At 32.5% G+C, this 72,089-nt stretch overlaps 5 protein-coding genes across 6 annotated transcripts; 2 read left to right on the top strand and 3 right to left on the bottom strand.

Annotated features, from left to right (window-relative positions):
* Nucleotides 1–13,505: 13,505 nt before the first annotated feature.
* LOC125824811 (scarecrow-like protein 22) lies at nucleotides 13,506–16,358 on the top strand. The gene has a single exon (XM_049504161.1). The coding sequence runs from the start codon at nucleotides 13,849–13,851 to the stop codon at nucleotides 16,174–16,176; it is 2,328 nt and encodes a 775-aa protein (XP_049360118.1). The 5' UTR covers nucleotides 13,506–13,848; the 3' UTR covers nucleotides 16,177–16,358.
* Nucleotides 16,359–35,958: 19,600 nt separating this feature from the next.
* Nucleotides 35,959–50,489, bottom strand: LOC125824817 (phosphatidate cytidylyltransferase 4, chloroplastic). The gene is made up of 7 exons (XM_049504167.1): nucleotides 50,001–50,489; nucleotides 47,805–48,106; nucleotides 45,291–45,481; nucleotides 43,812–43,936; nucleotides 42,597–42,730; nucleotides 41,824–41,939; nucleotides 35,959–36,579 (listed from the first exon to the last, which is right to left on the bottom strand). The coding sequence occupies exons 1-7, from the start codon at nucleotides 50,325–50,327 to the stop codon at nucleotides 36,488–36,490; spliced, it is 1,287 nt and encodes a 428-aa protein (XP_049360124.1). The 5' UTR covers nucleotides 50,328–50,489; the 3' UTR covers nucleotides 35,959–36,487.
* A 1,593-nt stretch (nucleotides 50,490–52,082) lies between these two features.
* On the top strand, nucleotides 52,083–56,079 carry LOC125824821 (uncharacterized). 2 transcript variants are annotated; one of them, XM_049504173.1, is made up of 6 exons: nucleotides 52,083–52,497; nucleotides 54,014–54,109; nucleotides 54,281–54,505; nucleotides 54,597–54,657; nucleotides 54,839–54,963; nucleotides 56,002–56,079. In XM_049504173.1, the coding sequence occupies exons 1-6, from the start codon at nucleotides 52,159–52,161 to the stop codon at nucleotides 56,071–56,073; spliced, it is 918 nt and encodes a 305-aa protein (XP_049360130.1). In that variant the 5' UTR covers nucleotides 52,083–52,158; the 3' UTR covers nucleotides 56,074–56,079. The 2 variants fall into 2 exon arrangements, with proteins under 2 accessions (XP_049360130.1, XP_049360129.1); XM_049504172.1 differs by having other exon boundaries at nucleotides 54,594–54,657.
* A 922-nt stretch (nucleotides 56,080–57,001) lies between these two features.
* On the bottom strand, nucleotides 57,002–63,331 carry LOC125824829 (vesicle-associated protein 1-1-like). The gene is made up of 8 exons (XM_049504182.1): nucleotides 63,063–63,331; nucleotides 62,872–62,942; nucleotides 62,711–62,792; nucleotides 61,634–61,749; nucleotides 61,342–61,494; nucleotides 61,190–61,231; nucleotides 59,091–59,168; nucleotides 57,002–57,380 (listed from the first exon to the last, which is right to left on the bottom strand). Exons 1-8 carry the CDS (start codon nucleotides 63,112–63,114, stop codon nucleotides 57,267–57,269), a joined length of 708 nt encoding a protein of 235 aa, XP_049360139.1. The 5' UTR covers nucleotides 63,115–63,331; the 3' UTR covers nucleotides 57,002–57,266.
* Nucleotides 63,332–64,764: 1,433 nt separating this feature from the next.
* On the bottom strand, nucleotides 64,765–66,032 carry LOC125824820 (uncharacterized). Its single transcript, XM_049504171.1, has one exon. The coding sequence runs from the start codon at nucleotides 65,967–65,969 to the stop codon at nucleotides 64,974–64,976; it is 996 nt and encodes a 331-aa protein (XP_049360128.1). The 5' UTR covers nucleotides 65,970–66,032; the 3' UTR covers nucleotides 64,765–64,973.
* Between the last annotated feature and the right edge of the window lie 6,057 nt (nucleotides 66,033–72,089).

The following is a 72,089-nucleotide window of genomic DNA, read 5'->3' as shown; positions in this document are numbered from 1 at the left end:
CAAACTTTTTCTCCTTTGCAACTTGTGAACATTACAAGTTTTGGCCACTACAATTATTTTTATTCGTGAAGGTCCACTTTCGTAATAAAATATTTTAAAAGTTGTTATTCAAAAGAATGTTTTCAAACAAGCAATCAATACTCATAACTGGGACATATTTTTGGTTTTTTATTATTAAGTACGTGAGAAAATAGTATTAGTAGGCCCAGAAATCAAATCGGGCCATATACAAGCCCATATATTTCGACATTACGAGCCTGTGGGCCTTAGTTTTGTAAATCCTTGTTTCTGCTTTTCAACACAATTATGTGGAGTGTTATCATCCGAGCAATCCCTCGTGTCAACAAACTGTATTCATATAATTAACAATACACTCCTTATGTAGAGGTCGAGTATAAGCATAGAAGGTAAGCTTGGATGGAGTGTTGTCTTGTCGTACGTAGGTTTAGGTATATTAGTGTTTGTTATAGTACTAGTGGTACTCTTTTTTATTGTGTTTCGATTATTACACTATTTTGATGTTTTATTGTTTCTTTTTGTGTAGACTTTACATTGCTTTTCTTATTAATGACTATGCATTCTTCATCTTTTACTTAGATTTGATACACTTGAGCTGTCTTTCCGAAAAAGTCTCAATCTCGACGAGATAGTGGTAAGATTTGCGTACACTCTACCCTCCCAAAGCCACTTGATGGGATTTCACTGAGTATGTTGTTGATTAAAAGGTGATGTAATTAGGAAGAGAGGGAAAGAAATTAAAGATATAAAATTAAAGTTAAGAGAAAGGAAATCCAGCACCATATACCACTTCAAGATTAGTATTTAAAATAATTTAAGCTTAAGGAGTTGAATAAAAAGTAATTCCAAGAAACCTTTAGCTTTCTAATATTAAAGTTAGTAAATTTTCTCCTTTTTGCCGTTAGTAACTTTTCTACTTTTTCTTCCCCTCTGAATGGCGTGGAATTCATAAATCATTGATAATTAAACATTTTTATATGTATCATAATTGAGCAGTACTTTTGCACCAACAAAATCAATATTGTTGTGACAAATAAAGCAAATGTTTGCAAATCTTGGAGGTGTTATTCTTATTTCAAGTGAAAAAGTTGAAGATTGTCTTAGTTTCTACACCAATTAGAACACAATAATGCCCCAATCTTTTGGCCAAATAAGTTTTAATTACAACTTTACGTGCTGGCCTAACTAATCTTTTTTTGTTTTCTTTACTTTTTGCCCTTTATTGTTTAATTTATCCATGATATATCTTCTATTATTGTAGGTTTGCTTTTTTGGAAATGGAGAGCACCTATATTGCGATCTCTTTGCAAGCAATAAAAAGAGCAAAACCCTAGATGAATTGAGCATTCAGAATAAATGAATTCAAAATGAGTATGTGATATACTATTATTATTAGAAACATATGTTTTTTTCATCGTGAATCAATGATAAATTTATATTATGAAACATGATTTTTCCACTTCAATTCCAATAAATAATTTTCATTGAAATACTGAAAATGACCATTGGACTTTTTCTTTTTTTTACCGACTCAATCAGAATAGATGTGAAAATAGCATCTAAACATTTTTTTAGTGAAACATTTCAACAGAAAAGTGTAGAATTAAGAAAAACCATCCATAATTAGACCATAGATATTTTCACCGGCATGTTTCCAACGTAGTAATTATGAAAAATCATCCATAATTAGCTAATACATATATAATTGCAGTTCAAGCTAATTAGTAACCTAAACTAAAAATAAATCGGAGGCTTAGCTTTTATTTTTTTATTTTTAAAATCCAAAGTTAGTTCTTCTTTTCAATGAAAAAACTTTGTTTTTTCTATTATCTCATACTAATATATATATATATCAAAATATTTTTTAATCTTTAATGTTTTGAAACGTCTAAAAACAAATAAATTAAAAGATATAGAATAATTATTTTGTTAAAAAAAGATTATAATAATTTTATTATTAATGGCAATGAGTCACCCCTTACATATTCTCACTTTATTTATTATTCAACAATGGTAAATTAGTACTCCCTCTAGAGCAAAAACAAATTAATTACTTACACTTTTTTATGGTCCAACTGAATGAACTTTTAACAGCCATCTTTTTTTAAAATTACTTTTCTCTTTAACGGAATTTTAAGTTATCTCTAGTTTTAAGAAACGTCTAAAAAGCAGATGGATAATATATGACAAATTATCCGTTGATAAATGTGATTAATTAACTTTCTTACCAAAAAATATTTATTTTGAACTAGAATAAATATGATTTGATATAAACACCAGATATCTGACTAATTATACCTACCTTATGACAATAAGATAAAAAAATCGTTCAAATTAATCTAACTCACAATATTACACTGTTGTTAATTGTTAATGTTAAAGTAAACTTACCCCAACATATGTTTCATGCTAACGGGTGCAAACACGTTCTTGGCTACTGTTACAATAGAAGACTTTGAAGTCTAATATTATTATTAAGTAAATATTTTGTACTTTATAAATTGAGTATAAATGAGGAAAGGTATATATACAATGTATGTGAATGAAAGTCTAAATTAAATGATAATTTTTTTTTTGTTTTTTTTTTGTATGTAGCAGTTATATATTAAATGAAATGGTCCCCGTGATATATTTACTGACATTCCCCTATAATTCATGAAGTTTTGTTCATAATAATAATAATATATATATATATATATATATAATTATACAACCAATAAAAAATAAAACTAAAGCCATGTTCACATGGTGTCAAACTCTAAAATGTGTATTGATAGATAGGATGGCTACGTTGAAATTTATGTATATCTTAAGATATACAATACATATATTTATATGTCTCTTTTTGTAGATCATATACATTATTTTTTTGTTATTTTAACGTGTTGAATAGTTGATGTTGTCTCCCTTTGTAGCCAACAGGGAAAAGTGGTGAGGTTGTAACAACACTGTTTCTGTTTCTTTTGTTTGTAAAATTTCATTATTTCAACGAACCTAGTGATGGGGCACTAATTCTTCATACTCCCTCCATTTCACAAATAGTGACCTGGTTTGATTTGGCACAAAATTTTAGAAAATAAAAAAGGCTTTTGATTCTTGTGGTTCTAAATTAATGTTATGTCAAATGTACTAAATTGTCCTTCAATTTTGTGGCTTTAAACATGCCATGTGGAAAGTTGAAATTAAAATGTTACCAAAAAAAGAAAGAGGTCATTCTTTTTGAAACTGACTAAAAAGGAAAGGAGGTCATTCTTTGTGAAATATAGGAAGTAATAATCAAAAGCTAGCTATGCTTATAGTCATTTTTAATTAATTTGACGTACAGAGGAAACAATGGTATATTTTATTCATGTTTATAAACACAAAAATATTTGTTTCAAGATTTTTAATAACTTTAAAACTAATTAGTATCAATCGTCTGATCGATCAATTTACTATTTACATACATTGCAAAACTTTAATTTTTTTCAAGCAAGTTCTTGGAACGTTGTAGTATATATTATATACATAATTTTACAATTTCTAAGTTTTGATAATAATAATTATATATAAAAAGTTAAGTATGTCGAAGCAATTGGTTTTGGGATTTATTATGTCTTGAGAAGTAAGTTTCCTTGAAAAAGAGAGAAAGGAACGTGTCAAGCTAGCAAATCCATTTAACATTAATTAATTAAATTAAGTGTTATAAAAAACTACATTATGAATATTAAATTATGATTAAAGAAGTCAAAAAAATTCCAAGAGAGAGGCAAGTAAAGAGGATTTGAGTTGGATACACTTTGCACTACTATGGGTGTGTTTGGTATGAAGGAAAATGTTTTCCTGGAAAACAAGTTGATTTTTGACTTATTTTCTCATGTTTGGTTGGTGAGTAGAAAATATTTTCCGGAAAATTTTTTTAGTGTTTGATTTATGAATGAAAAATATTTTTAAGAAATATCTTTTATTTTTACTAGAGTAGAAAATAATTTTTGAAATTGAAAATAGTTTTTAAAAACAAACTTAAATTTTTTTTGGGGGGTGGGGGTGGTAGGGAGTGGGTGAGGGGGGGGTCGAGGGTAGGGGTGAAAAATTGAAATTTTGAAGTTGAAAAAATATTTTTGAAAAACAAACTTAAATTTTTTTTTTGGGGGGGGGGGCTGGTAAGGGGGTGGGTGGGTGGGGGTCAAGGGTAGGGGTGAAAAAATGAAATTTTGAAATTGAAAATATTTTTAAAAAACAAACTTGAAATTTTTTTTTTTTTTTTGGGGAGGGGGGGTGGGGGGCTGGTAGGGGGTGGGTGGGTGGGGGTTCTAGGGGTGAAAAAATGAAATTTTGAAATTAAAAATATTTTTAAAAAAAAACTTAAATTTTTTGTGGGGGGGGAGGGGGGCTGGTGGGGGTGGGGGTCAAAGGTAGGATAAAAAAATGAATTTTTGAAGTTGAGAATATTTTTTAAAAACAAACTTAATTTTTTTTTTTGGGGGGGGGGTGTTAGGGGTGGGTGGGTGGGGGGCTGGGTAGGGGGTAAAATAATAAAAAATTGAAATTAGAAATATCTTTTAAAAACAATTTTTAATATTTTTTTGGGAGGGGGTGGGGGTAGGGTAAAAAAATTGAATTTAAAAACAAGCTTTGGGTAAAAAAATTGAATTTAAAAACAAGCTTTAAAATTTTATTTTATTTTATTTTTTTGGGGGGGGAGGGTTGGTTGGGGGTGGTTTGAGGGAAGGGACAAAATAAATTAATTTTTTCAACAAAAATATAATTGTAATTTGAAGTTGGAAGAGAGTTTTGGAAAATGTTTTCCTTAAGTTTAGAAGGGAAGTCATTTTCCTTAAATTTGAGGAAAATGAGTTGATTTGGAAAACATTTTCCAAAACATTTAGCCCAACCAAACATGAGAAAATTGGAAAACATTTTCCGGAAAATGTTTTCCTTCATACCAAACACACCCTATAGCTAGCTTAGAGGGAAAAGAGGGTTGTTTGTAACTTATCACATGGGAGGTTAACCCGTTTTCCTAAAGTACTATTCATCATATGTCCCCCAATAATCCCCGCCCTTAGAATTTAATTTTTTAGCTAATTTAATTTTTTTATAATCTATCGCGAAATAAGATTAACATGAAATAGTTGTTGTTTAATTTCTCATTTTCTAGTATTGAAATTTCATGTGTTCAAACATCTTTTGATTGCATTTTATTCCTTAAAATAAACCTACTCGATGTGAATTCTAGTTTTATTATTTAATCATGGAACTTGTGAATTTCAAATAGCTAAATGTTAAGGAAAAATAATGGTACTAATATGATATACTTTCCGTCCACTTTTAATTGTTATGTTGCATTTTTCGAAAGTTAATTTGACTAAATTTACTTAGATTACATTAATTTGATATTTTAAACAAAAAATCTATATATTTAAAAAAAATACAAAAAGTACTATAAATTGCAATTTTTTGCATATCAATATGATGAAAAAACACATCATAAAATGTTAATCAAAATTCTTGCAGTTTGACTCTTAAAAAAAACTATGACAATTAAATGTGGACGAAGAGTACATTCCAGAATGAATGACAGTCTTTCTACACCTTTATGCATTTATTACAAGTTTTTTTTTTTTTTTTAAAAGGCCATTGGGACAAGAAGAAGGCATCACCCATGATGATGCATGAAATAAATTTAAAAAGAAAGAGAAACACTTTATGTAAATATAATTTGTAGAAAAATGATGGCTGTTGACCCCATTAGTTTCCTTCTGTTATATTCAGTTATATACCTTTCTTCTTGTTATACTCAACTTTTCGTTTTTTCCCACTTTTGTCCCACCTATAAATTCCTTATTAAGCTATAAACTAAATGGCCTTGGAAATAAGGAAAAAGATAAACGGCGTTTGGATATTAGTAATTATTGATCGAGTAATATTTGAAAAAAAATTAAAACTATATATAACCAAAAAAGAAAATCCAAACGGGACTCAGCTTTATCTCTATTTTATTGTTTTCATAAACTATACTGAAGACTACTTGGATTAAGCTAATTACAGCCAGAAAATTGTGGGTAATTTAATATAATAATAACTATACTAATATTTAATGTACAACATAAAAAAATTGGTAAATGGGAAGAAGAGTTGAACATGAAAGATAAAAAAGGCTGGCAATGTATATAGAGGAAAGGACATGTTAGTTTTTATTTTTGGTTAATTTTGTCGACCAACATGCGCCTAATGATATGGATTGGCTATGACTCCTTTCCTTCCTTTCATCTTATAATAATGTTTTTATAATATATGGTTTATATTTGCTCTCCATAATCTATCAAGATTTTGCTGGATTCCTTGTCTTTTCCCACCTAATTCTTTAACAAAATAATCACAATATTATTGCAAACTTACTCTTCCATGGGTTATTATCTTCTTCTTTTTTTATATTCTTTGATATTCACCTTTATATTGAGATAGTAAAACAGATAATATTGTATTCTATGTAATTCAAATATAATATCTTTAATTATAAATGAAAAGGTACTTAATAGTCGAGGACAACTTGGTGGTTCAGTTGATTATTATTACAAAAAATACAAAAAGCTAACAAGAATATAATAATTTATTTTGAATCAAAATTCACACGATTTTATAAAGTGCAACGATATGTTTCATTACAATATATGTAGATTTTCAATATCTCTTGTATATTTTATCATGTATAATTTACATAACGTGTTATATACATTATTCTTCCTTATGATTCAATGCCCTCGCTGAAATTTATACTAACATCATTTTAAACTTTGGATTCACTTTTCTATGTCGCTACATTTTTGTTCCAGCTCACATGTAACATAGTTAATTTTGGGTTTAGATATCATATTCTTTTCGGAATGAATCACGGTCAAAGCGTCATTCTTTATATACCTAATATCTTTCTCGTACCTACGATGAATTCTGCTTAATGTTACACAACCAAAAGTAACTACACTAATATTACGCCATATAGTTTAGCACGTACCATAGAAAAATATAAGATTAACCAACAGTTAAATGATGAATGTCCCTCATTACGAAATTTGAATTTGAATAATTAAATTGAATTATTACAATATAAAATTGGAAGACCTTGTTGAAACTTGAAACGTTAACTAAGAAATTAAAGAAATATATGGTATCTATTTAAATTTAATTGCTTGAGAGTTCGAAAGTGTCACCATCTGTATCATACTCATGATTGAGTGCAAGCCAAAAACTATTATTAGTCGAAATTCGACATTTCATCTTACTATTAAAATATTACTAATTAGTTAGTTAATAATTCATGGGATCATGCTTAATTAATTAAATTATAACAGATGGATGATTAAGATGGATATTCATAATTAACCCCCCCACATATTATAATTTGCTAACCTGCCATTTCATGTTAAGATACTAGTGAAATTATGTTTCTAAAATTTGCCAGTGAAAGTGAAAATTTAGTGCAGGGATTAAGATATAATTAGATAAAGTAAACGCAAATAGAAAAGGATCTATGATTGGATTACTTGAGTTTATTGTTACACTTTTTATTTTATTTTAATCCTCATTTGCCTTATCCCAATTACTAGGGGTACGTGGTTGGGTTGATTTGGAGTTTTCAAATATTAAATTAAATTATTTTTGTCGGATTTTTAAATTTATAAATCAAATCAAACTAATAAACTCAGATTTTTCAACTTTGGATTTTTTCGGTTTTTTTTGGGTGAAGTGTTCATATAAACATATAATTAACTTGTGCTCCAAATACTTCTTCAATTCTACCAAAATACAACTATTTAAGATGTTTCTAAAGAAAATAACACAAAATATGAGATGAGGGATGACGTTAATATATTCAACAAAAACTAATAGTAATGAAATCGCATAAAATAAATATTGCAAATTAATAAGTCATTAGAAAAATGATCATAATTTAAAAGTACTAAATCGTGCCAAAATAAGTCTAATAAGTATTAATTACATGATTAAATAAAGAAAATAACACAAAATATATATGAGATGAGGGATAACATTAAAATATTCAACAAAAACTAATACTAATGTAATCACATAAAATAAATATTGCAAATTAATAAGTCATTAGAAAAATGATCACAATTCAAAAGTACTAAATGGTGCAAAAATAAGTCTAATAAGTATTAATTACATGATTAAATAGTAAAGGAAAAATAAAATTAGATTATATATGTATTTTACTATCTAAACCAATGTTAAACTAAAGAATAAATATTCAACATTATTGTCATTCTTAGTGTTGAAGTGATTTTTTTTGTTAGCATTAATATTAATTTGATTTTGATTTGAGTTTTATTAGAGTTACTAATATTCACGTACTATAAAATTATATATATAATGTCGGGTTGATTTTTTTTTGTTTAAACCAAGCCAAACAAAATACAATCAGATTTTTTTTCTTTTACGGAACCAAGTCAAACCAAACCACTAGTTGGGATTTTTTTCGATTTGACTAGATTTGTGGTTTGGTTCGATTTTGTACACTCCTACCAGTTCCCTTATAATTAATATAATATCAACAATTCTTTTTCCTCTAACGAGACTAGCATTCTACGTAAAACATATTTTACACAACAACAACAATATTACATAATGTATAGTTCCACAAATAAAAACTCGAGAGTATAATGTACACAAACTTCACTTTCAACTTTACAAATTAAAGAGATTGTTTCTTATATATCATTAACTCAAAAAAATATATGGACAAAATCAAAAAGAAAGAAAAACAATAACAACAGTAAAATAACAAGCTAAACAGCGCAAATAAAATAACAAATAGTAGTAATAAGAATTGAAGCAAGTACACAATAATATTACTAATCATTTTATTTTATTTTTTAAGAAAAAAAGATGAAGAGAAGGGACTGACACCTTATTTATCCCACATAAAAGTATGAAACTCGACTACATATTATATAGATCATAAAAATGGCTAACAAAATTTGCAAGAAATATTATCCTTTTTCATTGAAAAAAATGTCAAAACTTATAAGATGACTGAAATAATAAGGATGGAATAAAAATTTACTTTGTTGATGATTTGGATTTAATTCCTTCTGCGTCTAAATAACAAATAAATAAAAAGTAAGCAAAACAAAAAAGATAGGTTAAAGTCGTCATTATGGATTATAGTATTGGTCCCAAAGGAATTAGAACATGCATGTTGGTCCAAGGACAGCTAACAAGAAGCTCTGAACCTAGACTTTTCATTATCTTCTTAATTTTTAAGGGACAATGGTCTGAAAAATAACCAAATTTGGTCGAATTTGTTATTTCGATATTAAACTTTTATGAGGATCTATTACCTCTCTAGACTATTTAATACCGTATTTTAAATATATATATTTGCCCACGTGGGAATAAAAAATAATGCAAAATTATAAATAGTAATGTGTCAACGTGGGCATATATATACATTTAAAATACACTATTAAATAGTTCAAGGAGATAAAAAATACGGTATTAAATAGTCTAGGGAGGTAATAGGTTCTTATGAAAGTTTAGTATCACAACAACAAATTCGACAAAAGTTGAGATATTTTTCAGGCCCTTATCCCAATTTTTAGTAACCACAAGATGAAGAAAAATGCAAAGAAAACCAAAAATTAAATTAATGTGGATTTTGTTTTACATGAGATTAATTCCACATTAGAATTGTCTTTTCTTCTAATTCAGCTCCATAAATTCTTCAATTACTTTCTCTCTTTTTTTACGTAAAAGTTACTAATAATCTTATATATACTTTATTTTAGAACAATATATACTGTTTAGCGTACTTCTCCAACAAACAATATATTATAATATCATAAATTTAAAAAGTCCAAATCAAATAAAGTAATTAGTGAACACCTCATAGAAGCACATTAATTTTTTATCAACCAAATCAAATTTTAGTGACAATTACATCACTCCTACTATTCCAAAACTAGGTGCCCTAATTTGGATTTATTTTCGTATTAAGAAATAATCCACCATTTTGAACTTTCTAAAATAAATAAAAGTTGTAGCGCTTAATTTATTTTTTTCAAAATAATTTAAACATTTTACATTTTGACTTTTTCCCCACAGAGTTACATAATTGTATTGGGAAAATGCAGGCTTGGTGCTTAATAAGACCTTCTGGGCCGAGAATTGTCACAGCAAATGTACTTAGAAATTTTCCTCAATTATGAGACAATTATTGGGTAAATTACATAAATTCCATAGTTTTAATATGAAATTATAATATATCCCTAATAAGTTTTTAATTACATTAATCCCTTAATAATTAAAAAAATCGGATACAATAATTGAAGCTCGGATACATTAAATGCTGTCTTGAATACATTAATATGTAGCTCGGATACATTAAAAACTAGCCCGGATACATTAATATATAGCTCGGATACATTAAATACTGACTTGGATACATTAATATGCAGCTCGGATACATTAAATAAATAAGGGATTTTGGAGATTTTAAAAAGTAATAAGGGATAATGGAAATAAGTGAAACAAAAAGTGTGTATTTCTGTAATTTGCCATTATTTAATAATAAAGGCCCTTGTTTTCTTCTGTAATTTCTCGACTTTAGACCACAATTTAAAGATTTTGAAATAATATATAAATATGTAAATTAACTTGATTTGAACTGATATTTATATTTTTCAATTTTGAGTATGTACAATTAAACACTTCAATTTTTATAAAATGGAATAATTAGACACACACGCTTGTGGCAATTCAAATTGATTTATCCACATTGGGTGCATGTATTTAGTTATTCAATTTTGTATAAATTTAAGCATTTACTTGTACATACTTAAAATTAAAAAGTATAAATATGAGAGAGTTGAATTAAATGACACATTTATATATATTATTCAATATTTTTCTTTTTGAGTAAATTGAAACACTCGTATAAGGATACGTTAGGTTACGGTCTATAATTTTGTAAAACATCACAATTTTGTCCGTAAAGTTCATCAATATGTAAATAAATATTACTAATATTATATCCAAATTTACACTGTCTAGCAATATAATTTTCCAGAGAGTATATTTGCCGAACTTCTAAAAAGAGAAACTAAATTTAAATCATAGATTAAAAAGAGGATATTAGCGTAAATCATTCAAATTTACTTTCAAACCATCAACATTTAGGGCAAAACTTTCATTTTTTTTAGGACAGTTATTTAGCAAACATTTAAAAAATAAAATAAAATTTATGAACCTTTCATATCGTGGTCTAAAGATATTTTTTGAACAAATTGAAAATAGGAAAAATGGGTTGATATATTCCTCTACTTTGCTATTTAGAGGTGATATATCACTCGTTATAAAAGTGACTTATATATATATTCCATTGTTATATAAATGACTTACCTACACAGTTGAGAAATATATAGACCCGTATTTTCTTAAATCAACGAATTTTGTATCTTCTTTTTTAAATATAAAAAATCACAATATATTGTTTATCCCCATCAACTGCCATAGCCCATAGTACTATTTTCCCTATTCCATTATACGTGATACTAATTTTTTTTTTGGTCTGTTCTAAAGGAAATGTCAGTTATTATAATTGGAAAAAAATTGACTTAAAATTATTTGTTTACTATTTATCTAATCAGACAAATACATAAGCATGGTTTAAAATTATAAATTTTAAAAATCTTTTAAAATATGGTATCAAGTTAAATAATATTACATAAAATAAGGCGAAAAAAACAATAGTAATTTATTTTGATATTAGATAAAAACTAGGGATAAGGGTATGAAAAATATCTCAATTTTGATTGAATTTGCTGTTGCGATACTAATTTTCATGAGGACCTATTTCCTCCCTAGATTATTTAATACAGTATTTTAAACATATGCCCACATGGACATAAAAAATAATGCAAAATTATAATAGTAATGTGTCAACGTGGACACATATATACCTTTAAAATATACTATTAAATAGTTCAGGGGGTAAAATTTACGGTATTAAATAGTATAGGGAGGTAATAGATCCTTATGAAAGTTTAGTATCACAACAACAAAACTAAAGTTAAGATATTTTTCAGACCCATATCCGTAAAAACTACCTAAAAAAATCTCCCATATGTTTAGCATTAAAGTGATTTTTATCAGTACTTTAGAGGAGAGAAGAGAAGAGAGGGATGAAAAACTTCCTCCGCTAATCTGAACCGTACATTTCAATCCCACAAACAAGATCTGAACCGTTAAAAATCCGTCTCGATATTTTCAAAACTCACACTTACAACAAAAGCCTCTCATTATATCGTGTCGTCAGATTCAGCTTCGAAAAAGTAAAAACAGTACATCAGAAACTGCTGCACTCGAAAGTACCAATAAGCCCTTCACTTCACACTGAACCACTTTTCAAATCCTTCAGCCCAGCTCAAGGGCATTACAGGAAATTCACCACACGACGCCATTTGAGCCAGTTCTCTTTTCTCTGTATCGGTAAGAAATAGTGCACAAATGAAAACTCAAATCTCCACTTCCACGCGCATTGGGTGCGCGTGGTGTCACGATACCATTTTATGTGAAAATATTTAGGAAAAAGAAATATTTTCTCTCAATAGTTAAAAAAAAGGATAATGTTTGGTTAAAGTAATTAAGGGAGTGATTTTGAAATTCTTTTCAACTCTTTATTCTTTCTTAAATTGGAAATTAATTAGATAAAAGGTAGGCAGTCACATCAAAATTGAAAGTTCACTTACCCTACTTTTGCTAATGTGATACATAAAATAGGACATTAAACTTTTTAAAAAATAATTTGCTAACAAATGTTGTAAGTTGAATTTGTGATTTTTTTTCTTTCTGATTAAATAGATAGAGAATGTTTGGTTAACAGAAATTGACATTGGAGAAAAAAGTCTAATTTAAAATACAAAAATAAAATAATAAAGAAATAGATTGTCTTCTATGAACTTGTTTAGTATGAAATTTGAATGATTATTCTTTTATTCAATAACTTTCTACGACTCAATGAAGCTAATTTATGTAAAATCCATTTCCATTATATTTCTTTTTATATATGTATTACACATGTAATTATAATACTCTCTAATTTACTTGAGAAAGAAACTTTCATAATTAAATTTAACATCTTTCATTTTCTTAAAAATATTCTTTCACGCGATGCGTGTCTATATTAAAAAAAAACACAAGAGACACGTTTCAAGTTCCTGCAATACTCAAAAGGATTGTATATTGTTGTCTTAATTAAATGAATATTGTTGTCTTAATTAAATGAATATTGTTGGTAACAAAATGTTATTACTAGTATATATTATGAAGTAAAGAACCTTTACCTTCCAAAACAGGGAGTACTCAACACGCTCCTTTGTTGCGAGTATGTATGTAAACCCTTGCAGAAAAGATAACTGCGTTTCCAGACAAGCCACAAAAACTAAAATAAAATATATATATTTAAAAAAAAACAAGAATAAAAATAAAAATGAAAAAACAAAAAGATAGAGAGAGGAGAAGATGAAGGGCACTTTACTACTTTTTTATGTTGCACGCATCCATGGCAGAAATCAGAAGGAAAATAATAGTATTACAAGGGCAACAAGAAGAAGAGAAGAAGAAAATAGCTAAGCCAAATTATTGCTAACATCAAAAACCCTTTTTACTTTTCTCCATCTCAACAATCTTGGCTTAGCTATTTGGTCTTAAGAAGAGTAAATGATTGTATATGAATGAGGTGGGTGTCCTTAGATGGACATCTCCAGTTTGATGCATTAATTTTGTTTCTTCTAGGTCTATCAAATCTTTTGATTTGTGGGTGTACTTTAGATGAAGGGGATGCCCTTACCCTTTGAATTTGAGGGGAAGGGGGTGTTAGAATTAGACGTTCTGTTCAATAAAAATAGTATCTTGAATTCTTGGAATAACCACAATAGCAGCAAAGAAAGTAGTAGTTGTTGTTACTTTGTAAATAGTCCAAGTGCTGTCCTGGATACTATAAGGAGTCCAAGGCCTATTAATTCCTCTTCAACCCTGTCTTCATCTTTGGGTGGTGGTGGTGGTGGGGGTGGAGGCACTGCTTCCACAGACACTGCAGGAGGCGGAGGTGTGGCGGCAGTTTCTGCAAACCCATCTTCTAAATGGCAGCAGCAGCAGCAAGACAATACTACTGCTACAAGCTCCAATGTGGGAGCTGAATCTGAGCTTCAACAAGTTCAACCCCCATCTTCTCTTGAGATGGGTGCTGCTTCTGCAGCTGCTGCCACAGGAGGGGAGAAATGTGCTATGGAGGAGTGGGAAGGAGGGTTATCAGAGTCTGTAATGGCTTCACCTTGCCAAGAACAGTCTATACTAAGGTGGATCATGGGAGATGTGGATGACCCTTCCATGGCTAACTTGAACAAGGTTTTGCAGGTTAGTGGTACAGGGGACTATGAATTCAATGGAGGATTTGGGGTTGTGGATCAAGGTTTTGGTGTAGACCCAGTTGGCCAAATTGGTAGTTTTATGCCTGCAATTAGCTCATCTGTTTCTGTGTCAAGTTCAAGTTTTCCTACCAACAGAATGAACAGTGACAAGATTGGCTTGGTCTCTAACCCATCCACAAATCTCCCTCAAAATCCAATCTTTCCTTCATTGTCTAACAATCTTGGGCCAATTGCTTTCGGCCAGACACAGCAACATCCGTTTGAGAGCACAGATTTGAAGCCTCATAATTTCAATTCACAGTTCTTGATAAACCAGCACCAAACACAGATTCCTCAGAACCCATCGTTTCTTTTGCCACTACCATTTGCACAACAGGAACAAAATCTTGTCTTGCCACCGCAGGCGAAACGACACAACCCCGGGACCATGGGAGGGCTTGAACCGGGCTCTCAGATCTCCAAAGGATTGTTTTTAGATGCAGGGCACCAGCAGCCTGCACCATCTCAGGGGCTTGCTCATCAGCTCCAGCTACTTCCCCATTTTAGGCCAGGAGCAATGGGGACAAAGCCAAAGATGGTGGGGGAAGAAATGGGTCAGTTTCATCAACTACAACAACAGCAGCAGCAGCAACAACAAGCGATTATTGACCAGCTATTCAAAGCTGCAGAGCTGGTCCAGACCGGGAATCCGGTACTCGCGCAAGGGATATTGGCGCGGCTCAATCACCAGCTCTCTCCAATTGGTAAGCCTTTCTATAGGGCTGCTTTTTATTGCAAGGAAGCTTTACAATTGCTACTCCATGCCAACACCAACAACTTGAACCCATCTATGGCCTCTTCGCCTTTTAGTCTCATTTTCAAGATTGGTGCCTATAAGTCCTTCTCTGAGATCTCACCAGTTGCACAGTTTGCTAATTTTACTTGTAACCAAGCCCTGCTTGAGGTCTTGGATGGGTTTGAAAGAATTCATATTGTAGATTTCGATATCGGTTACGGTGGGCAATGGGCCTCCCTTATGCAAGAGCTTGCCTTGAGAAGTGGTGGCGCACCTACTCTGAAAATAACTGCATTAGCCTCACCATCCACACACGACCAGCTAGAGCTTGGACTCACCAGAGAAAATTTGATCCATTTTGCTAGTGAAATCAATATGGCATTTGAGTTTGAAATTTTAAGCATTGATTCTTTAAATTCAACGTCATGGTCACTGCCTCCTTTAGTCTCAGAGAATGAGGCAATTGCTGTCAATCTTCCAGTTTGCTCGCTTTCGAGCTATCAGTTGTCCCTTCCATTGGTTCTTCGTTTTGTGAAGCAGTTGTCACCTAGGATTGTGGTTTCTGTGGACAGAGGTTGTGACCGGACTGACCTACCATTTCCAAACCATGTAATCCAAGCCCTTCAGTCCTACTCAAACCTTCTTGAGTCACTAGATGCTGTAAATGTGAATTTCGATGCCCTCCAAAAGATTGAAAGGTTCTTGCTCCAACCAGGAATTGAAAGAATTGTAATGGGTCGTTTTCGTTCCCCTGAAAAGACGCAGCATTGGAGGTCACTGTTCTTGTCATCTGGATTCTCCCCATTATCTCTCAGCAATTTTACAGAATCACAGGCCGAGTGTGTAGTCAAGAGGACTCCTGTTCGAGGTTTCCATGTGGAGAAGAGGCAGTCTTCACTTGTTCTCTGCTGGCAGCGGAAGGAGCTCATCTCAGCTTCAGCTTGGAGGTGCTGAGGAGCAGGAGTTAAATTTGCAGTTTCCAACCAACCATGAAAAAGAAGGTGCTGCATAAGTCACAATCACTGTTTTAGTATCTGAACCTTTCAATTTTTGTTGCCCGCAATTTTTATTTGCTAATTTCTTGTGGCGTAGGCAGATTGTTTCGGCATTATAAGAAGAATCAGTCATTCTGTTAACTGTTCTGTTATAGCTCCTTATATCAGGGTCTATGTTAATTATGGTATTACTATTATGGTGCTCTATGATTTTCTGGAGGTAGGCCTTCACTGCTTCTAGTTATGCCGAGAACCTTGTTGTAATCTTGACAACATTACAAAACCAGAAATTAAAAAAGATGGAATTTTAACCCATTTCATTGATGCTCCTGTGATTGTTTCACTAGCATGACATGCTTTAGTTTTGATTATTTACTTTTAAATTTTTAATGGAACAGTTGTTTAACTATGAGGGATGATCCTTATTGAATTTCATCACGTCCTGATCTGGATACTTTTGTTGTTATTCCATGATATTTCTAGTGAATCCAGAGTTTATCGTTTCTCCAGGGATCCCAGGGGTGGAATATCGGTGAATCTTCTGTTTAAGTTGCTAGTATATGTCAGTGTTCCGTCCTAGCTCTGCCAACATTATATTTGCTCCAACTCTAGCTCTTATTAGTACTAATTTGTTGTTAAGTCATCTGCATTTGTTATCCGCCTCCCTTGTCCACTAGAATCCCACTCTTCAGACACAGAAGGAATTGCAAAAATTAGATAGGGAATGTCAGAGTAATTACATGAAAAACATCCTCATGTGTAAGTATATTTGATTATGATAAATGCTTTGACACACACTGTGATTAGCTTTCACCCATTGCATATACACTTGTAGCAGAGCAGATAGAATGTTCCTTTCTTCAGTGGATACATGACCATGTCTGACTACTCCAGTTGTCTAGGAAATGTGAAGTCCTAGTCGTTCTGTTATCCTAGCTCATCTAGACCCGAGAAAAATGGGGTAAATTTTTGGAGAACTCAATTCATCATGGTTTCTATGGTTATCAATGTGTTCTAGGAAACAACGGTCGGATGTTGGCCTAAATTCCATATAATACATGCATCCTTAGAAACTATAATGCTACTTGCAACGGCGTTGCTAATTATCTATGAGGTAGTTGCATTATACTATTACTTTTGGTATTAAATAATGAAGTTGATTATTTTTGTATAATCTATCACGTTATTATGCATGCCAACACTTGTATTATATGGCATTATAAGACATTGAATTTGCTGCTCTTTATAGTCTATAATTTCTTTAATACCTGTCCTAATCAAATCACATGGGGTTAGCAGTATTGGACCCCCACATGAGTAGTTTAATCTCTTTCATTTCCTTGGAAGTTCTGCATTCATTACTTTAATCTGGCAATATTTTATACTTAATCACAATATTAAACGAGAAAGGCCATGTTGGATGGAGAGAGATGTTTGGCCTTCTTATTAGTAAAATGATTAGCTGACGTTTATTATGTTTCTTTATGAACAATAAACGGACAGCGGTGATGTTATTTTATTTTACGTTGTTTGTTATGTGTCTTCGTAATTTTATATGCATATATTGAATGTGGAACTTAAAATGGTTATTTCCCTCTTCAGTTTTGACCTATTTTACTTGTGGGGCTGTAGAAGCTGTAAATTCTAAGTAGAGGCAGATTACAATGTCACTCTGCCCTTTTCTTCCTCCTTTATTCAAGGTTCTCTGAAGGGAGATTGTGTAAGCAGAAATGCCCTTTTCATTAGTATTTTCTTCTTGGTAGTGTTTATGGAGAAGGATGATGAAACCTTATTGTACACTATGGGGTCGTTTGGTGTGAGGGATAATACCAAATAGTCCCGGGATTAAATTATAGTACCGCTTATTTTGTTGTTTGGTTGGCAAGTTCGGGATGACTTATCCCGGGATTAATAATTAATACCGGGATAAGTTATCCCTCTCTTGGGGTGGTATAGTAATCCCGGGATAAAATAGGTAAATGACAAAAATGTCTCTTTCAATCCTTTTGTTACATCACTTTTTACATTAATGAAGGGCACTTTTGTAAACAAATAAATTGTTCTTAAAATTTATTATTTTGAATACAACAAACCAAACACTCAATAAAAAATAATCCCAACACAACTTATCCCATCATAACTAATCCCAACATAGCTTATCTCAACATAATTTATCCCATCATAACTCATTTTCAAACCAAACGACCCCTATATGTCATCAAAGTGACTTATAATACTCGATACTTGTGTTGGTGAGAGGTGCTAGGTATTTGTAGAATAGTTGAGGTATCTCGGAAAGAAAAAAAAAAGAATCTAATTTTATGTATGTGGCTTGAAATGGCAAGGCATAAATTGTGGTCCTTGAGATACACAATTAAAGTGGTAATGCAAAAATGTTTGGATGTTCATTTTGTGAGGTTAGCTTTGAAACAATGTGTTTGTTTGATTGTTGTTCAAGGGTGTTGATGAAAATGTGAACAAACAGCCAGCCTCTTTCATCATTTAAAAGTAGTATTATTAAGGTTCATTAATGAATTAGATAACACATAGAGAGATGGTGACATACTGACAATAATTGTTCTTTTAATAATGTTTACCCTCCTGCTTACTCAAAGATTTGGTGATATGAACTCTCTTTTTAGATCTTTAACTTTAGTAGTCTAAAGCACTTGGGGACACACTTTTCTTTGGTCTGTAGGGTCCCTTTTGTTTTTTGTTATCAGTATTTATTTCTGATCGATTCAACGTCACATTGTGTACCTGCACTTCATTAATTCCTTTTTATCTTCCGTTTGGTTAGTTAGTCCCAAAATTATTTATTCCACCATTTATGTTATAACGATGAGATAAGTTAACCTCCTATTATATTATATGGTAAGATAATCCATCCATGGGATAACTTTCAATGCCGAATAATACTAGTGTATTAGTAACTTATAGTTGATCCTAAGTGGTCGTTTGGTAAAATTATAGGAATAGTACTCAATAAGGTGTATTAGTAATTCTGATTAATTATCATGGGTTATTTTTTATTTGGTTTGATGTATTAAGGACAATTATGTTTTAACTATGCATATTCATGCATTATACTCCTTGTATAATTAATATCATGGTTTGTGGTATAATACATGTATTAATTGTTGCACTTTTACACACTACTATTTATGAGTTTCTATATCAGGTACATACATTTTAGAATGAGTTTTATTTAGGAGTAACACATGCTCTGCTCTATAATTTTTGTATTTATGGCAAGGTAGTTTGTTCTAACAATTGGGGTGTTATAAATGTGACTTTTCTTAATTTGGATTCAACGTGGATTTGCTGTCTCTTGTCTAATTGTCTTTGCCGTCTCCCACATTACCTCTTTATTAAGTAAACCTCCCCATTTTTTTTCAATATAAATGGCATTTTAATAAAAATTAAAGTCTATTAAAAAATTAATTAATACAATGTCTAGTTCTATACAATATATTTAGTTGATTTACTAAATTCACTCTATCCTGCTTCTAAAAAAGAGGTGTTTTGTAATATTGTTAATTCTATTTCTTTCATCTTAAATTATTTATCGTGTTTATTTTTACATGTTCCTTAAGAAAATATTTTGAGAGGGCTTTATAATTATTTTACCCTTATTTATGTCTTAAGATGCAATATCTCATCACTGAATTAATATTTACTCTACTTATATGTCGATCTCCTCATAATTATATTGTTTGTAGTCTTCAACAATAATTATTACTAGGATAAAAATAGAAAAATAATTAATTTTACACTAAACTTCTAAAATATCATATTAATTTGAGATATCTATTTTTTTTTTTGAAAAAAAAATCACAACATATAATTTGAGACGATTGAGAACTCAACTTAGACTTTTGGTATGGGAAAGTAGGAAAACTTTAGTAATATCTTTTTCATATTTCGTTATTTACTTCTTTTTTTTTTCAAATCAAATGCAACTTATTTATCGTAGGGTGCAACTGTACAAGCCTTTTTCCATATCTTAAATAACTAATGAGGTGTGATGTTTCCTTGTCTTCAATTTTTTCCTAATTTTAAAAATGGTTAATTTCACACATAAAAAAATAATACCATAAATTGTGTAAATGTTTAACTAATTCCACAAAGCCATGAAGCACATGGAAACCAAATTATGGAAATGATCGGCGGCGCATTTTTTTATACCTAAATATATGATATTTTTAAAAAATTACAATTTAATTATTCTTACAAATTTTCAGTATTAGTTGACTTTAAGCTATAATTATCCTCTGCATGCAGTTGACGAACCGACACAAAATATCAACTGTCAATATAATTTGTTTGAATGTTTTAATATAGGATTTTTGATTATCTATGACTGATAAGGGATCCGAAAATGGGTATATTTGTATTATAATCATAATATTAAACACTAATTTTTTTATGTGCGTACAAATTAAATATCTATTCAGTATAATAACCTATAAATCATACAGACAAGGTAAAACTCGTGACCCCCTATTTAAGAGATCTCTTTCTCAATATTTCAATTTTAATTACAATATCACGAGTTTTAAAATAATTAAAATGAAAAGGGAAAAATTGAAGTACATTCCATTTTATTTAAAGAAGTTGAAAATTTCTTAGATCTTGATTTTGCTTGTTCTTGACAACATGATTGATTACAAAGCTCCATGACTATTGGTTAATCACGAGAGCTTAGCTACTTTTGTGCTTTTCACGAGTTACGTAAAAACAAAAAGGGAAAGTCAGTTGGAGATAAATTTTGTTTATGATATATATATATATATATATATATATATATATATATATAGATAAATAGTGCTACTAAAATAATTTATGATATTTATAGGCTAGCTACTATTTATATTTCTCATCTCATCTCACTGTTAAAATGAAAATGACAATAGATAACCTTAAAACAAATATATATATATATATATATATATATATATATATATATATATATATATATTGTATTGAAGTTGGTAGGACGCAATGTTTTCACTACGATTTGTCCCAATCAAAGGTCTTATGCCACATGTATGGCTTCATAGATATATTACAATCAATAATACATGTTTTTAATAATAGTGTTCGAGCCAACTTTTTATGTGTTAGAATTTTCTTGTACGTACCTTAAACATTCACAGAACACACCAAAGATCGATTTGACAAAGGAAGTAAACAAGCAGGGACACAATTGTTTTATTACCTGATAGTATGTTGATATTATAACAAAATAATAGTTTCAAGAAGTTTGAGTTGGTTATATGAATTAATTTCCATTGACTTTATATATATATATATATATATATATATATATATATATATATATATAGTAAGATTATTATTTTGATTCAATTCACTAATTATGTTGAGATTTTTTTTTTGTTTCAAGTTGGATTTCTAACGTACTAATTATGTTGAGATTATTTTTTTCAATATTTCTAACTAATAATGTTGAGATATTTTTTTCAATATGGATTTCAAACGATAATGCCGAGTCTTTGAGAGGGGCATATCTGTTCAATTTAACCATAACGATAAAATCATTTTTTGTATCTAAAAAAAAAACATAATTGCTCTATTTTCAATAGCTCAAGAGCATATCTGCTCCATTGGGCTAATAATAAAGCTTTTTATGTGAAAAAAAATATAAACAAAGGGCATAATTGCTCTATTTTCAATCGCTCATAAAATTAATTAGAAAAAAAGGACATATTTGAGGTTTCAAACAAAAGAAATTTAAACATTCATTTGCCTATTTTTATTACACAAAAAATGATTTTTAGGGACAATTAATTAATAATAAATTAGTTGCTACTAGATATATATATTTTAGCTGCTATTAACACTATTTGGAAATGTTCCTAAAGCCTATAGCAATATTAAATCTAATGACAATTAATTAATATCGATAAAAGATTAAACACTCACTGGTATAATGTTGTTGTGTGAAATACGGATAGTACATATATACCATGTAGCTAATTAAAGAAACGTGTATTATACAATGTTGTTAGAAATAGTTGGTGTGTAAGAAATTTCCCATATAGATTTGGATACAATTAAGTTGAGGTGCAAAATATGTACTAATATATAAATTTATGATGATAAGACTGTTAGCAATCTGTGTATAAAAAATCAGAATTACTGATTTCAATAAACTTTGCAGAAACATGAAGTAACCAAAGTTTAATAAACCAATAAGAATAGATGAACAGAAATTAATTGACAAAACTAAAATCTGAAAAAAAAAACGTACCACAATCTGGAAAAATAGAATCAGAAAAAGATCAAGCCCACTGAATGCACAGTGTCCCCTTAAGGAAATTATTCCCCTCTAGTATCCGAGGTTTGATTTGGAATATGTCCTCCCAGGATAGAATGATCTCAATCACCAGTGTATTTATACCCAAAACGCTGGTGTCAGCGAACCACTCAACAACAGTAAAGTACACGAAGAAATTTTGTGCAGAAGAAGAAGAAGAAATCAGAAAAATTCGTAAGGAATAAGTCTGAGGAATCAATGTATTTATAGGCAAGAGGAACTGGTTCCGAAAGGTTGCAATCCTTTCAGAATCCACACGACCATTCATGAAAGTTTGCAACCTTTCAAACGGTCATGACTGTTTCTGAAAGTTGCAACCTTTCAGAACAGTCACTGCGGGAAATTTAAATAAAACGAGAAAGATTTAAATAAAACGGGTCACGCGTGGATCCGAGTCGGGTCGGGTCAATTAACTAATTAATTGAATCGGTTAATTAACTAATTAAAACGTTGGCCATTTAATTTAATTTAATTAATTAAATAATTAATTAACTAAAATAATTAAAACAAACTTTGTCCAAAAAATAATCTCTCGATCGATTTTTCAAATCCAAAGCTGAGCCGAGCGAGCGACGACGACGACGGCGCGAGGGGGGTCCCTCTTTCCAACCCTTTTAACAATTAATAGGAGTGATTCTATATTTAAACTCTCATATTTTTCTTTCCACCACCGATGAGGGACAAATGTCTTTTCAATAAAGCATAAGAGGACTTTTCAAGTTTTCAACTTTTCAACTTTTCAAGTTCCCAACTTTTTCCAAGTTCCTCTTTCATCTTCCCTCAATTTCCCATTAACTCTTGCTACATACCCAACAATCCCCCACATTAATGGGGAATGGTTATAATATAAGGAATGCACGGACGAGTGTTACTTTACAAGCAAGAATCAATTGCATCTGGATAAATAGGTTTCCCCTTGGACTTTCCGTAGTGAACATATGTCGGATATACTCGGTCAATCGGTAGATGCAATATCTTTGAACCGTCGAGCTTTGGTGTATACCTAGACAACCATATGTCACACAATTAACCCTTTACCATTTATGGTTCTTACAGTTGTGTTCGTTTCAGCCATGAACACCTCCTGGTTTCATGAGTGTATAGAGAATAGGCTTTTGACATAAAATTCTCTTTGAAGTGGCTTACACTTCACACTCATATAGGTGATTTCTAACCGTGTCATCTCGTAGATACACTATTTGGTCAAATCTGCCAAACTTAGCAAATCATTAAAAACTTTAAGCTTTATTAACTCATTAACAAGCCTTAAAGTCTTAACCTTGTTCCTGAACATTGTCTTCATCATGAGAATGGATTGAGTTGATTGACAATGTCGAACCGTCAGTCACAACTTTGTTTTTCTCCTTGAATCTAGCTCTTGGGATCTCCAGTCTGCTAGATAGAGTTACCGCCATGCTGACTTGTCCTAAGCCGTAAACCCATTCCCTTAGATGATCTTTCAACTGCCTCTCTCACTAGGCCTTTCGTTAGTGGATCTGACACATTATCGCTTGACTTCACATAGTCAATTGTGATAATTCCACTAGAGAGGAGTTGTCTTACGGTATTATGTCTTCGTCGTATATGACGAGACTTCCTGTTGTACATAACGCTCCCTGCCCTACCTATTGTTGTTTGACTATCACAATGTATGCAAATAGGTCCCACAGGTTTGCGCCAGAATGGAATATCCTCTAAGAAATTCCGGAGCCATTCAGCTTCTTCACCGGCCTTATCTAAGGCAATGAATTCAGATTCCATTGTGGAGCGAGCGATACATGTCTGTTTGGATGATTTCCAAGAGACTGCTCCTCCACCAAGTGTAAACACATAACCACTTCTGGATTTTACTTCATTTAACTCGGTGATCCAATTTGCATCACTATATCCTTCAATCACGGTAGGATATTTATTATAATGCAAAGCATAGTGTTGTGTATGCTTCAAATAACCCAACACACGTTTCATTGCCATCCAGTGAGTTTGATTCGGATTACTAGTGAACCGACTCAGTTTGCTAATAGCATATGCTATATTTGGTCGCGTACAATTCATAATATACATCAAACTTCCCAACACTCTGGCATATTCCAATTTAGAGTCACTTTCACCTACATTCTTTTGAAATGTAAAGCTTAAATCAATTGGAGTTTTGACAACATTGAAATTCAAGTACTTGAACTTATCCAATATTTTTTCAATATAATGAGATTGAGATAATGCTAGTCCCTGAGGAGTTTTGAGAATTCTGATCCCTAAGATCAAATCAGCAACTCCTAAGTCCTTCATATCGAACTTGCTGGATAGCATGCGCTTAGTAGCATTTATATTGTCAATGTCTTTACTCATTATTAACATGTCATCAACATACAAACAAACGATGACTTCAAGATTCAGAACGTTTTTAATGTAAACAAACTTATCACATTCGTTAATCTTGAATCCATTTGCCAACATTGTTTGGTCAAATTTAGCATGCCATTGTTTGGGTGCTTGCTTGAGCCCATAAAGCGACTTCACAAGTCTGCACACTTTCTCTTCTTTACCAGGAACCACAAACCCTTCAGGTTGTTCCATGTAAATTTCTTCCTCCAACTCTCCATTTAAGAAGACTGTCTTTACATCCATTTGGTGGATTTTAAGATCATGCACTTCCGTTAGTGCTATTAACATCCTAATTGATGTTATCCTTGTTACTGGACAGTATGTATAAAAGTAGTCCAGACCTTCCTTTTGTCTATATCCTTTGACTACAAGTCCAACCTTATATTTGTCAATAGTCCCATTGACTTTCATTTTCCTTTTAAAGATCCACTTTGATCCTAAAGGTTTATTTCTTGGAGGAAGATCAACCAATTCCCAAGTATAATTACTTAAAATTGATTCGATCTCACTATTGACTGCTTTTTCCAATAGATTGACTCAGATGACGACATAGCTGCTTTCAAACGGTCATGGCTGTTTCTGAAAGTTGCAACCTTTCAGAACAGTCACTGCGGGAAATTTAAATAAAACGGGAAAGATTTAAATAAAACGGGTCGCGCGTGGATCCGAGTCGGGTCGGGTCAATTAACTAATTAAAACGTTGGTCATTTAATTTAATTAATTAACTAAAATATTTAAAACAAACTTTGTCCTCGATCGATCATTTTTCCAAATCCAAATCCAAAGCCGAGCGAGCGACGACTGCGCGAGGGGGGTCCCTCTTTCCAACCCTTTTAACAATTAATAGGAGTGTTTCTATATTTAAACTCTCCTATTTTCTTTCCACCACTGATGAGGGACAAATGTCTTTTCAATAAAGCATAAGAGGACTTTTCAAGTTCCCAACTTTTTTCAAGTTCCTCTTGACTTATAGTACTAGTAAATATAATTGCGGATTTAAAGTAGTGTAAATTGAAAGGGTACATTATATGTAAGGGCAAGAGTGTGCAAATGAAATAGTAAGTAAGGTGACCCACAATGTCTGGCCATAGGAACATACACAACAGATTAACATATGTCCCTTCAACATCAATTTTCACTACTCTTGATATGTCTTTTTCACATTTCACATTACTATATATATATATATAATAAAATTTGATCTAATCCTCCTATCTTTAATTTGCTTCTTCTTTTGGAAGTTTTTGCATGCTATCGGTGCATACCTAAGGCTCCATCCTTGTTAGATGTTGTTGGTCGTTTGGTGTGAGGGACAAAAATAAATAATGATATGGTAAAAAACTTGTTTCTTGTTTGGTTGTCATGTTTGGGATTACTTATCCCATTATTTATACCATAGTGATGGAATAAGTTATCCCAGAATAACTAATCCTAAGATAACTTATTCCCAACCAAACGACCACGCTACTTTAGCCCTTAGGCCATTTGCATCCAAAAATAGTTTCCAATACTTGTCTTAAACTAACTAAAATCAATGATTTGGTTTTCCAAATAATTTGATTTTCCAAAATTGACATACATCTTATCCCAAAAAAAAAAATTCTTCTATTTTTAATATAGGGTGTATTTGAAAGGAATGAAAAATGTTTCCTTAAAAATAAGTAGTTTTTTTAAAACTTATTTCCTAATATCTAGTAAGTAACTAAAATAGAAATCGATAAAGTAGGATTGTAGGAGGGGTGTGTGGGATAGTTATTAGGTGTGTGTGGAGTGGAGAAGAGACAAATAGCACGTGAGATGCTACTTATGAAAATTGTTTTCTACTCTCACGAAGAATTTTATTTTTTATTTTTTGCGTTTTGAATTATATTTTTGTGTTCACTTTAATTTGATAATTTGAAAAGATAATTTAGATTTAGGTTTTTGTTACTTGGTTTGATTTGGCAACATTGATTTTTCTTGATTGGTAAGGCACTATGTAGCTAATTTTGGAAAAAAGATCAAACAGTCAAATTCATAGATTTGAGTTAAGGAGTAAAAAATAATTAATAAACCCCCTCCCCCCTCCTACTAAGGAATTTTGTTTCTTTTGTTAGTATATTCTTTATAATTTTAAGTATTAGAAGCTAATCTATGGAAATTAAATAGAGAAATATTAATGATTATATTGTTGGAAGAATATTTTAGAGGCTACAAAATTATAAAAAAAATTATCAAATAAAAAGTGATTATAACATAATGATAAGTTGTAAAACCATAAATTGGATCCGACCAATTTATAGGTTATGATTATTTTTAAGTTATAAACACTTTTAATATTTATCAAATACATAAATAAATCAAAAAATATTTATAAGCTAATCTGATTAGCTTATCAACTAAGCCAAATTTAAACCTTCCAAACAAACTCTTTGATTATAACATGCATAAAATATAGGGAAAATTGTATGAAATAACAAACTATTAATTCAAATTAAATGCTATAGCCATAGTTTCTTTTATTTGTAATTCGCAGCAAACATTCCATGTTTTTTGTCATATGTATTTGTATATTTCGATATACATTTGTGTTGTATATAGGTAGTTATTTTGTTTATATACAATTACTATGTTTAGTTTGTATACTGAAATATACAAATACAAATTTTACAGGACCTATTCGGTATACATATGTGTTGTATATATGTAGTAATTTTGTTTAAATACAATTACTATGTTTTAGTTTGTATACCAAAATATACAAATACAGATTTTTATGTATATGTATATCGAAATATACAGATTAATAGTCTTCTTTTTTTACCCTCCCTAGAAGCTCCCACCCCTTTTGCTCCCTTGGTGACTTGAACTCGCAACCTTCAGGTTGGAAGTGAGGGGCGCTTACCATCCGAGCAACTCCCTCTCGTCGATTAATAGTCATAGCAAACATAAAGTTTGTTATGGAGCACAATTATGCAAACTATAGTTATAACATATAAATATGATTTTTATGTTTGTTAAATCTAAAATTTACTCTAAAATGTATTGGTCTTACATGTTTGAAATATGAATTATGATTGACTTGCTATATATTACCGCGATTAGTTTCAAAATCATATAAACTTCTTTTAACGTTTAGACAAGTTTTATAATAAAGCCTGTGGTTATCAATGCCACTTTGACTATTGTGACAATATAGAAAGATTAATTCTACTGCCTATAGGATTCTTTGTATGTGCATACCTCCACTCAACCTTCAACAATATACAAAAAAAAATAAAAAAAAATATAGAACTCAATGATCACTTGTAATCTTTAGGTGTTGACCATTTCCTTGCCATTTCTAGTGAAGCTTTTATAACTTCATAAATCATAATCACATCCACTATTGTTATTATTCTAATAGTTTTTCTATCTTTACGGGATAAGATTGGATATACATTATTCCTCAGACTGCATTGTATTTATATAATTATACTGAGTAATATGTTGTAGATTGTTATTTTAAAATGATTAGATTAGAATTTACTTGATTAAAATTTACTTGCTTGTACTTCAATTATTAATTGAATAAATTGTGAACCTTGTTTAATTATGTTTCAAAAGAAAACAAAACTAATTGTGGTTCAAGGGTGGGTGGGGGATAGCCTTTAAAACAAAATCATTAATGGCACTTTATACTTCTTGTTGATTAATTAATTATCATAATTGTTTTTGCCTTTCAGATTTTCTCATAGATTTTGATTAGAGGTAAGGTCCCAGGTTAGTGGTATTTTTTAAAAATCTTTTTTTTTGGTAATTACTCTCAATGATGTTATAGCCAATGAGTAGGAACATCAAATCCATTAGCGTGATCTAGTGACAAGGAAAAAAAAAAACCTAAAAAAACATTTATTTAAAAGATTGTAAAAAGGAAGTGTCAAGATGGTTGATTTACGTTTTGAAATTGAATTAATTACACATTTGAAAACCATCTAATATGATGGTTTGGTATGGAGGAATATTTTCACAAAATATTTATCAATTTTTCAATGTTTTGGTGGTGAAAATAAATGAAAAATAATTTTTCTAAGAAAATAAGTTCTAAATTAAAAACCCACTTATTTTTTTCTATAAACACATTCAATTATTAGAAATATATTGATTAATGATGACTAATGACTTCCCTGGTAAAATCTTTTTTTTTTTTTCACAGAAATATAAAATAAAAACAAATAGATAAATACACACTCTTTTGTGTTGAAAAATGAAAAGTTAAGGAATGTCTTAAAGTTTGAGGGACTTTCAACAAAGGCCCTTTATAAAAAGAAGCCTCAAAGGATTAAGGGTGGTCCAAAACAATCAATAAAACATTAGTCCATATAAAGGCCCAAAATAATTAAACCCTAAATCACAAAGATTTCAAAATAATGAAGGATTTAACAAAAGTTTCCTCTAATATTATTTGAAATTACCACCATGGCATAAATATGTTGATCTAGAATTTAAAATGTATGAAAACATACACCAGATTCAAACAAAAACTATTGAGTTCACGTGAATTCATAAATTACACTGTAGATACCTATCCTTAACTAGATGTCTCGAGTTTGTAACATATGAATTGAAAATTGTAAACTTAGTATGAATTTGAATTAGTTGAATCACGTGTGTTTTGAAATTGAAGCTATGAGTTCATTGTACCTCAAACAACAATCATTATCATTTAAATAGATTCTCAAGCATGACCTTTTTCTTCTCTTTTTCTTCTTTCTTCACGAAATCTTTTGAGAGTCACTTTATTTTTAGCTTTACATGGTGACACTGTTTTCAGTGTCCAATTTGGGCCTTGTGGGGTTTCTATACTTTATTTGCAAGGCTAAAAACTCAAAACAAGTTGTGTTCAAAATGAGATAGAAAAAATAGATTCCTCATTTAGGAAAATGTGAAAGAAAAATGAAAAAAACTTCATATAAAAGGGAAGAAAAGTAAAGCCAAAAGAAGAGAGAAAGTATAGAAGTTTGGAATTGTTATAATTGGTTGAAGCTAGTGATCAATTTTCCTTTGTCTTTTCTCTAATTTGATGTCAAGTTTGGCTCCCTAATTTCAAGCTACAAAAGTTTAATAGCAAGTATTCTTAGAAGAAATTTGTATGACTTAATGTTGATGATGTAAAATAGTGGAAGAGTGGAACACTATCTTCATATTCTTTTTTTATAAATAAATAAATAAACTACTACTACACAAATGTGGAGCTAAGCGAGGGTTCATGAGTTCGAACGAACCTAATAGCTTTTCCGTAGACTCTATATTTGTAATAGAAATTTAATTAAATATATATGTATATTCTATTTTGAACCCATAACAAAATTGATTGACAGTTATTAACGAAATTTAGAATTTCCAACTCTTAATCCCGGCTCCGCCTTTGCTACTACCAAAGTTTAGATAATGGAGAAAAAAATATTTTTGTGTACAACGTTTATCTTCTATAAATTGTCAATGTACGTAGATATTTGGTTTATTAGATTAAAAAAATGGGATATTCAAAGTATATATAATATAAAATATATATTTGGTTTTACACTAGATAAGTTGGAATACATTTTTATTTTTATTTGCAATTTTAATTTTGAATTTCTTAAAGGATTTGGGGATTAATAATTTCAAAATTATTATCCCACATTGGGGGTGATACAAAAATAATCCTTCGATTATGATATGATTAATCCTCATTGCCAATATTAGAATTAAAAAATTCAATTGAATATGAAATAAAATAATCATGTATTTTATCCTAAAGGTTTATTAATGACCCCTAAGGGCTTGATAGCTGGATAAAATTATGTAGGTATTCGTTATTCCATCTTTTATCATGTATATGATAATACATAAGTTTAGTCATGTGGATTACTAAATTAATAGCTTAATTTTATACATAAATAGCTTACTTTCTAACTAGCTATCAAATATTATATAACTTAGGCTAACTTACCACCGCTTTACTAGCTATCAATCCATCCCTAACTGTGTAGTATATGTGGGGGGAATTTGTAGTGTCAATCATATAACTCCAAAGTCTCCAAACAATGTACAAATTTCTTAAAACTAGCTAAAAAAAAAACAAAAAACAAAAAAGCTATTGCTAATGGAGACCTTTTATCAAACCAAAGCCTGGTCAAATTAAGGTCTAAATCATTATAGGGTCCTGGTCCTCTTGGAAATTGGAACAAAGTGAATTTGTTTTTTATGAATAAATGTGCTTGCTTTAGAAAAAAGGTGATTTTTCCCCCAAAAGTGAAAAGGATGTTTTGTAAATTGTAAGTGGTTATACATTGAAGATATACAACATATATACTTTGCTAGTTCTAACACAGAAATGACACAGCCCCACATAAATTTACCTTTTTTGTTTCTACAACATGACAACCATCTAATTTTATTTTATTTTTGTCATAGCACTTTGTACATGGTCTAGAGGAATAATTAATTACTACTATCAATTATCCAAATTGAGTTAGGATGGAAACAAAAGGACCACAAAAAAGAAATATTTTTCCTTAGTATTAATTTCCACTCATTCTTGAAAATATCATCTCTATTTTTGTGGAGCTTCCACTTCAATATGTGAAAGCAGATTCTTGAAGCAATATCTCATGAGCATCTTCTACATACATATCATGATCACAAGGCCAAAAAAGTTTACAACACTTTTGCAACCTCTAAAAAAAACACCCTTCCATGGAAAGTATAATCATAAATAACTTTTCATTAAGGAATCCAAGTGATTTACTTTTGTCTTGGGGAAGACTCCTAGGAGTGAGGGATATTTTTTCATTTTAAAATATCATTTCTCATGCAAATAGATATTGCCACCCATGACCTAGGGCTAATTTACCTTTTTATTATTATTATTATTATTATTGTACCAGCTTTAAAGATTACATTATGTTTGGAAATGTTAGAATATGTGGGTCATAAGTAAATTTTAATTCCCTAAATAAACTTCTTGTAATAAAGCTAAAAAGAAACAAGTGGGACCTTAATTCATAATTAGAAAACATTTGGATGTAAAAAAGCAATTTTTTAAAACTTTTATCTCTTTTTAAATTAAAGGAGAAAGCATAGTATACTTTAGCCCCATATTTCATAAACCAAATTAATTCCCATAATTAAGAAACATAATAAAGGAAAGATAGATTGGAAAAGTTTTTGGTAAAGATTATGATAAGAGTGCTAACGAATATATTCTATGATTCTATCCTTAGCTATTAAGAGAAACTGTAACAATTTAAAAAAAATAAAAATCAGTCTTTTCTTTTTAGTAATGTGTTAAAATTATGCAATTTCATCATTTATTAAATTCCCAATCATTGTTGAAGTCAATTATTCTCAAGATTATATATCAACTTAACGCGTTTGCTTTGATCTTTCTTTGATTCTTGGAAGGCTCTAACAATTTTATAAACCTAATTTCGACCAATAACACATGCTAATAAATATATTTAATACTAAGCCACAAGTAGGTGTTACATATATTTGATGAAATGTAAACTAACTCACATGGGGTACATAAGAAAAATAAATCAAAGCAATAATGATCTATAAAATATAGAAACAAAACAAGAAACACTAAAAAGACAAGTATGAAATGAGTTAAACAACATGTAAAAATATTAGGTGATTTTTTTTCATTTGTTTTAATGGTAGTGAACAAAGTTATATCTAATACATGTGCTGATATATATCCAGTAAAATTAATTGAGATAGATATAAACTGACTCGAATACTAGGATTATATATTAGTAAAAAAAGGGAACCATGTGAAGGCATCCAAAGCTTAGCTAGGGCATATGGGGAATAAAAGTAAGAAAAAGAAAAGAAAAAGTTGGAAGAGTATGATCTGCTTGCAATATTGCATGGGTGTTAGGAAAGTTTTAAAAGAGTGGTCATCATGACTCTTTGCTTTTGGCTTTTTGGCTTCTCTAAAAATAAAAATAAAAAAGAACTCCCACCTTCCCACACACTCACTAACCAATTTATGAGCTTTACTAGATGCTTGCCTTGACCACCATATATATCTCTCCAACTATTTTGCCTTTCCTTCCTTTTTAACCTTTTTGTTTGTTTGTTTATACATTGTGGGGAAGGAATGGAAAAATAGGAAAACTAATTACCACTCTGTCCCAATTTATGTGACACATTTCGTTTTTTGAGAGTCAAACAGTTTGAGTTTGATCGGAATTTGTGCATGAAATCTTTATTTTTATAATTAAAATTTATATATTTGTCAACTACGTAAAAAATATTATAAGTCACAATAATTGACAATTTAAATATATACGATATATGAAAAATTTAGAATAAAAATAGACTTATTTGAATCTCATAATCCGAAATGTGTCACATAAATTGGGACGGATTTTTTTTATATAGAGAATCTACATCTTATAAATGAAGTTTCGCTCCAATTGGTATCATTAGATTATAAATCATGATAGTTTGTTTCACGTAGTAACTTTGTGTATTTTTTTAAATAAAAAATATGAACATATGAAAATAAAAATAAAGAGAAAACTTTATGGTTGGTTTGATATTGGTTGCAATCCATTAGTACTTCATAGTCAGCTTTAGAAGAACGCATTGTTTCCTTCCCACATATATTTCTTTTTGTGTTTTACTATATACCAAAACCCTAAAGCAAGCACTCATTTTCTTGTTAATAAAAGCTACGTATATTGTAGGCCCCTTGATACCAACATAACATCCCTATAGCTTAATAGCTCCTTAGCTTCTTCATTGGATGGGTCATTTCTAAAGGAAAATAAATAAAGATACATCACTTTAATGTCTCTCTTCAACTTCAAGACTCATCATTTCGTTTCAATTTGTTTGTCTTAATTTTCTTTTAATCCCATTCCAAAAAGAACATTTTCTACATAATATGTTTAAGACCATGTAATTAAAAATTCAAAGTTTTATTTTTTAAAACTTTTTCTATGTTAATTAAAATCAGACAAATAAATTGAAACGGAGTGAATAGTAGGTTATTTGGGTGGCCAAATTTGAATTGTGGATTGAGTTTGGGATTACTCCATTTGCATGGTGCCGTCTTTTCTTTAATCTCCACTACTTTCTCCAACTTATCATATATAGTCAACTATGATATATATGTCTTTTTTGCTTTGTTTCTTTTTGTCTCAATCTCTTCCTCTAGTGTTATTGTAAACTTGGTCACCAATATTAAGTCTTTTTAAAATTAGTTTTCTGTTCAAAACATGTGATTTTTTTCTTCTTTTGTCTCATTTATTAACTCTCATTTTTTCAAGAATTGTGACAAGTAAAAAATGGAATGAGAAGAAAGCAGAAGCAAGTTGATTTTGGTGAAATTTGATCCGTGATGATCTCCTATAACTAGTTAGGATTTGAACAAGAAAAAAATACCCTACAAATTCCATTATTTTATTTATCATAATCTACACTTTTTTGTTTCAATTTATGTGGTGTAGTTGACACGAAATTTTACAACTATGGAAAAACTCTGCAACGTTTCAAAACAATCTTTAAAATAAATAATTTTTCAAATAGTAGAGTACACATTTGCAAACTTTTTGATAAATAAATGAAACCCAACTTGAGTAAAATGTTGAAAGTGCCATTAAATATTTACTTAATAAGGAGACAATTTTTTTTAAAATTGGCTAAAAAAAGTATATCACAAGACGGAGATTATATTATATTTTACGAGTCTCCTTTGGAAAGACCACATTTAAAAATAATTTGAGTAATGAGACATAAAATCGATCTACCTGCAAAAGATAATTATGAAGGATTGAATCAATTTCTTACGAGTTACCTCCACCTTTAAAGTCAAAATTAATAATAATAATTTGGTTATGCTCTTCAATTGTCGAGTGAATTGACCTTCTTCTTGGACACAAATTTAATGGTCTACCACAAGGACCAAAATATGTTCCTTTTCCACGTAAACGTTACCATTAACACAATTTTTTTATAGATCTATAGGTCAACATTCCCTATCTTAGATGAAGCATAATTGATCCATTATATTCCACATTATTATTCTTTCTTCTCCTAATAAATTGTCACCGTTTTCTGTTGATTTGATTGTTTAGTTGACACGTTGAGCATTAGAAAGTGACTTTAAATCCGACCTTAGTACTCATTCCGTTCCAACCTATGTGGCACCACTCGACTCTATAAGCTTTCGAAGAAAATGTGCAAACTAATACCTTGAGTAATCTTACATCAAAATAAGAGAGAAAATACATAATACATATGCCTTTAGGCTCAACATGTGTGACTATTGGGCCAAAGCGGATAATAGGTACCAATCTTGAACTATAACAATTATAATATTAGAATCGGACTCGCGTTATATGATGGTAGGTTGAATTTTAGAGGTTCCTAAAAAAAGGGAATATGTAACATCTGTGGTGCATGGAATGCAGGTTAGGAAGTACTAACGTAACAGACTTATAAGCTGACAAGCTTCAGATGAAAGAGTGTGCATAACACCTCCACCGAATCCATCAGAAAGGGGATACAAATAAGGAAAAATTACATAAATCCACAACTTAAGATATCATAATCTCTAAAATTTCCTGCCAAATCCTTCTCGAATACATCCCTCCCATTAAGTAATGTATCATTTGCAATGTATCGAACCAGCCAAGAAAGGTATCCGAGAGCAATGGATAAGATGTAATTTGCCCCCAAATATATGAAATTTCTGTACTTTATGCAAAAAATAGAGTGCCACATGAAACAAAATACAATTTCTGCAGCCCAATAAGGTGTAACCCAAGGGATATAACCATAAAATTTATTGGGCCAAAATGAACAATTCGTACCATGAAGAACAAATGTCTTGTCCATAAATTAGTATCAATGCATTTCATAGCAGTTGGTTGCTCCCCAAGCCATAAAATGCCTTTTAGACATTAACAATTTCAGCCTAAAAGACATGTTTAGAAATTAGCTTATAGAACAGAACATACTCAAATCATTCAATTGAACTGACAAAAGTTGTCACTACAATATTTTCTAACATGACTTGGAAAAATGTTAAATCTTGCCATTCCCATTATTAAGATGTCGCGGCGCCTGTAATTATATCAACAAAATTAAGCAAAGACTGAATAAATCAAGATATAAACCTAATAATTTTTGCGACATTTCTAGAATACAAAACAAATATACACTTAGAGAATCAAAATGATGCAATGATTCTAATATCACAAAGGGGAGCTACTCAACACTGATATCCTCAAACATCATGCAGATTGCTGGATTCTTTCCCTGTTGTGTCACCCTAAAGTGCTGAAACTACAATAAACGTCACTTTCCTCAATCTAGGAATCGGGTATATGAAACAGTTGAAACTTGTTGAGTTGCAATGCAACCAGAATCTTTTCGTGTGGAACTTAACTTACCTTCACAATCAAACCTCTATTGTCGGATGTTGCTCTACAGTACTGATTATGTCACCTTGTGCTTGCTCCTAAGTTAAGAAAACGGCCATGAAGTATCTTTTTTTTCTTTGCAGGGATTGTTATTCGGTTCATCAAACTCCATAAAGTGGTAACAACATTTTCACAAAAGAGTATGCCAATGCCCCCGTAAATATGTAGCTGTCCACCCTGTCCAGTATTCCTCCTGCAAAAAATGCATTAATTTGCTCAAGAAAGACCCAAGAGATTTGCCGGGAGGCTAAGATAACAATGCTAAAGGATAATCATTTCGAATTGGGTAAGTATTTCATAAGTGTTAGAATAGGAATAGGTTTATACATTCCTATCAGAATAGAAATAGGTTTACATAATCCTATTAGAATAGGAATAGGTTTATACAATCCTATTTAGAATAGGAATATGAATAGGAATACAAATAGAAATAGGAATAGTAAATAGTATCCTACTTGGTAAAGGATTGTATTCTAGTGTCTATAAATAGGGTCTCAATGTAATAATGTAGACACAACAACAATTCCATAATATTTTTTTTTCTATATTTCTCACATGGTATCATAGCCTCTACGATCTTGGTAGAAAATCAAAGAGCTTCCGCTGCCGGGGGGTGGCTATTACCCATATATGCTGCATGTTCGGCCAATGATTATGTTAGCAAAAGTTGGGTCACCATGTATCTTTCTGGTGACTATTTTTTCATATCTAATTTGTGTAACACCGTGCCATCATTCCGGTGACTACTTTCTTATATCTAATTTGTGTAGCACCGTGTCATCATTCCGGTGACTACTTTTTCATATTTAATTTGTGTAGCACTGTGCCATCATTCCGGTGACTACTTTTTCATATCTAATTTGTGTAGCACCATGCCATCATTCCGTTGACTACTTTTTCATATTTAATTTGTGTAGCACCGTGCGATCTTTCCGATGACTACTTTTTCATATTTGGTTTGCGTAGCACCGCACCATCTTTCTGGTGACTACTTTTCATATTTAATTTGTGTAGCACCTTGCTATCCTTCCGGTGACTACCTTTTTTTGCATATCTTATTTGCGTAACACCGTGCATCTCTCCGGACTACTTTTCATATTTTGTGTAGTATCGTGGATTTTTTCGAACTACTTTCTCATATCTGAGTTGCATAGCATCATGTGTCTTTTCAGTGACTCCTCAGATTTGATTTGCATAGTTCCATTCGTCTTTCCGGTGACTCCTCAAATCTGATTTGCGTAGGGTTGTGCCATCATTCCAACCCTACCTGTATAATTTTTTAGGTCATGCCATTATTCCGATCCTACATATTATTTCTCCTTTTCAACGGGGTCGTTCCATCAATTAGAACTATCCTATACAATTTCTATTTTCTAGTTGGGTCATGACATCATTCCGACCCTACCCATATGATATTATTTTGTTAGATTGTGACTACTTTTAGCCATCAAATCTAATACTCTGGTGTATAACATGTTCCGATCAATTTTTCGGTGACTTTCTTCTTTAATATCGACTAGATTTTGAGCACTTACAACGACCGCTGCATTATGAAGAAGTCTATATGGGAGTTTAGTAGCCTTGTATGTTGATTACGTAAGTCACTCAATGGTCTAAACAGTCTTTGCAAGTTTGGTTTGGGAAGTTCAACACTGTAATTTTATCACTATGTGTTTTATCGGCATTATGCATCAAATTCAGTATTTCATGAGAAGATTAAGCACATTGAGATTGATTGACATTATGCATCAAATCAAATCCAGTTTTAATGAGAAGACAAACACATTGAGATTGACTGTCAGTTTTGTGAAGTCGACTGATCAACTTGCAGATATCTCACCAGGACCCTCATTGGTCCTCGTTTACATATGTAACAAGCTAGGTACATGAATTGTATGCACTAGCTTGAGGGAGAGTGTTAGAATATGAGTAGGTTTATACAATCCTATTAGAATAGAAATAGGTTTACACAATCCTATTAGATAGGAATAGGTGTACACAATCCTATTTAGAATAGGAATAGGAATACAAATAGAAATAAGAATAGTAAATAGTATCCTACTTGGTAAAAGATTGTATTCTAGTGTATATAAATAGGGTCTCAATGTAATAATGTAAACACAACAACAATTCAATAATATTCTTTTCCTATATTTCTCACAATAAGAATCTAGTATAGCTCTACCCAAGGTCATATCAGATAGGATTTGAGAAAGTTAAGAAAGCAAAAAAAAACCTACAGGAAGTAGTAGGTTTACAATGATTGTACATCTCGGGATTGTTATGCTCAAGTTTGACAACTCAACATATGGCATCAATTTTTGGAGTTTTAAACTACTCTTCGGCCATGCCAACCCAAAAAGTTTTAGTTACTGGGTCCATAAGATAACAATGACACCATTCAGAAAATCATTAATTTCCTGCCATTTTTAGTCCTGTTCATATCAAACAACAGCAGCTCAATGTCTTTATAAATGAGGCATCCGTCTTAGGCCCCTAAATTTGAGGGCCCCCATTTTTTAGCAATAATAGAATTATTAAAAGTATTTTTTAACAAAAAAAATTATATTGCGTCTTTCTTTTAGTTCATTTCGAAACATTAAAGAATGTTCTTTCTGTTTTGTGAATCATATATATATATAAAAGAGAACCCTAAGCCCGGCTACGTAGCGCCACCACAAACCATGATTCCTTTTTAAATTTATATAGTTACAAAACTAGTCTTCCCCTTACATGAAAAGTTGCGACTTTTATGAAAAGTTGTAACTTCTATGAAGAGTTGCGACTTTTATGAAAAGTTGTGTCTTTTATGAAAGGTTATGACCTTTCCAAAGGGTTGTAACTTTTCCAAAGAGTTGTGACATTTCCGATAAGGCACAATAAACATTTGTTCACACTACCCTTTGTTGTCTAGCTATAAATAAACGGATTTACTCTCATTTTAAAACAACAAAAATTCTGAACTTCTTCTTCTTCTATACAATTAATAATTATTCCTGTACAATTTTTTCCTTTCTATTTCATCCTATTTTTACAGATCCTGGTATGTTTTTTTACGGTCATTAATTTATGCTTATGTTATTAATTGTTGTTTTAAGTACATGTTTTAAACTTTATTGTTTATGTTTCTGCAAATTATTGTTTAAGTATTTGTTAGTACAGATTAAACAACACACGTTAATTGAGTATTCACGCAAGTTTTCTCTACTGAAATTGTTGAAGGAACAATAAAAAAATTCCTTAAAGATCTATACTATTATCTCTTGAAGACAAAATTCAAATTTGGTATGTCATTGTAAGGACATAAAGACCTTAAACACTTTATCGCACCTTGATGTGCCAAGTGAATCAGGAAAAGAAGACAAGAATTAATAAACTTTTGACATGGGTTCAAGGATGTGCTGAATGACCTATAGAGGAATATGACTAGACTAGAGCCTCTTTTAATCCCAAAGACATAGATAACTACACAATAAATTAATTGCTCATATTCAATATGAAGTATGGATAGATTCTCAAGTTTACTGCAAGTTGTAAAAACTTTATTGAAGTAATAGATGTGTTTTTCGACACTGTGATTGGAATAGAGGTGTAGTTTCAAATTGAACTTTATCACTCTGGTATGTTGATTTTTAAAAAACACCCAAACAAACTAAATAATTTGTGTAATCTTTTTCCCTTTCAAGTATATATAATAAGTTGAATTGTTGTCCAATATGATACATTCTCCCTTTAATTTTTCATTTTAATAATTACTTATGATACATTTAAATGGGGAACTTTAAAATGATATATGTAAAGCAAAAGGCAGAGCTGAATTTTCTACACGTTAGAATTAGAATAGTTGTTCATTTTTTCATCCTTTTAAAATTTATTTATCCCTTTACCAACGATTTTTTATTTATTAGAAAATTTAATATCTCTGGTATGGTTGATGTTCATTTGAATCCCCAAAAATATCAAGTAATAACACTTCCTGGGCAAAAAGATAAATTATAAAATCAAATTAAAGATGATTGATTGAAGAATAAATGATAAGATATTATAATTATCATCTTCCTTTACATTATTAATGTTTGTTATATGTAATATTGTATGTAAGATAATATAGTGTTTTAGTTTTAATGACTCATAGGTTTTAAGTATTATTTCATAAATTCAGTGATATTAAATTCCCGCGCGAAGCGCGGGAGATTTTACTAGTTTTAAAAAAAAAACACAAAAAACTAAGCCTCCCATTTGTTTTTGGCTTTAGGCCAAAAATTAACTTGAGCCGCCACTGATAACAAATTAAATGAAAGTTGATAAATGAAGATTATCAATACTCCGTTCACGACACATTAATACATTAGAGATTCTTAGATGCAAGGATCAAAGAGGAAGTTCCTGGAGTTAGACTTTGAGAAGGCATGGAACACCGTCAGTTGGGGATTTCTGAATAAATTCATAAAGGATATGGTTTTAGGAGGAAACTGAATTGAATTAAAATTTGCAATTCTTTTGTGGGCTTATTATACGCGTCCAAAGGGATCCTTTCATTCTTAGAGGAGTTTGAGGCACAGTAACCTTATATTCTCATTTCTATTTGTTAGTAATGGAAGGACTAAGCTGAATGCAGAACACGGCAAAAAGTCCTTACTGGTTCAACTATCTTCAACTTGAAATTATCAGTGGTACACCAGTTACAATGACCCACATGTTATACGCAGATGACACACTTACCTTATGAGGCTAATGAAGAGGAGTTGAGGAATGTCAAAGTATTACTGTTATAAACATTAGCCTGAGCAAAAAAAATCTCTATAGTTTAAGACATGCCTACAGTCGGTACTTCAAGTAGGCTCTAGGTAGAGATTCAAAGTTCTTTAATTGATCTCCTCAATTACTTTAAGGCATTGGAGTAAAGCCACATTACCTTTTCTTTTGACATTTATAGTAAAGCCATGTTACTTACTAGGTGAATTCATCTTTTTTTGCTAAACATTTTGGCGTAACATGGCTGATATAATGATAGAGATCCAGTGTGTTTCCGTAGTTCGTTGAAAGTATTATAGTAATTGATTTTTGGTAACTGTAATTACGCACCCCAACGTCTCCTTTTCGCTGGGCAGTTTCTTCAATCAAATAACCTTATAAAATAGGTACAAGAAAAAGCAGGTGAACTTACCTAAACTGTAATTATACTGCATATTTTCTCAAATTCATGCATATTAACCAATTCATTCTGAATAGAGATGTATTACAGCAAGTACCTGATGTACTTCATAGTAGTGAGGCTAGAAGTCACCTTAAGATGGCAAATTGTTTAATAGATTTAATTTCCGGAGAGCCCATACTTATTGCTTAGGGATAAAACAGTATGCCTACTATGTTATGGCACCACTAGAGAGATCAATTTATCACTGAGAAGTGCAATAAGAGGCACAGAGGTAGTTACCGTGTCCAGGAATGAGAGATCCCGAGTCTTTCACACCCGCATCACGTTTGATCATCGACTCAGTGAGGTCACCAAAGAGAGATCCAAAAAAGTTCAGAAATCCAAAAGCTACCGCACTGAAATGCCGTTAAGACACAAATATCAATTCAGAAAGCCATAATTTCACAATTTAGAGGTTCATACAATTTTAAGGCTCAAACTGCACCAACCTACAATGTGGAAACACCCACAATAAAAGAAGAAAAAAACTCTTTCTTCTATATGATGTACTCGTTCAGAAATTAATGGATGGAATAAATTCCAAACATGGATTTTCAAAACAAAAGTTGAATCAATAGAACTCTTAATATGGTTTTTAAGCGCTTGGCAACTAAAATGCTAATGTGATGACAAGTTCATATGACTTAATAGTATCCCACTACAGCTGTAGAATATACCAACTTTCCATGAATATACATAATTATATATTGTTATAAAGACCTAAAATAGCACTTGGAGAAATGCTATGGAAACAGAGCTTGTGCCAAAAGGTGAAAGAGCCACTGTATATCATTCCATTCTTTGAATTTTCATCAGAAAAAATTTATTAGCTTACCTCCCTAAAATGGAAAAAAGAAGAAGATAAAGATGAGATCAATCAAATCCTTTTCCCACCCCTATCTATACTCCCTCCTACAAGGAGAATATTCCTTACTGCAGGCTGCAGCTATAGACATATCAAAGGGTCTAAAACAGATGGCACTGCATAATGACACCATTGAAAAGATAATTACCTTAATGTGGATGTAGGCCAACAGAACGTTCGTGATAACACCACAGAAGTGGCTATACAACCTCCTAAGCCTGCAAGAGCTCCCTCCCAAGTTTTCTTTGGGCTAATTTTAGTAAGTGGTGTCCGACCAAAAGCCTGAAAGGATTTCAACTCTGTTATGTGCTTTTTTTTTTTGATGAAGTAAGTAGATTCATTTCAAGGCATCAAGAAGATGCAAGCTTAACTCTGTTATGTGCTTTCCTCAACACCCACCAAATAGACATCAGAATTACTTGGATTAGTTCCACTACTCCATATAGAAAAACATTAGAACTAACAAATATTCATTGTATTTCCAGCATGCAATGATTAAGGACAATAAGAGGAATGAGATAAGAAAAGGGGAAACCAAGAGATGCATACTTCTTCATAGAATCATTATTACAGTACTGTGCTCATTTGCTAGCATTAGTGTTATTAAAAGCGAAAAGCGCAAAAAAGCTCTAAGGTCCATGGGGGCTTTAAGCGCAAAGTGCAAATAAAGCGTGGGCTTTAATGAAAAAAGGCGCAAAGGGAGAAAAAAAATAAAATGTGCATGTTTAGTCCAAAACTAATAATTATAAACATGAATGACAAATATATGACCAAAGAAATTGAATTTTTTTAATGATAAAGTGAAATATCAATTGTTTAGTGTCACTTCTTCATAAGAGGCTCATTGACAGGGAAAAGTTTGTCTTAGAACTTTGATGACGGCACTGAAGCGCACATAAAGCGAGGCGAAGCGCTTAACCCGTTTTGAGCATCGTTTTAGGGCTTAAGCGCGCTTAAAGCGCGCCTTTGATAACACTGGCTAGCATTAGTTTCTAAGTTGCTTAAAGGGCCAATGTTCCAGGCAACTTTCAGACTAAACCAAAGAAGGTATATCTTCAATAGTTAGAATGGATCCTAAATAATCATTTAAATCTATAATAAATAACTAATACTTCCATGGTTAAGAACAGCAGAGGATTCAAGACAAGCCAATTCAACGTTTTATCAAGTCCATCATATTTCTCATGATAGGATGACATCAAAGATAGAATGACATCAAAGACAGATGTACTAATAATTATTATAATGCCAGGTTAAGTTCTGCACTTTTAACAAGAAAAACACCTTCTTTGGAGGGTTAGTCAGAGACATCTGAACAAGGATAGAACTGATTTGAAGGAAGAACATCAACAGTGAAAAGTACCTTGCCTCCAATAAAAGCAAATGTATCTGCTGCAATGATACTACTGAATGAAATTAAGGTTGCCACAAGCCCCACGGTCCACTGAGTTGGGCCTCCAAGAATGATAGGCCATGATGCTCCCAGTCCTGTGTAAACCCATTGAAATGCCAATAAAAGTCAGAAGACCAGTAGCTGATCAGCTGTTGGAGAAACCAACTGCAAAGAATTTTCAAATACAACATCAGATATCAAGTTAAAATTCTAAATAACAGTAGCGCCTAGGCCAGCTTGCACGTATCTCAACTAATTCAATGGAAGCTCAGTACATTCAGAATAAGAAAAAACATAAGTGTTCAACTCTAGTGACAAATCTCTTTCACCTTTCCACTTTGTGCCATATCGACTAAAGAATTTTAAAATTAGTCTACTCACAAGATTTTTAGAAAGTACTTAAAATCAAAATAATAAACTAATATGTTTTTTTATGAAGTAAATTTAGTTAATTTACAAAGTATGGATGTAAACACTCGATTGGAGATTATTCTTGCAGAAAGTTAATAAACTCTAATCGCTTCTCTAGCTCAAAGCAACTATTCAGATTACACCAAAAGCTAGTAATAGAGGCAATATAGAACCTTAATTTTTTTCTAAGAACATTGTTCTATTTTGTACCCAAAGAAAACAATTTTGGAAACAGCAAAAGCTTCGGAGAACTCGTGTGTGCCCAATAGGGTGACACTCATGTCTCAAAGACATAAGAAAGCATACTCCATCAATTTATGGATTCTTAACATCCTGCCAACAATTTTTCTTCAATATTTTCAGCTCGATCTAGTTTTTTCTTCACAACTTAAAAAAATTAAGTTTGGTCCCTAAATAATAGAGGAAGGCAATACAACAACATACCCAATGTGATCCCATATGTGGTGTTTGGGGAGGGTGGAGTGTATGCAAACCTTACCCCTACCTTGCGTGAGGTAGAGAGGTTGTTTCTGATAGACCCTTGGCTAGTAAAGGAAGACAATATAAAACACAATATCCTTTGGATGGGCCATTTAGGCATACTTTTTTGATAAGGAAAAAAAATTATGCAAAAAATGGGTGAAGGACGGGAGATTATGGAACTTTATGTTCGACGGAGGAGACACCGTGTCTGGAATTTCAAAAGTACATACTTGTGCATGTCCAACACATGTCAGTGTCTCACTGGAGCACATTGATGAGTAACTTGAGTACAGATCATTGTGTGCATGTACTTGTTTCATAACTGAAAAATGCCCATAAATTACGGTTCGAGACCTGGTGGATACGAGTCTTCCCCTCTACCTTTCTCCACTTAAATACCAAGCTTCTGTATGCTGCAGTTTTCGAATTTGTAACGTGCACCTAACTCATACATAATGTGTTGTGCTCTTACCACTAGACCAAAGCTACGAGGGCTAGCACATATGTATACACTACAATTTCTAAACAATCAGAACAAAGGGCATCGATTCTTACTAGTGTTAAGAGCTGGTACTGCCAAACCACATCTCAACTTAACCCAGAAACAAGGGAGATAGCCACAGTAGAAGAGCCCAAACATGGCACTGGAAAGTTGAGCAAAACGAGGAACTCGCCTTTGCATCAGCAGTGCCATTGCAACAACAAAGGCCGCAGAGGTAACAGAAACATCAATGTGACCTAAATATCTGACATAGTTAGAAGATCAATCAATAAGAAAATCTTCAACTTAACAAGTTCCAGAAAATAAATAACTCATAAACAAACAAGAAAGAAATAATAACTAAAACAACTCTAAGATATTGCATGCTGCCTTCAAGATTGCTTATCAAGCTACTCCAAATTGAAACCACTGTCCATTTACTGGAGGGAGAACAAAACCTAATTGCGGAAGAAAATCATATAGAGTCTGACATTGGAGAAGCATGATGAAAGTATTCTTTCCTTCAATTACATAGCATAGAAAATTTGAAATGGAAGAATTTTAAATCCATCTCGCATTTAATATATATAGTTCTTTCTTTCCGAAATATAACAAATACATCTCTCATCTATTCCCACCATAGAAAACGTCATGCTACATCCCCAGGACAGTTGCAAGTAGTAGAAACTGAGTTTAAATTTTGCATATGAAGCATATCCAAAAATAGTGATAGTGTGATCAAGAGAATTTCACTTACTAAGTGCATGGAGAAGACCTTCTAGATGACATTCATAGCTCTGTAAATTTATCTCTTAATTCTTTTTTTTTTTGATGACAAGGAAAACCCGCATCCGCTACCCTTTGGGTGCACACCGGGTAAAACCCCTGCTCCTATGCAATAGCTCGCAAACCACATAGGAGAGGTAACCCGCACTAGGCTAGCCCGATGCGCCGAGTTCGACCCAGAAGTTAAACCCCTTGCTTTCGCTGGCAAGGGGTTTCGAACTTGAAACCTCTAACATGGAAGTCCCAAGCCCAAACCACTGGGCCACCATATGTTATGTCAGAATATAAGCTGGTTTAGACTTCTTTCAAGATGTTGAGTATATCCCTTTAGGTCCAATGAGAGAACACAAAATGAGGGATATGATATACAAGAGAGATTCATGGGGTCCTATTCCTTGATATACTGGCAAGGATCAATGAGACAGCAAATTGATTTTGAGTAAATCTTAATTAGCAAAGGATATGCATAGAAATCTAACACTAGATAACGGGATTCACTTAATGAAATGGCTTTGGAGATGCAACATTGAGAAGCAAGCTTTATGGAGACAGGTCATCAGTATGAGCAATTGGGATACTGGGGTACCAAACCAGTAAGAACAATCATATGGAGTTGGCAACAGGAAATCCACCAGGAATCTTTGTGAGGAGTTTGTAGCAAACACAGAGTTTCAAGATGGGAAATGGGAGGAGAATTTCATTCTAGAATGATGACTGGCTTGGTCATGGAACATAGAGAGAGACCTCTTCCCTGATCTATTTATCCTTTCAAGTTTCATCTTCACCTTATGCCACAATAGAAGAAGCTTGGGGCTGAAGGGTTGGAACATATCTTTCAGAAGAATTCTCAATGACTGCGAAATCACTAGTGTCACCGGATTCCTCAGAATGTTATAGGGCTTCACAGGATTAAATGAGGAGGACTCTCTTACATGAAAAGGATACAGCAGCTCAAAATTCACAGTCCGAGAAGCATACAACTATATATCATCTATAGGGCAGTCACAGCACCTTCTGGCACTGGAGATAGATTTGGAAGATCAAAGCACCTTTTAAAGTTGTCTATTTTTCATGGCTAGTAATAAGAAAAGCTTGCTCACACAGGAAATTCTTCAGAGAAGAGGCTTTCAGTACAGTCTCGGATGCTTTCTATTCCAACGGGAAGCTGAAACCAATGGCCATTTATTCTACATTTGGCCTAATATGCACCTGGAACAGAATAAGGGGGAAAATATGTCACAAGGAATGGTGGAAGGTTGTTCTAGCTTGCATATGGTGGACAATCTGGAAGGAGAGGATTGCAAGATGTTTTGAAGGCAAGAGCCGCTCAACCCAGAAAATCAAGAGTACCTGCATTTCTCTTTTTCATTTTTGCTGTAAAGAACAGTTTATAGATGATGAAGAATCATCGGTATACTTTTGTGACTCCTTGTAAGAATTACAGGGGATTTTGTCCTTGAAAATATTAGATACCAGCCCTAGTTCGGGTGTTGATAAATATAACATGTTACCATTCTCAAAAAGAACGAATATTGAATTGGTAACATGAAAGTAAATGCCAAAAATAAATTGTCCAAGCACATACAATTTTGTTTAAAGCAGTCTAGATAATAGCAATGATCCATCGACATACAAAAGATGATGCTGGCATGAAATCTTATTGTTATTGTTCCAGTTTCTAAATATCTGTGGCAAGAAATTAATGGCACAGTGTCTTCTGAGGTTTAAAGTGGTTTACCAGAAAATCAGAAGTATGTTTACTTATTAGAGAGAGAAAATTGAGAAAGATGTTAATGACTTACAGTGTGACTACAGGCATGAGAGCACAGATGACAGAGCAAACTCTTGATACGTATCGAGGAGGAGGAGTCATTCCATCAGCAATTCCACGACTCCTAACCAGTTCAAAGTACTCTCGTGCACCCACAAAAACAGCAGCAGCAAGGGCAACAGTGAAAACCCATCCTCCAGTCAATACCACACCTCCGACTAAAATACCCATGCCAAGTCCAAAGACTACCCTTTTCTTCAATTGACTATTTTTCTCCTTAAGTTCAGAAGTGGGAATTTCCCCCGCCGGTGTACTGTTGCGTTTGTTAACTTCCTACAACATAATTATCTCAGTGGTTCCAATTCAATTATCTGAAAAGTCTGAACATAACACATGTTGTCTTGCGACATTGACTCTGATGCTAATCTTGGAAGTAGCGACCCCAGAAGTTAAACAATCACTTGGACACTTACCCAAAAGCAAACAATGAATACAGGATCAAAAAGCAAAGGCAGATTCCCATATTTAATGCCTTCCCCATGAGCATTACAAAAGGGACAACAAACTAACAACTGACACAACCAAAGATACTCCAAAATAAAGAAATGGTTATAGTTTCTCTTTATTGGTAATAGAAATGGTTACAGGCTTATAGATATTTATAGTTTTCTAGTCAGAACACCACACTAGATACTCACACACATTCTAAATACAGTTTCCAGGAAAAGGTGAATGTTTATCACATTGCACTTCACCTAGTATCACACGTGAATTTTAGGAATATCAAGTCCGCAATTGCACTTAGGCTATACACCTTTTTTTTACAACTGATAAATACCCGATGACCATTCGACACTCGGTGGATAATGGACCCTCCCCCCTACTCTTACGCATAGGCTTACACACCTACATTAAACATTATACCAGTTTTCAAAATAAACACCTGTTGATTCACTTTTGTCCACCATTACATAGGTTTATTTCACTCTGCTGCATCCCTCAATCACTCAGAAGCCTTTAGTCCATTTATTGTTATAAATTATAATAGATCCCGAGAAATACCCTTTCCCTTCTTGACTGATAAGAGAACATGGCCAGTAAAGATATCGAGAACTTTTAATATTTTTTTACCAGGTATTACTATTATTACTACTATATATATATATATATATTTTGTTTTATTTTACTTATTTTTATTTGGTATAAGGTGACATAAGTTAAGATTAAATTGATTCATATGGCTGACTCCAACTAATTTGGGACTAAGGCGTAGTTGTTGTTTTATACTCTCACCTCAAATGTCTCTCTCCAATGAATAATCTTATCCTCAAAAGTGTTCCCCCCCTCATCTTTTCTCTTAAAGGCAGCTAAGCTATACACTTTTTTTTTCTTTCACCAATTAGATACATCTTCGACTATCGACCTTCTCCTAATAAAACACAAACTTTTGACTTCTAAGTCCACTAAATAACCACTCTATTCCTCTGCATCATAACATCATAAAGAAATGAAAAAAAAAAACTTTGATGGAAGAAAAATTAACAACACTAGCGGATAAATTAGAAACCCTATATTAGTTCAAGTTTTGCGCTGCAAACTAACTCTCTTTTTAAAAGGAGGGATCTTTGGGAAAATAAAAGGCAGATCATAGTTTATCCAACTACAAACTAGTTCTCCTAAACCATATTTCTCCAAAGCAACTGCATACAAGTTGCACCCCTCTAACATTGATGGATTTGCCAGACAGTTTTGCTTTGACCACGGCATGCATAGATCAAACCAAGATAAGAAAAAAAATCTTAAGTAGCTCCCTTATGTGATTAATTTGATCAAACAGCCACCCATACCCGTTGGTTAATGCAACAGTTAACTTAGAACTAGAGCTAATGTTAAAATCTGAGCCACTCAGTGTCATCAATGTCAATTTTGTTTGGCCTGATAGACAACTAAAATAATTACTAGCATGATCTTTGCAGAAGTTCACTTGTTTCTTAATCTAAAGGACAATCAAAAGTAGAAGACAACTATATTGATGAAATCAATGAATCAACTATACCTCAATGCCAAACAAAGCTAAAGTCAAATCATTCTATTACTATTTCACTTACATGAAATTTGTCACATATCAAGAATTCTTTAAAACTAGAGATATCAATCATACTTATCCCTACACTGATAGAGAACACTTTAGCCAAACTTGAAAAAAAAAAAACTAGATAATGTTTACCTCTTTGGATTCATCATCGAAAAGGTGGCCCGGTTCAGCACGAGCAACAGCTGTGATAATTCGAGGGTGTTTCAAGAAGATGCTTCTTGGTATACCCGAAACCTCTGTAACTCTGGACCCATCAAGAAACAACCCAATTCTTGAAATTGAACATCTGGGTCGGCTTAAACTTAAGGTTCTTGTGGAAGAATGATGAAATTGAGATGATGTAGAAGGAAGATGATGAGAGTGGCAACTGCAGATGGAAGTAAGGGAGAGTGGAATCACCTTAAATCTATCAAAATCTATAGAAGAAGCCATAGATGAAATGGGATAATGGGTATTCATAGAGGTTAATTTAAGGGATTATTAGAAGTGTATTTGAAGGAAGAAATCAAGATTCGACATTGTCAATGGGAAGTGGAGAGAGAAGGTCATGGATATATGTATAAACACAGGTAATTGATAAAGACGGGAAGGGTTGGTATTCTTGAACCGTGTGCTACACATAAGAATAAGCCCATCCCTTTTCTTGTTTTTAACGGCCATGCTTGTTGCCTATACTCTCCTTCTTTTTTTTTTTTTTTAATAAAAATCATATTTGTATGTTATATTTATAATTTGTACAATTGTGCTCCATAACAAACATATTAATATGTATATTTCAGTATACATATACAAAATAATTAATTGTATAATCTGTTTCGGTATACATATACAAAATAATCAATTGTATAATATATGTTTGTATAAAGCGAAAAGAGAAAAAGACAAGAAAAATGAGCAAGGAAAATTTGTATTTGTATAATTATAAGTGTATATGACGAAAATATATGTATTTGTATTTGTATTTGTATATACAATTTTATCTCGCTTTATACAAACATAAATGCAATTTATACATTTGTGTTTGTGTAAAGTGAGAGAGGCGAGTGAGAGTGGCGAGCGAGATTATTTGGGGAGAGAGGTGATCGAAAAGATATGCATATATACAATTTTCTCTTGCTTTATATAAACACAAACACATTTTTATACATTTGTATTTGTATAAAGTGAGAGAAGTGAGGGAGAGACTGCCTAGTGAGAAAACGAGAGTGGCGAGTGAGAAATTTAGGGAGAGAGGCGAATGACAACTGTTTGCTACGAGTTACAATTAAATTAAACTATGGTTATAATATTTAATTTGAAATAATAGTTTGCTATTTTATACAATTTTTCTTTTTTTTACCGAGCCTTATTAATTTTCATTCGATTTGTACATTACAGGCTCAAGGCAAATAATGCTCCCAATAAAATTATTTTTTCTTTTTTATAATTTGAATTTGAATTCAACTCTCTAACTAAAAAAATAAGGAAATTTCAATTATTCGACCACAAAATATAATGATCAAGCCTTCCGTTCTTTTAAGAAAATTTTCAAGTAAAATACAAAAAAATCACTTAACCCTATTATAAATAAAACTTATAATATATAAACGTGTCTTTAATTATATTCAACTAGCTTTATGTATTCCAATTTTGAATGTGTCACAAAAAATATATACTATTTGTTTAACTTTATACAAATTTAAGTATATACTAATGCACATTCAAAATTAAAAGTTAAATGCAAGTTGACATTAAATTAATTAAAAAGCACATTTAGATATCGAACACGGAGTAGGAAATCAAAAAAAATAAAAAATCATACCATATTATCCTTCAAAAATGATAATGGTAATTTGAATTTAGGATCCCCTATCTAGCTATGTAGCCAAAATTATTTTGAAAACCAACATTTATGAAATCTTTTATAAAGTTGAACATTTTTTTGTTTGATAATTTCGATAATATAACACATTAAAATATTACTTTTTATTTAATAAACTTCTCAATAATATTAAAGTGATGCTCTTAAATCCTTCAAGCCTTTTAAAGTACTGAAATCGAAGGTATTTTTTAAAATTTTGGCCAACCAAACATAAGAAAAAACAACTTAAAAGCAGCCTAAAATACACAAAAGCATACTTAATGAACTACTTTAAACATAAGGGACCATTTTAGCTATTTGATTTTCTTTTTTCGGTTGTGTTTTCTATTCGCGGATTTGCCACTGTTACAACCCTTGCGCAGTTCCCGCGTTTACGAGGCAGCAACCCTTCAAATCCAATCGAAAACCCCAAATTATACTGTCAAGAAAATGGCAAAATCGAATGTCTCAGACTCAGAAACTGAAGAGACAAACTCAGACTCAGAGGAGTCCCCGGCGGAGCCCCAAAGAACAGGAAAACTCACTGATTATGAGAAACAAAGAATGAAGAGAATCGAAGAAAACAGAGCAAGAATGAAGGCTATGGGTCTGCACAAAATGGCAACTTCTTTGATGGGTGCTTCCCCAAAACCCCAGAAAAAAGACAAGGACAGAAAGGGGAAAAAGAAGGTGGTTGATGAAGATGAAGATGAAGATTACAAGCCAGCTCAAAGTGAGGACGAAGATGATGATGGGGATTTTGAAGTTTCAAAGTCCCAATTGAAAAAGGTACAACCTTTTTTCTTTTAAGCAAAAAAATTATTGATCAACTAAAACCTGCACTAAGATAATATGTTATTTGCATCTGAATAGTTAAATTTTTTCAAAAGGTACAATTTTTTCAGATGGAAAAGCACATTATACAGCAAGGAATTGTAATTCTTTATGTTTTACTTAGCTTTTACTTCTTTGTGCCATTTTGGGTGCAGTGCACTGCTTGTATTTTGATAAGAATATTGAATGCTTTGGCTTGATATAGATTTACATGTTGTAGAGGGAAACTCTATAGTTTGTTGTTTGTGTTTTGGAACGAATCATTCTTTATGAGAGGACGCCATTTATTCTGCTAGGTGATATGCTAAGTTAATCATGTATACAGAGAAGGATCATAAAGTTTTCTTCTTCATCGGTAACAACTCCTTCCCGAAAACAACAAAGTGGAAGTGTGTGATGATATACTTTTTGATATTGAAGATTTGACATAAAGAGCACTCATAATCGAAGTTCAATTTAACCTTTTATGTTAAACCCTCTTCCAGAGAAAAAAAACTGCTGAATGATACAGGGAGGAGAATGTATTGTGATTTTGTTTTTGTGCTTATGATTAGTATATAAGAAAAGTAAGGGAACACAACAATGTCATACATTTCCTTTTATACTGTCTAGTAGAAAATCTAAACTAACAATCTAACCTCTTAGAACAGTTATGTTTGTGATTATTGTTTAATGAGTGAATTCTATGCCAATGATGTCAACAACTACTATCAATAGAGCCTATTATATGCATCTTGGGCTCTGAAACATTTCATGAAAACAGGCTGCATTCCTTATGTTATCGTGTGTTGACATTTAGGAAACTGATGTTCCTGAATGTTGTTAGCTGGGGCAAACAATACATGAATGATATGAATAATACAACTATCTAATATTAATGAATCTAAGTACATCTGATCCTACCCTTCGGGGTGGCCCAGTGGTTTGGGATTGGGACTCCCATGTTGGAGGTCTCAAGTTCGAAACTCCTTGCCAGCGAAAGCAAGGGGTTTGCCTTCTGGGTCGAGCTCGTCGCACCGGGCTTGCCTAGTGCGGGTTACCTCTCCTATGTGGTTTGTGAGCTATTGCATAGGAGCGGGGGTTTTACCCTGTGCGCACCCAAAGGGTAGCGGCTGCGGGTTTCCCTTGTCATAAATAAATAAAAAAGTACATCTGATCCTTTTGCTTCACCCACGAGGTTCTTATTTGTATAGAATATTTGGTGTTGTTCGTAGAAAACCATGTCATTTTGTAAGGTTTTATACTTCTTGTATGCAGGTTTGTTTTTGCCCTTCTTTTAATGAAACTTATTACTATTGAAAAATGAGTCCAAGTAAATCTGATTTCTGAGTTGTGGAGCTGTCTGTTGGGAAAGGCTGCTATTCTAATGCGCTTGCCCTGCATTTAACCTGTTATATTTGCTTCTGAAGTTGGATAGACAAAATATTATAGTTTGGTATTTTGTTAACTTTTCTTGGATCTCTTGTTGCAGTCAAAGAAAAAAAATCAAACAACTCAGAAGAGAGTGTCTAACACAACGGTACCAACTGACATAGATTTTGTCGACGATGATGTTGCCTTAATGCAGGTGACATATATTATTAAGTCTCATTAACATGCATATTATACATATATAAAAACAGAGAGATACATCTGCATCACCCTTATGTGGGAGGCTGAATAAAACATTTCCTTGCAAATAAACCTGCAGCTTTCCTTCAGCCATCCAACAGTAAAGTATTTATTTATCTATATGCAGGCTATTGCTTTGTCACTACAAGATTCAGCAGGTTTTCTGAATCTTGCAAATAAAGTGCCTATGCAAGGCACTGATGCAGATTCCACTAAAAAGGACAGCAACGAAAAAGCTTTCTTGAAAAAGGTCAGCAATGAAAAAGCTTCTTTGAAAAAGGCCAGTAATGAAAAAGATGTAGGTACCTGCAATCAGGAAGATGTTACTGGGAAAAGGAAGAGAAAACAACAGGTATACATTTACTTTACTAAAAGCAGTGAAAATTCTGAACTTTCTCATACTCCTTCCTCATACTTGGGTACTTTACAAATGTTTTCAGCAGGCAAGAAATCGAGTGCAGATGACTGAGGATGACTTGATTATGCATTTCTTTCAGTTCGATGGTAATGCTGAGTCTGCTTATTAGGTTTTATCTTGTACATGTGAAAGTGATAAGCTATACAGTTTTTTTGTCCACAATTGAAAATCATTATCTGATGTGTCATGCACTTCTACCATCAATTTTTTGCTAGCTATTCTAGATTGATTGTATACGCCCATTAATTAGTTGGTACTCTCTCACAGAAGCTGGAAAAGGGAGTATAAGTTTCAGAGATCTACAGAAAATGGTAGTTTCCCATGATTTTACATGGTCAGATGAGGACTTGGCAAATATGATTTGTTGTTTTGATTCTAATGGAGACGGAAAGGTACTTCTCTCCTTTAAATCTTTTGTTTTTTGGTTTAAAAAAGTATTTGATAAGACCCTAAGTGTTCGATAAGATTCAAATTTTTATGTCTATCCTTCTTTAAAAAAAGAACGTTTTAACTTTCTAACTTCTCTCCTTTTTTATCTTTTTTTATAACTGTGGCATCCGGTTCAACTTGCAACTAATTCCTCTACCTACTACCCTCCACCAACACAGATTCCGAGAAACTGTGTACACCAAGGCTTGGACAAATAGAGGAAACCACCTAGTTTTTTTTGCCTTCACTGTATTTGAATTTGAGCCTTATGGTTCTCAACACACTTCATTTACCTCTGGGCACACAGTGCTAATACCTTCTTTTATTCAAGGGAAGTACAATATGTAACTCCCATGGTTTTTGTTCCTTGTTGCTACACTTATTTTACACACTGCTATTTCGTTGTCTCTTTTTCTTTCTTATTTTCCTGCATCAGTTACTTTTCTTTTGAGAGGGTCTATCTGAAATAGCCTCTACACCCTAAAGGTAGAGGTAAGGTCTTTGTACTTCCTACCTTCCCCAGAACCCACTAGTGGGATTACACTGGGTGTGTTGTTGTTGTGATGGTTTTGTTCCTTGGACACCAAACCATGGAGGTTACTGTGAAGTGTTTGGGGACTTATAGATTAAATGGTAGTATTTAGTTTTGTGGAGGTAGGCTATTAATCATCTGCAACTGAAAAGGAAAAAAAGTGGCTATCCTGTTTGGTGCTCTGATAAAAAAAAATCCATGAACTTCAGTGGCAAAAAGCCAAAAACTGACTAAAGAAACTTGAACAGTTGTTTGTCGCTATCTTTATTTGGGTTCTTTTGGTGTAGCTATAATGTTATTTCCTAAGTGCTGTCTACCAAGATCACAAAAATGATGACAGTATCATTTTTACTTGGTAAGATCCACGACTATCTGCCCTCAAATGTCTGTTTTAAAAGCTGTATGTTTTTTTAAGTTGGGTTCATGTTTTCTCTTAGTCCTTCATACCTTTTGATACGGCATATTGCAGTTGAGCCTGGATGATTTTCGCAAGATTGTGGTCAGATGTAATATGATACAAGGTTCTGAAGATGCTGGTTGATGATGAGTAGTTAAATCTTCTTAAGAAATAGAGGACTATGCCATATTGGACATGACTAGCTAAGAAGTTGACAGCGTGAAATAGAAGGTACTCAGAATCTTGCACAAGATAAATTGACGGTTGCAACAGGGTTCAAATAATGGCTTTCGAGCTTGGATTCAGAAGAAACGTGATATAATGGCTTTTGTTAAGAACGGAAAGAAAGAAGGGCAGTCCATTTGTATACTTTATATATTAGTAGTAGTTAGTTTTTTATCCTTGTTTTTTCAATTCGTCCAGCTAGCATGTTTTCTTCAAGAAGACGAGACACTGGATATTGGAACGGGATGACCTCACATTAAGTTTCTCTTCATAGGAGATCATGTCCTCATCTGTAAGTAACTAGAGATTCTTGTTTTGTTATCTTTCTGAGAGAGTTCTGCTCATTCTTCTATATGCATTATTTGTGTAAATATATCAATGCTTCTTCTAATTTGATGAAATTATTAGTTTGTGGCATCTTACTACAATGGAGTATATTAGTCTGTGAGCCAATTTTATCTCCTATAGCTCGAGTTATCAGATTCATTCCATCTTTATTTTTTTTCTGAGTCAATCATTGAACTAGTTGGGCACCTGTTTGAAACCCGCTCTATCCATTCTGCTCAACTTAAATCAATTCTATTCCAATATTGTTTTTCCTCTTAACGATAATAATTGAAAATTTTGCAGACTTCATACCAATAACAATATGCTGCTTTAGAAAAAAAATCCTTAATCGCCATTATGCCATGGTATATACGCTGTAAGTCCAGAAACCGGAAAATTGCAGGACTTGTAAGGATGAAATCTCAAAAAATAAGGTTGTAATTGTAAAATTAGTCCAAGTAAATCCATGCCAATAAGATAACTCTGATAACTATTAGTGGAGGGACAAAAACTAGCTGCAGTCCATAAACATGAAGTATACTTAATTGGCAAACTAAAATGTCTCCTTCACATGTTGGCAAAGGATGTCAAATGCAGTTAGTCACACGATGATACTCTCGAGCTCAGGCATTACAAAAACAGATTAAAACCTGTCTTGTACATTTTTAAGTCAACCAGACAACTAATGATACAAAGCTTTACTGGATTAGTCACCTTTTTCTTCAAGGTTCTAGATTTTAAACATTTGGCTCTGCACTGACCATGTAGCAGCAACCTTTTAGCCATCATGTCTTCTTGAGAAGATAACCAAGAAAGAGGCCCACCAGTCCAACAATAATAACATACATAAATGGGATTCCGCCACGACGTCTGCTGCTGCTTTCTCGCCTCAACAATTCCTGCACCCAACAAGGTTCGTGAAGTTTAAGGATAACGTTCAAAAGGCTACAATGAATTTCTTGCAGCGCTAACAAACGCAAAGCTGCTAATCAGTTCCATGTCAAACATTTTTCCAATACAATTTCAGTTCAAGAACTAGTGATTTCAAAATGCAGAAGCCTGACACTTTCCTTACAAGCGCAGCATCAAAAATAGTAATTAGCTAATCATACAGAGCTCATGATTAATCGATTCATTACCAAAATAATGAAAATATCTCACTCTCTAATCCACCTTTGAAGGTAGATTTCAGGAAACATTAACTGATGACGAGGTTGTCTAATTATCTCCTGTTTTCAGGTCCACTGCACAACTTATAGAGCTATAGCGTCATTTCCCCTAATAAAAATAGACTTTTGATCTTACTCACATCACTAAAAGAAAAAAGGCAATGCTTTGATATAGCAGCTGATCCAGCCTTATCCAATTGAGAGGCGTGCAGTTATCAAACAAAGGAAACAACATATTTAATTCAAGAACCAAGATAGCAAAAATCAATCAGGAAGACAAATAAAACAAAGGAGGCTCGCCTCATCATGCAGGAAGGTTATACAGTGGCTTGGCCAACAAACAGAATGGCTATCCTATGCATGTGTACAGACCTCAAGACCCATTTAGGTAGTAAACATATCTGACCAAGTCAATAGAAAGATCTTATTTCTCCCAACCACCTTTTTGAGAGAAAGGTAATTGTATTATAAGGCCACATTTACGGGTGAGCAAAAAGCAAAAGGAGAATCCTTTTCCAGTCTTATAGGAATAAGGGGTCATTTGGTGTGAAGGTTAACTTAAAAATAGTCTTGGGATTAAATTATAGTGCCACTTAATTTGTTGTTTGGTTGACAATTCCGGGATAACTTATCCCCGGATTAATAATTAGTACCGGGATAAGTTATCCCTTCCCATGGGTGGTATAGTAATCCCGGGATAAAATGATTAAATGACAAAAATGTCCCTTTAAACACTTTTTATACATTACTTTTCACATCCATGAAGGGTATTTTTGTAAACTTATATGTTGTTCTTAAGATTTATTATTTTGAATATAACAAACCAAACACTCAATAAAAAATAATCTTAGCATAACTTATCCCATCATGACTAATCCAACATAACTTATCCCATCATAACTTGAATTCAAACCAAACGACTCCTAAGAGGCTAAGTACTGATTCTGCTTCATTTACAAAATTCCTCCTTACACCAAAAGGAAAGCGGAAGTATATAATTGAACTTGATCTATTATGTTGAGTTAGCTTTATCTTAAAAACATCTGCTATTCCTTTCTTTCCCAACCACCCTCTGTCATTGCCTGCATAAACGAACATCGTTATACGTTCGGTGCCACTTAACACCCGAGGATCATCTCCTTCCAACCTACCAGTAACGTAGTTTCCCTCCCTCCTGACTCTCACAATAAGCTAGATCTCCGCTCTCTCTAAAAGTATGATTTTAGCCCTCCCCTCTCTAATCATCAATGGAATAGAGCTCAATCCTTTTCTTGAGAACCCTTGAATCTCTTTACAGGAGAAAGGGGACAAAAGAAGAATAAAAAGAAAACAGAAACATTTCAAGTCTGAGATTGCTGATGAGTGAAAAGTTGCAAAAATTCTGATAAAGACACTGACAAAGAAAACCAGTAACATAAATTTATATCTTAAGGCCCTTACCAATTCTTGCTGAAGCTTGTTATTTTGCTGTATTGCAGATTTTTTCTCCTCTGACAGCTTCAAAATTAGTGCTTTTGTCTGCAAATAAAACAAAAGGAATCCTCAATATTCTTTTTCTTGAATAGCTATGCTGCATCTTCTTCATTTTTCTAAAGGGAATAACAGTGTACAAAATCGGTTTGGTTATAACGACAAACTTTGCATAACCTCCACCTTGTATTAAACAAGTATTCATTGAACGAAAGAAAGAAAAATAATAAAGAAATGCATTTGCTGAAGCCAAAACAATGTAGGGGAGAAGCAGTCATTAGCTACTTGTAATTTACAAAAACCTAAGAAGTGACTAGAGCTTCAAACTAGAAGTTTTATATAGCTAACCATATATGCAAGAAAATGACAGTGTCTTTTACCAAGATTGAACCAAATGATTCCACTCAAAAACTTCAGAGAGAGATTTTAGGCTGACAGGTTTTATCCTACTTATCGTGAGGTGAGGTACAAAATCATGTAAAGAGACTACAATCAACTTCACCAGAAGAAAAAAGAAAAGGAGACTACTGTCCATGCCCTTAACCAGGGTAAAAATCTTAAACATCCCCGCACGCCCAAGAATGAATATTTGGAGCGTGGATAAGGCTCCATTGAGGATGTATTTAACTAATAGACCTTGGACCTGAGCCAACCCCAACGTTAGCTCGTAAGATAAGGATCATACTAGACCATATAAAGACAATATGGACCACCCCTCAACCAATGCCAGGCTAACACCTTGCAATCACAAACTCAATTATAGATTCAAATTTAAAACATAGAATATTTCAAGATAAATTTTGGCCACTGTATAAGAACACAACACAGGAAAGGTGTAAAAAATGGACACAAACCAGACAAATTCTAAATGTTCAAATCACAGAGGCCCTAAAAGATTGTAGTCTTAAGATCCCTACGTTTTTTAAGAATGGTGACAAAGTCTTGCAGGTTGCTATGTGTAATATTCTTTTTGCTATAATACCCCTCGGAATCCTTATTAAGATGCATCTAAAAACTGGATAACTACCTTCCGTTGTTTCATTTGGACTTCAATTTTGGAAGTTTGGATTTGATGTAATCATAGCACTTTTCCATTCTTGTCTCTCATCCCCTCTAAAATTCAAGTAATTTGATTCCGTTTTGTATAAGGTAAAGTTTAAGTTATTTGGCTCATAATTTCAGCATTTGCTTAATTTGACAAATGAAGCATTTTGCTATTCATGTTCTCCATTTAGCAGGTGAGAACACAAAAGCTTCTCTACCTATTCATCAGGCATCACTGGATGATGGTAGATTTATAAGAATAATCATACAAAAGAAACAAGTAGTATTCAGGAAGATTTTGTCCAGTGCTAGCCATATTGAACCTTAATTCCCATCAAGGGCAACCAATATAAAATAAGTGTCATCCTAATCTCTTTATCTTCAAACAGCCTACACTGGATGACCAAAACAGACCAAAATCTATCTGTAATCCCCTTCGAGAACTAATTATTATATACGGATGTTTCCTATATAATATCTATAAAACATAGCAGTTATTTTTTCCTTTTTGTCTTTGAGAGGGTATAGGGTGTGCTCACAGTTAAAACAAAAAAGACAGGATGAAAATACTCTCTCAAGCTAACCAAGGAACACAAGAATTTGTTAAGAAAAGTCCCAGGCAGCCAAAATGCAAATCACTGAGGAAAAAAAACTCAAACCAGACTCTAAGAACAACAAGGTTTACGATGAATAAACATCAATAGAAATTCTCCATAAATGCACAGAAAGCAATATGGTAGATTACAATGTGTGGAAGTTAATAAACAAACAGACACCAATAGCTCTACCATGATGGAATAAGGAAAATTCTTGAAAACTGCAAAGTCATGGAACTCAAGTGATATATACTGACTATCCAACAATGTGCTACAGTAACAATAAGCAAAATGAATGCTAGCCAAGCAATTTATTGATTCCTAGACATAAGAAACTTAGTCGTTCTTGTTGGCGTGCGTATACTTGACAACATAGACAATTATCAGTCACCATAAGAAACATCTTAAATTCTGGAAAAGGAAATCTACCTCTGATGAGTTGTCTTGTGGCTCAGCATATGTCCTTGAAGCCTGCACAACAACAGGATATCTCATATTCCAAATGAATTCTGCCAGACTTTTACCCCCAAAATAAATCTTTAATCTTCAATAACATTGAGAGAAAGATGCCTAAAACTCACATTGTGGAACTCAGCTCCATTTTCAGATATTGAAGCCCTAGGTGAGGAACCTTCCTCGGACCCCTCCCGCACAGGTGATGGTGGTGGTTGAGGTGGAACATAAGCCACTCTCAACTTGACCTCTTCAACATGATTCCCAGACTCTTTGTTGAACTAAAAGAACAAAAAAACGTGTATAAAACCCTGCTAATTCTCATCAATTAACAATTCGCAGTGCAGAAACAACAATACGAACAGATTTTGCTATCAGTTAACACTTGAAACATCAAGAACACTACTTTAACAATCTTACCATTTCTGGAGTTATATCCTTAGCCATAGTTCTGGGGCTTACTATGACACTTTGAAGCAGGAACTTATCCTTGCATTGCATGTCCGGTGGTGCCTCTTTTTGTGCTTGCATTGTAACTGAATCCATAAATTGTAAGAACAATTACAACATCAACTAATACTATGTCTCAATCCCAAACTACTACTCCCTATGTTCACTTTTAGTTGTCCACAATGGACTTTGTACTCCCCTTAAGAAATAATAAATAAAGTGCATATTTATCATAATACTCATATTAATTGGTGTATAGTCTCAATGGACTTGGGAAATGAGTAGCTAATGTTAAAGGTAAAACAAGAAAAGAAAAAAAAGTTTCTCCTAATACACTAAAGTGGACAAGTAAAAGTTAAATTATTTTTAGTAGCGTTTGGCTTTGGCCATAAAAATAAAATATTATTCACTCTATTTGGAGTTTTTGAAGTTGTAGTTGGAATTGTGTTTGGCCACACTTTTTGCAAAGAATATTTATAATTTGAATATACTTTATTCTAAATATGGTTTGTACCCCCAATTTCTAAAAACCCCAAATTGACTAATTTACCTGAAACATACAATCAAATCTGCTCTAAAAGAGTAATATCTCAAAATAGATAGTCACATAATGTCATAGATATGCGAGCTACTACATACTATTACAAGTATTTTTTCATTTTATTTGAAATTTTGAAACTGTAGTTGTGTTTGGTTATAGTTTTACAAATAATATTTGGTTGCTTGAATGAAATTTTACTAAAACTATGATTTAAACATAAAGTGTAGTTTATAAAATAACAAATTTAAGGGTAATTTGATAAAAAGTAATATAGTGAAAATGGAAAAGAGTGAAAGCAGGATTTTGGATGTTTTTCCAATTGCATAATACAATGATGAACAAACACTAATTTTTAAATAAGTGAATCAGTGAATAATTCTCATGGTCAATCGGGTGCTTAGTATAGCAAGTAAAAGTAAACGGAGGGAGTAAAAAGATAATTTAGCAAACTGAACAAATCAAACAGAGTATGCTTATTAAACGAAAAGAGTGTGAAAGAGAAAGACCTATGACATCACAGGTAGAGCGAGGCATCACAATTCCAGTATTGGGCCTTACACAGTACTTCTTTGGATTCGTCGTCTTCACCTGAAATCCAAAAACATAAAAAAAAATTGTAGTCTCAAAAAATAAAAATAAAAGTAATTGCAGTGCATTTCCATGATACCTTGAAGGCTACATAGTCATCTGATTTGTTGCTCAATTGCAAGGAACATGCGATCTGCTTCTTCAATTCGACTATTTTCAACATCACACAAAAAAAAAACACCAAATCAAAACAAAGGGAACAACACACGGATCTGGAAAGCTCAAATAAGGTAGAAAATGTTGTACAAGTTTCTAACAGAGAGACGTTACATGTAAATTGAAGTTCTACTGGGTGGATTTGAAGTAGCTCCCCGTTACTCATTTCGACCGCGATCTTTTCAATAATTTTATAAATCAGCCGGGAATTATACTTCTACTACGGTTTCGGGCGGAGCAGAAGCGGTTTTCCGGCGACGGGAGTGGGATTTCGAGAGAGTTTCAGGGCGAGGATCTCGAGGATATGGTTAAAGTGATGCCAAGTAAGAAACGTGCGATAGTGTCGTTTGACTGACTTCCATGCTGGTTTTGTTTAAATTCGGTAAGCGGCTTTTTTCTTTGTTAGGTGGCTTTATATCTCTTTCCTTTTTTAATTTTCTATTTTTCACTACTCTTACTCTATCTATTTACATGATTATTTTTTTTTTTTAAAAAAATGTGTTTGGCCGGGTACAATTATTCTTAAATAGCATGTGTAATTCACATGTCGGGTAGATTTTATATCACATATTTAAACGTAAGATAAAAATTAATTTATTTGTAAAAATAAAGAAACAAAATTTACATTTTGTACCTAATACAACTCACATATTTGTTAAATTATTTTAGGTAAAGAAACAATGTTATCGACGCCAAAGATCCAGTGGATTAGCATTAAAAAGTGAAGACAAAAGGTGATTGCAAAAGCACAATTAACAAACTAATGTATTAAAATTTCACTAATGGTTCCTTTTTAGCTGTCTTTTTTAATGAAAGCAAGCCATCATCTTTACAAGCTGTTACTGTTGAAAAAACAAAAAAAAAACAAGTTGTTAATTATATGGACAATTCCCAAATAATGTGTTTGTTAATTAAAAATTCAGGAAGAATAGATTTGCTTGTTTATTTATGGTATTGGGTTTGTAACTAAAAAAGAGTACTACTACTTTGCAAAGGTTGATATTGACATCACCAAGTTGGATGGTGACTGAATGAAATATTCAGAGTATTAAATATTAAAAAATATAAGAGTTAGTTAGAGCTAATGATACGAGTAATTACCATGTAGCTTCGTTGATTTTCCTTTCTGCATATATATATATATATATATATGGACTATTCTTTTTAGTAGTCTTTTTTAAAAAAAAATCGAAAATGTTTCTCTCACCTAAAAGGCTATAACCAATAATGAGAAACTAGAGTTTTCTAATATGTGCTGGTGAGATTTATTTTATTAATTAAAAACATGTGATAACTTTGAAAGCTAGCAAAAGCAATAAAACATTTGCCAATCATATCATGACACACTTATTTTAAGTCTAAGGAAGATATAGTTTGGTCATATTTCCACCACAAATGATTTCTTCCAACCATAGAATTTTTGACTGATCAGTCACTAACAACCAACAGCAATCAGCCCACCATCTTTTAAACAAATTGTGTATTTTTTTTTTACTCTCATCTTCCAAAATTATTACGTATTTTTTAAACAGTAATGTCCGGACCATCTTATAAGTACCTCGAACTTTTTAATAATAAAAAAAAAATACTTAATATTTTTTGTTATTGTTAGGATTTTTGTATATTCTAAAGATTATTTCACCAATTCATGACATCTTTTGTTCATAAGATTTTTCTTCTTTCTTTTCGCGCGGGGTGGAGGTTGAGGGGAGCAAGAACACCTCCATCAGAATTATCCCTTTCACAGTTCATGCAACAGGCAATCAGCACAATGTTCATAGGTAGACAGAATCTGCAAGCATATTTCAATAAACAAATATCTAGTTGAATAAGCTTTTTTACTGTTTCTTTTCTGGTATCATACATCATAGTTGTAATCTCTGAAGGCCAACTTCTTATGTATAACATAACAATAACAAGAAATGGGAAGAAAAGGGGGGAAATGAAGGAAGTGTGTAACAATTGAATTACATATACAACCATTTTCTTTAAACCCGAAAAGGAAGTTGCATGATTTGGACCTAATCAGCGTTGGGCAAGATGGAGCTGTTTCTGATGAGCCCGAGCAGTGAAACCAGCATACCAAGCGACTCTCATGAGCTGCATGCCAAGAATGAGAACCCACCAGCAGACTAGCCCCCTAATGGTATGCAGCATCCATGATGGTGCATTGAGTTCTGCACTGAGCTTTAACCCCCTCATTAGTTGTAAAACACGATACGCTTCATAAACTACTGGTGTCACCAACCATACTGGTGACTTCCAATGCCATGTCAGCATCTCTGTGAGTATCTGTATAGATAGAAGCAGAAGATAGGGACCCAAGAGCACAGCATAAGAAATGAAAGGAAGTTGAGGTTGAAGGAAACTGTTCTGAGAAGCAAAATATACTATCAAGGGAATGACTAGACCCATAACGTTTGCGACCATGTTCCATAACTGATAACCGAAAGGCGGCTTGCTGGTGGAATCTTGACTGCTGTCTGGTGAGCGAGCACAAGAATCGGCTAACAGGAGAAATAGGTTTGCTCCAAGATTGTAAATACAATCAAGTCCAGTCAAGGAAAGAAGGCTGGCTATATTGGGACCAATGAAAACTGATGAAATAGGTAACCACAAAGTGGGCACCATCCCAGTGGCTAAGAGAATGACAGGGCCAAGAAGCCACACAGGCCATCGAAGGTATTGGAGCTGCAATGGTGGCTGGCTTTTTACATCAGTGAGCCCTTCAGCCTCAGTTAATGAAGATTCAGCTGGTTTACCGGAAGACATGGTTTCAAATATATTGGTTGTTCCTTCCAGAAATCTATCTTCAATATTATCACTAGGAACATAAGTGACAGGTGGAGGTTCCCATGGAGATTGCTTTGAGCAGCAAATAGAGAATGGCTTATGTCTCATACACGGAAAAGTCATTCTACTAGGCACTTTTTGGGTTTTCACCAATTGCAGCTGTTTATGACGTGCATGTTGCAAAGTAACTGCCGATGTGGCAGATAGCAGGTGGGTTAAAGATGCCATTACCCTCTGTTCATAAACTGAAAGCTAGGTGACCAAACGGAGTAACTGTGAGTCTGTGACTGTAATTGCCTGGATTGAATATATGGTACCTTGTCAAGTAAAGTTAGATCATCAACAATCAGAAGACAAATCTTCATATTACTTCGTAAATCAAAAAATGCAATAATGATATAGACGTTTAGGTGGTTATCTCATAAGAGATTCAAGTTCTGATATAAGGCCAAGCAAGAGATGAGTAGTCTGCAGATAAGGAATTTCCCTCATCAATCATTGGGCAAACAAAGGACCCTTCACAAGATGAAGCTACTTGTCTGAACACGTACATGTCAGAACAATTCATATGCTTGCACCACTATCTGAATTTTAATATTAGCACATCAAACATCCAGAAATTACGTCTAAATTTATTTTAGGCATAAACAGTGTTATCAAAGGCACGCTTAAGCCCTGAAGCGAGGCTCAAAACGTGTTGAGCGCTTCGCCTCGCTTTATGTGCGCTTCAATGTTGTCATCAAAGTTCTAAGGCAAACATTTCCTTGCCAATGAGCCTCTTATGAAGAAGTGACACTAAATTACTGATATTTCACTTTATCATAAAAAATTTCAATTTCTTTGGTCATATATTTGTCATTCATATTTATAATTATTAGTCTTGGACTAAACATATATATTTGTATTCTTTTCTCCCTTTGCGCCTTTTTTCATCAAAGCCCACGCTTTATTTGTGCTTATAGCCCCCACACACCTTAGAGGTTTTTTGCGCTTTTCGCCTTTTGATAACACTGGGCATAAAATGAAGTTGGATGAAGCGAACAGAAACAGAGTGGGTATTAATCAGCAAGAAATAGCAGTTCCATGGAAACAAAATTAGAAAGAATAACAAGGTTAAGGCCCTTTCCTACTAGGGCCTCGAGAAAAGTCTCATTTTGTTGAAATGTTTGAAATTGAAGTCATCAGACACATTAGCAAGCTTAACAATCTGGTTGGAAGGCTCAAATTTGAAATTAGGAAGGATTTAACATGTAAAAGACTTGGCTCAGACAAAAAATTACAAATTTGTAACCTTTCACTTCATGTTTATCTATTGGATCCAACATCTTCATTCTGCAGTCTACATGATATACAGAGAATAGAAGCTCAAGAAGCAAATTAACTTGGTTTATCTGAAATCAGCTTAGCCCTATACGCAAATTGCAAACTGGTTTATCTGAAATCAGATTAGCCCTATACGCAAATTGCAAACTGGTATAATGACACTTGTACTTAATCAGGTTATCACCACATCTATCTGTATATTGTATTGAACAAATTCTATTGATACTGAATGGATTTGTTGGGTAAATACTATATTCAGAACTTGCAGACCAACAGCAGTGAGATCATTATTGCCAGGGAGAAATAGACTGGATTCGGTTGGACAATAAAGGTTGATACAAAGATACCAAGGAGTATAGATAGAGAGCTCAGACGAGGGACTGAGATGCAATAGAAATAAATTATGCAAATATGCCATTTACTTTAAGAAACTTGGAGATGAACTGCAACAAAAAATGGATTTCCATATTTTAGTTACAGGTAACAGGGAACCTGCACTCTTTTCTGAAGTTCTCAATGTAGACATATAGAGATTAGTAATAAAGAAAATGAAATTACTAATCAATAAAAGGTATATTTAAGTCAAAGGAGAACACAAGCACATAAAAACATAGGGAAAGTTTTTCACAATGGAAGGAAAGGCAGTAAGGCACCTGCCTCGCAATTTGTTTTTACCTCAAACACTGCTAACATTTTTTCCGTATTTCAGTTATTAATCCTTGACACAATATATCTTTTATTAAGAGAACATGATCGCACATCCCCACTAAAGATTGAGAGAGAGATAACACTAACTAAGTCACGTGTCCAAAACTTGGCCAGAGTAATTTCTGCAGCATTACTGTCATAAAGGATTACTTGCTCCAAGACTCAAAATTAGCACAGATACGGTGTAATTATCAGGATTAGGCATAGCCAATTATCAAGTATAAAGGTTAATGCTAATCCAGTTGAAAGAAACCTTGTTAGACTATGGGAGAAGAAGGAGGAATCTAGATGATGAGGGGATTCTGACTCGTGAGGTGTGTTAGTTTATGGAGAATTTGAGGAGATCTGATGACAATGTTGTGAATCTTGCTCTTGTTCAGTGATTCTTTTCCTTCAAAACAAGTACAGGTTAGCAACAATCCTCAAAGTTGTCTTTGGAGCAGCAGCTATATGCCTATATCAGCTCTTCTAATCTAGGATCTATCTATTTAAGATAATAAGGTCACTAATTTATCCTTAGCACCAAAAGAAGCCTATCATAGTATAAAAGGGCGGAGCTACAATATTAGGTACGGGTTCGGAAGAACCTAGTAGCTTTTGCCTAGACCTTATTTGTATTAGGAGATCCATTAAATATAAATAAACATCTACTTAATTGCGAACCAAGTAATTAAAACAAGCTACAGGTCAGTAGAAAGTTTAGAACCCATAAACTTCAAATTCTGTCTCCCCCAATACCGCATAATTTGCTTCTTCATTGGCTTTAAATTGTACTTCATCTTTTGCTTGAGAATGAGTAAATTATCGCTTACCCTCGAAGCCTTTGCAAGGAAATCCATTACTCAGCTGATTTCCAAGACAAAGATTTCATTTTCGTCAACATTTCCAATGTCATTTAGCTAAAAAAAAAACACTCATGCGGGTGATAAAATATTGTGCTATATTTATCACTTCACATCATAAACTCTTCTACATATGCAATTATACATCCACTACGTTAATGGTGCAGGTCGAATCCTCGGGGAAGAAAAGGGTTGACCAAACACAGAATATCATGGTTTTTACAGAAACCTTCATCAATCCAACTTCTAATTTCCAGACACAAGAAAGATAAATCAAACTAGTTGGCTAAACGAAATTGATACCCACAAAAATAGAGGAAAAAACCAGCTCCTTCATATAAATATTTAGAGAAATAAAAAACAGCGGGTATAATCTAGTTAAAGTTGCAATGATTGAGAAAACAAAAATAAAATTAGTAATTCGTCATACCTCTACTGTAGCGGAGTGAAATTCGATATTACAATCAATCAATAGGGGTATTCACTTTCAAATTTCTCCATTATTTTTCACTAATCTGGAGAAAGTGTAGACAAATAAGAAAGGAAAATGCCAAAGAGGAGGAAGAAGAAAAGAATCGAGGAACACCGTTAATTGTGTTGCCATTGTGTCAAAAGGTTAAAGGGGGTGTTATTGTTTAAATGTTGTTTACAAAAGTGACTATATTTTAAATATTTCAATGGTTCAACTTTGAAGAGTGGAGTTTCAGCCCAAATATGTTTTTGACATTATTAGACTTTTTTTGAAATCTTTGTCATTATACTGTAAATATTTCTTTATGTTAATCAGATTCAACAATTAATAAAAAGAAATGTTTACATGTAATTTTCTAACAAAAGTAATTAATCATGCCACTCCGATACATCAATGTCTCGTTCCAATCTCTAATCTCTATTATATCACACTATAATTCATAAACTTTAAAGTAATTCAATGCCTCTATTTTTTTTTTCTATTTTTCCTATGGAATTCAAGGCATATTATGTTTTAATGGTTCATTTCATTTCTCTTATTGCATTTTTTTAATAAATGGATAAGGTGTTATATTTTGAAAATGACATTTTTCAAGGAAGAAATTATCTTTTTAAAGCATGAGCCATGACTACTTGGACCAAGTCACATATATAATATATAAAAAAAAAGATTATATGTGGTACTACTAATTAAATGTACTAGGTCTCTAATCAAAGATTATTGATCCGTTTCCCACACTATATAAAAATAAATAGTTCTGATTTCCCTAATATCTTGGAACCTTAAATATTCGAAGGCCAATTCCCAAAAAGATATACATATAGAAGTGTGCAGTGCAATGCAACAGTTCAATTTATTCCTATCAAAATTGTAGAACAAATCATTTATCTTCCTTTAGGTAGGAGAGGAATTATATTTTCTAGGCCTAAGTTTGCCTGTATCTGCAACAAATTATGTACATATACATGTACACTAGCTAGTGAATGTTATTATTTTTTAACGATCGACAAAATGTATTATAACTTGCCCATAAAATTAAGAATTACTTGATGGATAGTGAGATCTAATCATAGACGTGGCAGATTACATATGCCAATTAGTAAGCACGAATTGCACAAGTTAATATGTTCAAGATTTCAAATTTAACTAATGGTGGACCAAATAGTTAGGAAAAGAGGTATGATCCATGCTAAAATGGATAATTAAGAAAGACTTGACAAACACATGCATATGGCCCAACAAATGCATGCAGTGAGGAAGGAAGTGGTAATATTATTAATTGGAAATACTTGAAAGATTAAATAAGATAAGTTTTTTATATCTTGCCCACTTTCTTTATATTATCATTTATTTGCTCTCATTTAAAAGTGCATGTAACCTCATTTCATGGGTGTGTTTAGGTCGTTCTTTTTTGCTCTAGTGGCGTATAACGTAAAATTTAGTCACCATTCTATTCTATTTTTGTTTTTATACCAATAACAAATTGAATATTTCATTTGATCTAATTTATTTATTGTTCTTTCTTTTTTAATTCATTTAAAAAAAAATCTCTATCTGGTGGCTCTTTAATATCAACTTTCTACACATTTCATGATTAAGCTTACGAGATTAAAGAATATTTTGATACATTCTACATATAAATCTTGAATTTAAGACCATGAGATTCAAAAGTCTTCTTTAATCTATTAAGTGATTAAATATTGCGTCAAATCAATACCAGACAAACAAATTGAAGCGTAAAAATATTAAAGTATGTGTGCCAATATTAAATAGGCAGATTGAGCTAAATTTGAACAAATCAAAATATAACAAATTAATAATGGACAAAACATTAACCTGTCCAAAGGTTACTTTGATTGCGGTTGAGATAAATTTAATTAAGATGAGCTAAACAATTTATGAAATCCAACTTTCCCAACTTATATCAAGTTCACATTTATTTATTTGTTTTTTATAACTTGTTTTATTACATGATAAAATGCTAATGTATTTTCTTAATTATAAAGTCTAGAGATATATATGTATATGATATCAAATAAAATATATTTTTCAAATATATGGTAACAAGTTTTTTCACAAGTTAACTTCGGTCACATATTTAACTAAAATAGCCATTTTTTAGATAGATCATGTGTATATATACATGTACTAATTCTCTACACCCTTAAATTAAAAAATTTATCATGGCTAAATATAATAAAAATAAAAAGATTGTAAAAAGTTTGGTATAGAGAGGAAAATTACACACTCTAATAATGGTGGCATCGCAACATGGACATTATTATATATTATAGACAACATTAATTGAAAGTAGTAAAATATTCAATTAAAAATAAGATAATAGATGGGTGTGTCATCAAAAAAGATGTAAAAGTACATTAGAAAACTTACGAGAAATGACAACAGCTTAATTAGGAAGGAACTTTGTATAGGTTAATTCCTTCCTATAGATTGTTTTGTTAATCTATGCTTTAATTTTGTAGATTAGAGGCAAGGTTTTCTATGTCCTCCCTAGTCATTTGCTTTATGTTTAATATAATATAATATGGTAAGGGTCAAACCGGATCAGAACCTAATGGTGATAACGTAATATATAAAAAAGAATGTGCTTATTATCTTTATATATACTAGATTTAAAATTCCAGTAAAATAAACTTCTAAGTAAAAAAAAAAATTAAGGGATAAGGGTCTGAAAAATATCCTAACTTTGGTCGAATTTGTTGTTGCGATACTAAACTTTCATGAGGACCTATTACCTCCCTAGACTATTTAACACCGTATTTTAAACATATATATTTACCCACGTGGGCATAAAAAATAATGCAAAATTATAAATAGTAATGTGTCCACATGGGCACATATATACCTTTAAAATACACTATTAAATAGTTCAAGGGGTAAAAAATACGGTATTAAATAGTCTAGGGAGGTAATAGGTCCTTATGAAAGTTTAGTATCGCAACAGCAAATCTAACCAAAGGTGGGATATTTTTCAAACCCTTA

Source organism: Solanum verrucosum, unplaced genomic scaffold (genome assembly GCF_900185275.1).
Source record: "Solanum verrucosum unplaced genomic scaffold, falcon-dt-bn FXZP01000080.1, whole genome shotgun sequence".
Classification (NCBI taxonomy): Eukaryota; Viridiplantae; Streptophyta; class Magnoliopsida; order Solanales; family Solanaceae; genus Solanum; species Solanum verrucosum.
This window is presented reverse-complemented; position numbering and strand designations above follow the sequence as displayed.

Bases quoted from the DNA above. Each gene is read 5' to 3' on its own strand.
- LOC125824811 (XM_049504161.1), top strand. From the start codon at position 13,849: ATGAAGGGGATGCCCTTACCCTTTGAATTTGAGGGGAAGGGGGTGTTA.
- LOC125824829 (XM_049504182.1), bottom strand. From the start codon at position 63,114: ATGAGTAACGGGGAGCTACTTCAAATCCACCCAGTAGAACTTCAATTT. The intron at 61,750-62,710 runs GTCTTTCTCTTT...TTATGGATTCAG, and splicing joins CTCTACCTGTGATGTCATAG to TTACAATGCAAGCACAAAAA. The intron at 61,232-61,341 runs GTGAGTTTTAGG...GTTGTTGTGCAG, and splicing joins ATGGAGCTGAGTTCCACAAT to GCTTCAAGGACATATGCTGA.
- LOC125824821 (XM_049504172.1), top strand. From the start codon at position 52,159: ATGGCAAAATCGAATGTCTCAGACTCAGAAACTGAAGAGACAAACTCA. The intron at 54,506-54,593 runs GTATACATTTAC...AAATGTTTTCAG, and splicing joins AAAGGAAGAGAAAACAACAG to CAGGCAAGAAATCGAGTGCA. The intron at 54,658-54,838 runs GTAATGCTGAGT...ACTCTCTCACAG, and splicing joins GCATTTCTTTCAGTTCGATG to AAGCTGGAAAAGGGAGTATA.
- LOC125824817 (XM_049504167.1), bottom strand. From the start codon at position 50,327: ATGAATACCCATTATCCCATTTCATCTATGGCTTCTTCTATAGATTTT. The intron at 45,482-47,804 runs GTAAGTCATTAA...TAACTATGTCAG, and splicing joins CTCATGCCTGTAGTCACACT to ATATTTAGGTCACATTGATG. The intron at 36,580-41,823 runs GTAACTACCTCT...CATTTTTTGCAG, and splicing joins ATCTCTCATTCCTGGACACG to GAGGAATACTGGACAGGGTG.
- LOC125824820 (XM_049504171.1), bottom strand. From the start codon at position 65,969: ATGGCATCTTTAACCCACCTGCTATCTGCCACATCGGCAGTTACTTTG.